The following is a 72089-nucleotide window of genomic DNA, read 5'->3' as shown; positions in this document are numbered from 1 at the left end:
CTTAGCTCCACTTGGACCTATGACCTTTTTTTTTTGTTTTGGTTTTTATTGTCTACTCTCTCTATTTCCAAGAAAAGGTATTGCATACAAGGCACAGAAAACAAAAGTTAAAAATATAAAGAAAACACAGAGAATTATTGCAAGCAATAGTCCATGTGCTAAAATGTAACGGATATAATTAGAGGCGACAAATCCCTTATGTTTTTCCTGGACAGTCACTACTTCATGCTGACAGACAGAGAATAAAAAGTGCTCCCCGAAGTATATAGAATCCATAAGCTGCAGGATTCAGCAATGATCAAAGACTTGTTTTGTACCTGCAGCATTGTAATGGTATATATAGAGTGGCAGCATGAATCAATAAATAACTATTATACATTATAACTTTTCTGGTGCTGCCCATTATTAGACCTAGGTAGATATGTACCCGAGAAACATGACAGATGTGCCAATCTTAGCCATAATTTTGATTTTGCCTGTAGATATCTTGCGAGAGTGAAAGTTGAAGGTTAGGTTGAAGAAATAACGTATATATTTTGTACAGATTGATAGAAAGAAATTTGGGGATTTTTCCAAAGGCAAGGCAGAAGTAAAAACTGTATCATATCAGAACTTACAACACAGAAATCGAGAACAGGAGTGGAACCGAAAAATAAATGTACCGCTAATGTGGTCATCTAAGGTAAAGCCAGGGGAACAGATAACATTGGTTACACTGAACTAAAGCTGGTATGTAACTAACTATATTGGGGTGGGTAAATGCCAGTAGGGTGGGGGGTAAAGAGGAAAACGCACTGCACAAACTTAAAGAGGAGGATTATCAGAGCCAGATTCGTGGGCTGTCACATGACACCCTCATCCAATAGCTAATTTAAGGAGGTTACCTCACTTGCAAGCACTAGAAGTTTACCTCATCGTAAGGCACAAACACAGAGGTATGAGGAAGCTTTGCACTGTCTTAGTACAGATAGGGTGTGTGTCGTGTCAACATAGGTACCGGTTTCCTGTCTGGCAACTCAAGAGTCAGATTAAAATCACCTGAACTTAACCCTTCTGAAGCACTGGCTTGTTTATATAATATATGAAATGACTGTATAAATGGTGCGATTTGTGTGTTTCTTTAGGAAATGGTGAGCTATTCTGCGGAGATGTGAAAAGAGGTCACTTTGGCTCCGGTGGAAACGGGTCTACGATAGCTATATTTACAATGTTTATCCAGGGCACATACCGTGATGACATGTAGATGGGCATCGCAGGAAGAGGGCTGTCCTGCAGTATCTAGAATTCAGAGTGTTGCGAAAAAGAAATCAAGTTATTTCACATGGAGGAATCTGGCAGCAAATTAACCCTACATACTGCAGGGCAGCACTTTTCCTGTGCTTCCTGTAAACACAAAGAAGTGATTTGTCCAGGTAAATACAGAGTATCTGGCAATACTAAATAAAACACACATAGGATCTACACATGAGATTACAAGTGTACGGTATGTAAACTATACATAATGTAGACCTGAATGACATAACCGTGCTTGGAGTCTGTATGTGCAGTGTCTTGCTATGAAATGGTTCATATACCGATATTAACCCCTTTGCTGCTGGAGATATATTTCCACCTCTGCATTTTCGCTATGAAATGGTATATATCGATGATAACCCCTCTGCTGCTGGAGGCTACAGGAGAAAACTTACCACGAAGGTTAAAGGATCTTAACATGTATAGCTTGGAGGAAAGACAAGACAGGGGGGATATGATAGAAACATTTAAATATATAAAGGGAATCAACACCGTAAAGGAGACTATATTTAAAAGAAGAAAAACTACCACAGCAAGCGGACATAGTCTTAAATTAGAGGGGCAAAGGTTTAAACATAATATCAGGAATTATTACTTTACTGAGAGGGTAGTGGATGCATTGAATAGCCTTCCAGCTGAAGTGGTAGAGGTTAACACAGTGAGGGAGTTTAAGCATGCGTGGGATAGGCATAATTTGGGCAGACTAGATGGGCCGAATGGTTCTTATCGGACGTCACATTCTATGTTTCTAGGTGTAACATCATCATTGTGGCGTCATTAGCCAGCCTGTAACAAATGTTCCAGGCAGGATAATGTCCGATTTGTGCATGTTTGGCATCTATCGTCCGCACGCACAGCTTGCTGGTGACAGAGAGTGAATAGCAGCACCAAGTCCTGACCTCAGTCTGCCGCACCTGGTATCTGATGAGGGCAGTGGGATCGGACTGAGGAAAAACTTACGGCTGAAACAGAGGCGAGTGTTAGCTATTTTATTTATATTTTTTTTTTAAGGGGGGGGACAGGATAGGAAGGGTTACTCTGACTAAAAACAGTGTTATCTTAAAACAGTATTTTAATTTCAGTAAACTTTTAAAGGGACACGCTAGGCACCATACTTACTACAGTGCTGTTGTTATGGTGCCAGAAGACCCCGAATGCCCTGTGCTGGTAATCTGTAAAACCATTTACAAATGGTTTGACTGTTATCTTGGTGTGTCAGCTGCAAGCGATCGGTACAGTCTGAGTTGTTCTGATAAACATGAAATTGATTCTTCTGCAATATCATACAAACTCAAACCAGGTTCAAACAATATTAATTGTCTGACAGCTGTCAAATGACGCTCTCCAGTTATTAGAGGCAGAAAGCACACAGTAGTGGTTTTGGTACCTTAAGTGTCCATTTAAAATAAAATATATATATATGTTTAATTACCCATTAGTTTTGCTACCTCCTTCATGTTTTCCCATTGTCCTAAAAGTCCAACATGATTTTAGGCGTTACATGAATAGGGCTGCCTCAGTTATAGGCAAGCACAATCAATGAACCAGGTGTGCCCAGACACACCCTAATTTGTGCCCAAATTATCTCTCCAATTGCCAGAGTGTTAAACATAATTATGTATCTATCTTTTCTACCATTAACAGGATACTAGAACCCTTTCCTAAACAATTTCTTAAATTTGATAGCATTATTATTCCCTATTGGGCACAACCGGTCCTGTCCACCCCTTATGTAATTTAAAAAAAAAAAAACTATTAAATAGATTAAAACTGACCTTGAACACCGTGTCAGATGAGGACCTCGCTTCGCTTCCGTGCCATGTCTATCATGAGTGGTCCAATCAAATTCTACTCATTGAGAAGAATTTGATTAGACCGTTTCGCTTGCTCAGAGTACATGCGCATGCTCTGGGCCAGTGAGGGGAGGGAGGACATCAAGTATATTTAAAAAAAATGGCAATGTTGAAAACAGAGAGAGGTGGAGGAGGAGGGCTAAGGGAGGAGACACTGTTACACAGTGCATGCTGATGACAGACATCATTATTGCAAAAGTGCAGATAATTCTGTATGAACCGTGTTTAAAGTTCTACAGACCCCTACCACCATGACCACTTCTAAAAGCAGAACGCCAACTTCAGTGGCAGAATTCAAGGTTCCTCACACTTCTTTCTGATCCTTATTTTCAACGTCTTAAATCCTAGCACAAGAGCTCCCTATCCACCGTCAGGAATTGTTTAGACCCTCACCTTCATAAAATCCCAACTATCTCACAACTACAGGACAAGTTCCCCTCACTTCAAATCCCCCTTTCGGTTATTTTCAAATTCTAAACTTTATTCACAAGATTTAAACCCATCTGTAAGACTGAACTCACTCACAAGACTATATTTTTGGAACTCTTCTCAAGCTTCAATATTCCATCAGGTTATTCTATGATTTGTATTCGAATAGTGTTAGACCATTCTATATCAATCGTCCTATCCACAAATGCTCATAACTCCCTTCCCTTCCCACGGCTCTTTCTAATCCCTTTATACCAAGAGATCAATGGCTAGCACTATATGTCTATTTACCACCTGACACCCAATACCAACTGAATTAGATGGAGTGCTCTAAATGGTTTAAATGAGGGCAGGAGGGGCTTTTTTGTTTCACTGCTTTTTGGACTTCTTACACTTGTCGGTACCACTGTCCCCAAAGCTATCCACATTTGGTATTTTTTTCTAGAACTACCCCAATACATTCTTGATTTATACAAATGGTTCTGGCAGCTGATTTCGCCAAAAATAGGTTATGGATTTTTTAATTGGACTGGACTGAGGTCTCTTAGTATAAGGCGCACAAGTATTACTTTTTTTTTTTAATTATTTATTTATTTTTGAATATTGGGAGCTTTATTTACAGTCTCTAGACTTACACCAAAAAGCCCTTATTTGCAAACGTTCTTTACAAACTCTTTGTGGGAGACCTCCACTTTGACCCAACCGAATTGCTTTACTTCTTTTTGTTATTAATTTTACCCAGAACCAGCCACGATTATTAAAGCATAAATATTGTTTTGTTAAGTACAAGTACAAATGTCTGTTACTGTGTTCGGTAAAATAACCTTGACTCCCTTCGTACTCCTCTGCTTTATATCAAAACAATAAAATGTTTGAGTTAAAAATTTGTCATTTTGCAATAGGGTTGCCACTGCATCTATATTTTCCCAGACTCTTTATTTCATTATAGTGGGAGTTTCAGGAATAGTGCTGCCCCAGAATATGCAATTAAAGAAATCAATCACAAAAGATGTCCCACAACAATAATCATCATTAACTAATTGTTGGTCTAAGATCTCTTAATCGATTCAGTGATTTCCTCTGACAGCAAACGAATGCTACATTGTGAGATGCAACAATATTTATGTACCTCCGAAACACATGTGGAACTCGTATCAGCAGGAGGAAACATGACTGTGTCAGCAAATAGGTTACCCACACTTGGAAATTATTACATTGAAAATTCTATGCTTACAGTGCCAGTCCATGACGTTAAAAGGGACACTATAGGCATACAGACCACTTCATCTCGAGTGCAATGTCCCTGTCCCCGTAATCCTGCAATGTTAATAATTGCTGTTTCTGAGGCACTGCAATAATTACATTGCAGGGTTAAGACTGCCTCTAGTGGCTGTCAATCACACAGCCACTAGAGGCACTTCCTGCTTGCTTGGCGACTTTTGGTTGCCTGACACTGGACGTCCTCACACTTTGCATGAGGACATCCAGTGTCGGTAAAATCCCCATTGGGAAGCGTTGCAGCAATGCTTTCCTATGGAGAGGGACTAATGCACTTGCAACGCTTGCGCGTTGGATGACATCAGAATCTCGTGAATAGAGTAAGTGCTTCTAAACTCGTACTTTGCAGGGGGGTGTGAGGGAGGGCAGAAGGAGTTATAGTACTAGGAATACAACGTTGTATTCCTAGCACTAAAGTACTCCTTTATCGATTTGTCTGCTTTCGAGAGGAGTGTCTTTCTTTCAAGCTGTGTAACAGTTTGGTTGGTATTACAGTTGTTAGTCACATGCTTTTTTTTACCTCAGCAATCTGTTTCATGTATTAGTGTGTAGTTTCTTGTAAATATTCCGCAGTGGTCCATTTCCCTCTACTGGACCTCATCGCCGTTCCCCTGAACATGGACCTTTCACTTCGCTTCTTCTAAATCATCTTCTAAATCAGGGCATATCCCCTATCTGTAAAATAAATTGAATACATTAATGAGGAGGCTTTATAATGCAAATATAGGGTAGGGTAATTATACAAATCAATTCTAAGTGTATCAAGGTGTGTGTATTGTATATATTTATAAAATATAATATTATATATATAATTTGTTTTGTGGCAGACAGAAAAAACAGGGTACTGCGTGGCTTTTTGAAATGTCCACTTATTACATTCATCAGCACAGCTTTTAATAGAAATCTAAGATATGCACTGTGTAACCCACATATCCTATAAATATCTGCACAGCACTCCCATCGAAAGAATGGGATGACCAGAATTTGCTCAGAAATGTAAGCCACTTCCTGGTGTCAGCATATTTCCTTGAAGAACCTGCAAATACTGCAAGCAAACGACATTCACGTGCGAATAGCTCTTTTTTTTGTTTTGTTTTGTTTACATTCTCTGGCTTTTACTGGTATGCTGTCAACATGCTCTTAGAAACCTATGGGGGTCCCAAATTAAGCTGTCACCTTTGACATTTCCAGACTAGAATTTCAATATTGTAGACACCATTATCATCATTTGGTTGCAGTTGAAAGCCTACACACAAACGCTGTCAATTCTTAAAAGCCGCGATGGGTGGGGAAAAGTCTCAATCAGCTTAATATGTTTTTAAGATACATTTTATCAGCATACCGGCAGAACAATGTATAGACTACAGGCATACCTAACCAGAAGTACTTATCTTGCACGTAACATGTGGATAATAGGCCTAATTTAAATAAATGTGAAGGATGCTACAACGCATTAATATAGTTTGTTTGCATTAAGAGTTTCTACTTTATGTAACAGATGCTTAGATAAAACAACTAAAATATTTTTATGATCTTCACACATTGTTTCCATGTGGGCACACGGAAGCCTTCGCACGTTTGGTGGTTTTGTCCATTGTTATAGAAACTAGATGGGGAATTTTTAGTAGATGAAACCAACTATGTGGCAAATACCCACTTTTTGATTCATGTAATGCTGACTAACACAGTTATATAGGCTAATAAAAGACTTGCGTCCGTTAAGTTTAGCGTTCTCAAATCTGTTTCTGCTGTTGACCCAAAAAAAGACAAAAAAAACCAGTTTGAAGTATTTTCCAATTTTGCAGTAAAGGATGGCAGTCAGTTCTCTCCTTGGATCAAGAAACAACGTATATAACCCAACAAACCCAATGAATTACCCCCAAATATTCAGAATTTAGCAGAACATTCCAGATATTTGGCTGGTGTTCCATTGTCATTGTAAAGTGGAAATACATTTTTAGACATGCAAGCGCCTCTTCACACAAACAGAGTTTTCATGCACAAACAAGGATCTTCAACAGCTCATCTGAGGAAGCTGGCCACCATGGCTGCCAGCTCAGGCAAGTAAACAAGCACATCAGGCTGACATGTTACCTTTACATCACGACCAGCCCTCTCGAATCAGCAACTGCTCAGTGCATCAATGGCAAGTGAGGGGACACAAGCAGGAAAGGGGTTACAAAGCTGAGGAGAAAAATAAATGAAAGTTAGCATTTTACCATAAGGAATTGCAAACAATTATCAGTGTATTTAATTCACAAGTTTCAGGCCTTGTAGAATCTAAGAAATGGCTAGTCTAACAAGGTCACAAATGTGTCAAACGCATTATCCTTTTTTTCGGTTTAGTAAGTGACATTATTACTATGTTTATGCTTAAATGTTTTAATTCAATTTTCATCTACTTTAAGTTTGGTGTTCAGCTAATAAACCTTATAGGGTTTTGATATTTTCTTTATTTTCTCCATACTAATCACTTAACTTTTAAGTCAGTGATTCACTTTCCACAGGAAGGATTCCAGACAGACATATGCATGCCATGGTCCTATAGCTGGACAAGCTAAAGAAATTATGGTGGAGATTAGTAAAAGTATTACTAACAGAAAATTGGTAAAAAGTGCCGATATGTGCAATCACTGTGATAAATAGAATTAGCAGAAACATTAGTTCATTTTCAAAGTGATGGCTTATATTCTAGAACTTTGCACACCCTTTTCCGTTTATAAATCTCTCCCTATGCTCCGGTGTCTGCCTTTGCCCTATGCATCTTAAACATTTCTGTGGTATCAAAAATTACACATTCTATCAAACCGCCCCCCCAAAAAACTATAAGCTATGTAAAGAAAGCGAAACGATTTTTTAATCCCGAAACTAAACGTTTATTGTGAGTACATTTTTATGCTGTTTCGAGTAGAATAAAATTGCTTTTACATAAACCGTCCATTTCAACCCTTTCATGGCCAGACAGGGCATAGAGGGAGTAATGAGAGGTCATTCTATAGATGTAGTCCAATATGGATACTTTTTAATGATACAATGTTCTGTTTTGGTTGTGTTTTTATTTTATTCTATTTATTATGCTACAACGATAAGCTAGAAAATATAACCTTGACCATACATTTGTTCTAAAACATAAAGTCAATGCACCATTTTGTAGCGGCCATGCACAGCTGCATCGTGTTACATCGGCTGACCTCATACTATGCAGTAAAGGGAAGAGATACATTGTTAAAATGCCAAAGTCCATCACTGAGCAGGCTGATGCTGCATTACAGCAGATGAGGCTACCCGATGTTCAATGAAAATTCATTGCAGGGACAACAACTCGAAACTGTGGCGCATTAAAACATACGTGTGAGTTTGAATGTATAGGAAAAAGCTACCTCATCAGTGCATCCTCAGCATCCGTCCCCATCACAGTGAGCTGGGGAAACACTACAGAACAAAACTCCAGATGTCTCCCTCCACCCCTTTCCAACCCCCCCTCTCTGATAGACAGGGCAGGCAAGCCTGGACAAGCCCAGGCACATCTAGGAAATCCCCTTCTAACTTTCAGGGCACAGGACTGAAGACATGATTACTGCTGCAGTGCAAAGTCACCTTGAACCCATTTTAATTTTGCTGTAAACCCCCGTTAGTACACTGAGCTAGAAGGACACTGCAGACGGTCTTATAGAAGGCATCCTGCACACTATACTGCAGTGTCCAATGTTTTTACAGAACCTCATATTATCACTACTGCAGCTGGGAGAAGGTACTAGACAGTAAGGGTCACTCATGCACGTGCATAATTAAGTCTGGGATGCCAACAAGCATGCAAATTAATTATTATTTTTTTTAGAAAATTATAGAAAAAAATGTGAAAAAAAAAATCAATTGAAGAAGTGCAAAAACATGAATGTTTAAATTGATGCTGAGAGCACAAATAACAATAAAAAATTATGACAATAATTGTGAATTAAATGTGAAAATTAAATTGCATACCGGAGAGTGATGCTAAAAGCAAAAATGTTATAAATAAAAAAAAAAAAAAAAAAAACATAAATTGAAAATAGAATAGAATACGGAATGCGGAATGCCAATTGGGAACAGATTTTTGTAGGGATCTTTTCTGGAATAAAAGGGAATCATGACATGTCACACATGTCATGTGTCCTTAGGGGGTTAAATGCCCTGTGTCATTAGCTGCATGCTTAGGAAATCTGCAGCAAAACCCTCTACCCCTTATACCTGCAGACATGCTGCAGTGCCCAGACATCTGAGACAGTGTCAGTTCTATATGCTCTTACTTTAGTCTGCTGTCTTGCTGATTAACCCTTTATGTACCAATATGAGTAGGCTAATTGCTTTGCAATGCACCGAGCAGTTTGTCTGACTTCAATGGGTCAAATATTGATTTCTGATCTCAGCCTAGATTTAATACAAGCAGAATGTGTTTCTGATAACATTTGCACGATACGCGACCTTTTAAGTGGCAGAGTTCAACGACAGCCAAGTTTTTAGTTTTTTTGTTTTTTTTTAAATCCCAGTCCTTCAGATGTTAATAGACTACAATTCCCATAACCGATTTCCATACCACTTGCTGCAGTTTTAGCTGCCAAATGCTTCTGGGACTTATAGTCTGCAACTTATAGTCGCTTCTGCAGTTATTTAGTTGCAATGTGTTTATTGAGGACATATGCAAGGTCAAAATTATCAACACTGTCTTGTGGCCTGAGGTCGTCAACTTCCTGCATTGCTGCAATCAACGGACAGTCCATAAAACCAGGAGAAAATATCTAGCCCCGACTCGTCCAATGGCCCTGATCATGTAATTATATCATTCCCAGCTCCGACTGAAACTTTTGCAGCAAGTTAACCAACCCATTCATCCCCCACGTGTGAGCTACCAGAGCTAGCAACATATAATATGCATGCAGCTATGAGACATTACAAGCAGACTCGTGCAAATTAACAAGGGCATCGCTATATATAAAATGTTGCAATTGTGCAAAGTTATCATCTGCAAAAATAACATTAATTTATTTAATTTTATGCTTTTATCCGAAATATGTGTATATGATAATATGTATTATTTATTTTTTATTCAACAAGAACCAAATAATTATGCAGCACTGCACATTCCATACTTCATTAAGCTTTTTGGGGGGCCCAGGGATATTTGCACCTTTGCTAAAACAATCCCAAAAGGTACGTATATTAATTAAGACATAAGTAGCTGGTTGGCTAATGTAAAATTATCATGTTATAATAATCATGTTGCTTCTGTTATAGATTTCTCTGCAATGCGTGTCTGGCCCCTTGGACCGCAGAAAGATTAGAGATGTAGTTTTAGTAGGGAAGTGACGACTCTATTAGAGTTTTGTGTTTAATGAACTGCAGGCATTCAGTTTGATACAGCATTAGGTACATCATACACTTCAATTCCAATGCACCCAAACCGATAAAAAACTAATAACAGATTTTCTATTAAAAAAAAAGCAAGAATTTAAATTTTTAGTAGCAAGCGAAGAGGCTAAGAAAGCTGACAACTGCATGTGAAAGGTGTAAACTAAAGGTTACTGCATTGCCCAAAACAAAAGTAGCATAATGTTCAAACCATCAAACATGCACATTATAACCACCCCCCCAAAAAAAGCCAATTGCATTGTCGGTTTAAATTCCATCAATTTAGCTTATTTTTTTGCCATGCGCCTTTATGGTACCTGTCTTAGAGATGAAATAAAGGTAACGTTTAGGAATTCTAAAATCAGACATGCATGTCTTGGGAGCCAGATGAAAATGTGAAAATAATGCACCTTGATAATAAAAATAGGAATTCTCATTGCTCGCTGCAGTACGACACTGGGGGTCCAGCAGAACCACTGCATCCGTCATAGGATAATTTATTATTTGGTACACAGGCAATGGGGGGCATCAAGCATGCATGAATTCAGACTGCATTAGGGAGCAGTGCTGCTTATAACTTACGTGCAGTCTGTGTGGGCACAGGCCAGAGAGGTAGGTATGGAGTGAGGCACAGAGAATGTGACTTGCTCTCCTAGCAATGAAAGTTGAATACTGCAGTGCCTTGCCAGAGCAGTATGACATTGTTAAAAGGGATCTTTGGCAGATTAAACTGCACAGCTCAGCAGCCTCTCCCGTTGTCGCAGGCTGAGCCTGCATCAGATCCGCATGCTAGCCTGTGTTGGGACTTTTAAAGGGGAAGCCAACCTCCAGTGGGAGGGTTGAAAAGTGAGGGGGGAAAATAAGAAAAAAAATCAGATATAAAGCACTGTCCTAACAGCTTGTTTTAGCAGCTGAAGGGCAAAGAATGGTTGTGGGGAGGGAGGGTGATAATGGGGACCATCACCTAATTCTGCAGAAACATTGCTGGAAAAAAAAAATGTATAGGGGACAGAGTGTTAAAAAAATAAATATAAATATCCCTATATCTTTCACGTGTTCTATGTCAACTACATTTTATTCTGTACCATTCCAAAAGTAAAATGATCTCTGCTGCAACCAGTACCTATAACAGTTAAATAAAACCTTCATACAGCAGCTGAGGGGTTAATCTGCATACCCCTTTTGCTGATATTTTTCGCATCAGTAAATCCATCCATCCCAGGGGAACGCTGCAGACCCAGTAGTTATTAACCTATTAGTGGCAAAGCAGTTTTGTGTTGCATCACACAGCAAGAGAGGTCATCTAAATGCACATAGAGAAGAATGACAAGCAAAAAGCGAACCGAGCCGCATCTTGTAAGAGGAAGTTCTCAGACTAACCCCCGGTGTCTGACAATTGTATTAATGGCATCTAACTTTTCTGTAGTATTTCATAAATAATACTATGTATACAGCTCTTCTTTAGGTTCTGTTTGTATATTTATGGTCTATTGTCTAAAGTCCGAATGGTCCTGTAATGAAGGATGCAAAACCATCCGGTTCTGTACGGGGCATGCAAAATTTGACTGTAGATTATAGTATTTAACAATGTCCGGAATTTATCATTCTGGCACAGAACAAGTCAAGTGAATGATAGTTTGCGAACGTGCATCCTACTGGAGGGATTCTGTCCAAATTTTCTTTACCCCCCAAAAAAATCTTAATTTTTTTTTTTTTAAATCGCTGCTCTCTAAATGTTTGGATGCTGTACTGTACTATCCACTTTACGTTATACAATATAGATATATATATATATATACAGTATATACTTTATGTAGGATTCAGATGCGAAAAGCTGACACGGAATGCATGTGGCCAGATGGTGCAGAAATTGTCGGAACAACCACTTTTCAACTGGATTTGGCTTTAGTAAATATGAGAATTGCCATTTGGTAATTTTCCCTCAATTTTGACTTTACATATAAAATTTTGACTCGTTAGTCTTTGGCTTCTTAGATGGTGGAACTATATGACACTAAATGGGCTTGATTTTTTACCATTCTTTTGTCACAGCAGGGGTCAGGGCTGATTTCATATCATGCATATTTGGGATATTTCCCATTAGGTGTCTGTCCTGTAGGTGGTACCTATTTACAGCACTTATAATATGCTATTTGGGGACTTAAGTGGGCTAGTATGGGAAGGTAAGTACCTATAGCTTTGGCCAGTGTCCCCTGTAGACCATTTAGCCTCCTATGATTGATAGCAGAGCTGCAGGAACAGTTATAGAGGGTTTAATACTCAGCGATGTCCCAGATCCTCCAGTGTCTGTGTGTGAGGCTGGACAGGAAGTGGAAGGGATCACTTCCCATGTGTCCACTAACAGCCTCTCACACAGGAAGTGCCTTGCAGGAAGAGCAGGGGAAGATATGAGTGATGCACACTGTGTAACAGCTCCTGCAGCTCTATCATCAAATGCAGGACGGTAAGTACTTTGCAAATAACCCTTAAAATTCCTCATGCTTTTACCCTAAACACCCCCTTTACCTAACTGTCAATATAAGCCCTCCGAAAAACAACTGTCTTTAGTTTCAAACGTAAGCACTAAAAGCTTAAAGCTGCAATAAAACTCTTTAATCCTAGATTTAACTTCGTAAAAATGAGACAACAATACATTAGAAGTAGAAATATGCCCATAAATACAGATAAACATATAAAGTTATCAAATTTTAATATGTCTTTTAGAGTTAATTTTTTATGCCTGTAATGTCCAATTAACAAATTCATGAACTGGTTACTTTAAGCCTTTAGAGCAGGGGTGCCCTAAAGATAGATCCCCAGATGTGTAGAACTACACCTCCCATAATGCTTTGCATGCCTTTAGAATGACAAAGCATCATGGAAACTGTAGTTTTAATATATCTGGGGATCTACCTTTTGGACACTCCTGCTTTAGAGTGCCCTATTGGGCACTATGTAGAAGGTCCCCATGCTTGAAATCCTCTAAAACCTGAAAACAAGGTTTTGTACTCACCTGGAATCCAGCACTGGGAGCTTAGCCTGGCGCTGGACTCCAGGTGAGTACAAAACCTTTTGTGCCCCCTCCTGAAGTCAATTGGGCCACGTGCAGTCCAATCACAGGCTTCACATGGAGAAGCCTGTGTTTGGACCAAGTTAATGTTGGGCTTAGGGTTATTGTGACATTGGATATCAAAGCACACAACACTGCAAGTGGTACAAGTGCCGTGACACAGGGAGATTCGGGCTGGAGAGAAAGTGACAAGATTCGGGTAACATGACATACAGGAGAAATATTTGGGTAAACACAAAAGTAGGGGTGGAAGAGAAACTGAGGGTAGGAGGTACGGACAGACCCAGATACACAGTTACATAAAAAGGTATATGTGATGTACACCATCTGAGAGTATATAAAAACCATATTTATTTATTATTATATAGGATCCTAATACCTCTAGGCTCCCTCTTATTCTAAAACCCCATCTGCTGTAAGGTTGCTAGTACCTTTCCGCTGCTCCCCTAATATATGTGCCTCTTAGAGTATCAGATTTATGTCCTGTCCTCTTAGTTTTGAATGTTCAACCCTCACTTCTTACAGCATGTCTGATCTATTGTATCAGTTTTACTATGTGATGTATACATTTTGCAAACACTTTCACTTTCAGTAACTATCACTGCAGAACAGCACGGTGCAATAGAAACGTAGCCATAATAAGAAAAAAAAAATCATAAAAAATATAACCAGGGAATAGGCACGTAGCACATTTCAGCTACAGGTGTCCAGCTGGTAATAGTTTCACTTTACGGTAATTACAGAAACTGGGAGCGTAGAACCACTATAGGGAAGAAGATAAAAAAAATAATAAAAAGTGAGGTAATAGTGCATGTAAGGGAAATAGGAACAAAATATATTGAAGTATGAAAAAACACCTCTTTATACTCAGTGCGTATGGATGTGAACAAATAAATATGCTAAAAATATGTAGACTAAAAATAAACGCAATAGAGAAGCAAACTAATATGAAAAGGCAAAAAGTTACAAGAAGGTAAAGTCTACAATTAATCTTCAGGCCAGCGAAAATTAGGGAAGAGCATATCAGTACAGTAGTAAAGTAATGCAAAAGTAAAAATTGTAAATATAAACCAAAATAAAATGACAGAAGTATAAATTTTAGTAATATAGAGGCCAATGGAAGACAATAAGTGGAACTGCATACTCCAGAATGGGATGGGTATGACTTATGAGAAAATAGACCTGAAACTCCAGACTTTGTTTATGTGTCCCACATCATCCCTAGCTAGGGACAGGTTCGCTCTCCATACGGTTAAAAGTTCATTATTTTTCTTTTGCAATTTAAACTTCAATTTCAGCTCACAAGGCCACGCACATGGTTTTCCACCGGCACATGGCCATACTCTCCTCCCTTCGCCTCGATATGCATGTTAGTTAGCTAGCCCATAATAGGCGCAGAGGTGTCCATATGCCCTGGCCATTACCTGCTACCCCAAGCCACTGCTATCATCCCGGGCTGTAGACCAGCTGACTAACGGGTAAGCAGCTTCCTTGCAGGTCTCACAATTATTGTAACAACAGTCGGGTAGCTAACTCTACGATTATACACACAGACCTTGGGTGGCGGGAACCACACAGCTGAACCCCAATCTGTACTAAATAGCTTGCCTACATCAAGATAGCGCCTTCTCCTACATACAAAAATCCCCAGGGCCACACAGTTCTCTAGCCTTAGTGCACGAACCATACCCAGTGGCATTATACTAACAGCAGCACACTCCTGTATCATTCATTTATTATTTTATTCTCTTATAATCCCCATGCCTGGTCCCCTTCCTCTATGAGAATAGCGTCTAATTGCAGCTATGACATGTCAGTTTAACCTGTTTTTGCCTTATAACAAAAATTGTGCCATGATCTCAATGCCATACGTATGTTATGCTTTGTTGCTATTTTGCTTGACTTTGCCGTTGTGGCCTAGCAAGCTGCTATGTTACCTTATGCACATCAAAATAAAGAATTTTAAAAACAAAAAAGAGAGGCTTTTGTTGCTATTTTGCTCTGACAACCTGCAGTTGTGATTGTTCTTTGATGTATCATGATTGACAACACACTGGGGTAGATAGAAATGTATAGGACTAGCATTCCAATGTTAGCATGTAAGAAAGTAGAAATTGCATAAAAGTGCTTAGCCTAGTCTCATTCAGCGGTGATCTGGGACCTGGGTAGACAGACAGGAAGATGGTGATGACAAGGAGTAAGACCACCTGAGCATTCTGGGGACCTGAAATGGGTAGTCTGCTCAAAAAGTACTCATGGTAGTAGCTTGATTGAAAGCTTGCCAGGCTGATTGATAGTCTCCTTGGCCAGCCCAACAAAGGCCAGAGCATGCGCTGAGGGCTACTGAAATGTTCTCAGAGTGGTCCTAGTGCCAAGAAGACACCATTCAGCACATCACCATGAGCTTGTATTGTGCTTGCTGCGCTGGGGACAGTTCCCAGATGTGGGACTCTAGTGGAAAAAACTTGGATGGTGAGAGAGGATGCTGATTTTGGGATGGTACTGCCAGATCTGAGACGGTTTGGAGGTTTTTATAAGTAAACACGTCAAATGTGATATTCAGCAGTAGCTAGCACCTAGAATGGAGGTCATTATCTAACCTCGGATAGCCAGGAGATTTATTAATTTAACATCCTGAGTTCTACATATATTACTACACATACTGCCCTTTTAGCTAAGATGGGGGTGAGGGGAAAGCACATAAGGGTTATTAAACTGGTTTAGTGGGTGATAATAGATATGTATGTTTACATAAAACATATTGACAAGTGCACACTTGCATGAATGATTCAGTCTTCCAGCTCTCAAAACACTTGGCCTCTTAGTGTTAAGAGGGACTTTTTGAGACTTAAGATACTGTGATCTGATAAGAAAGTCATGGTCAATGTCATTACACCCCCTGTCTCAAAAAGGCTCCTCTAATTATGAATTATAAATCTATAAGTAACAGTAGAGAGATCTCTGTCAGACCACCACCAATTCACACCTGCCATCATTTTATGTTCTGGATTTTTAAACATTATGACAAAACACACACCATTTGTAGGCTGTAGCAACATGCATAGATACATAATGACTCATGGACAGAAACTGGCGACAGGCTCGCCAGCCTAGCATCATGTGTGCACTCGATACTGTGCATCAAACCTCACTGTTTCATAGGGGTTTATTCCACAAACCAGGAATTGGGGAAGATTTGTCAAAATAAATGCAACGTTAAGGTTAAAATAGCAAAACTAGAAAAATTTGGCAGCTCATTTAATTTGAAAGTTTACACAGTCTGGTTATAATCTGTTTAGTAGAAATTGGTGCTGTTTGTGGGAAGCATATATTTTTCTTTTTTTATATAATGAATATATATATATTTTTTACTAATTCATTATTCCAGTAGAAATTGCTACGTAAGAGTTCCTGTGTGGGACCCCTAGTTTCCAGTGAAGTTTGTATTTCCATGTAAATGTTGCTCCAAGGAAGCCGGACTACAAGCACTGCAGCATGCTATAGTTGTTATGGTCCCTGGAGTGCCCTGGTTCTCCTCTCCCCTTGATGTAAGAAACCAAATTGTTTGCCAACAGTCTCAAAACCTGCTAAGTGTTGTCTGGGTGCAGGTCACTTCCTCTATAAGAGCTGAAAGCTCTCTGCATTGAGCTAGACCCAGCAGCTCAGGGCATAGCTCGTTGGCTGAGCATGATTAGCTGACACACTCAGCCAATAAGAGCACGTTTTAACAGAGGAGCGCTAATGGAAGCTTCGACGCAGGAGCTTAGGACTGTAAATGGAAAAAACGACCGGTGCCTGGCAGACTTCCCTGGTAAGATTTCAGACCATTAGCAAATGATTTGACTACTTGCCATAAGGTGGGCACCAGGGGGCACTCCTGGTACCATAACCATTACAGCTGATGTAGTGGTTATGGTGCTCGGGAGTTCCTGTAATTATAAATGGATCTTGTTACAGTTCATTGTACGTATAAGCAAGGTAAGTTAACATGTATCAATGAGAAGCAGATGGTGACGATTAGATTTTTACTGCATACATCATAATGAACTATAGAGACTTTTAGAACTGGATGTATTGGCACGATCGTTAGAAAATACACGCCATTTTATCTCAGTACATTTTTTCCACTTTTGCTCCTTTAAATAAGTACACACCAAAAAGTTTAGTGACTCTTTAACTTGTCATCATAAGTTTCCAAGGCAGAACCATCGTTCTAGATTATATTTTGCTTAGTGTGTGACCTTTCCAATACAAAACTATAAGGAACAAGATTGTCAACAAATGGATTAGAGTTGAGTCACAGGGCTGGACATAAAAACATGTTTAACGTTTTACTGATCCCATATAGGATTACATCAAAGCAGCCTCAGAATACAGCTACCACTGAACATTCTCCTTATAAAGGAAAGTGTCACATACCAGAATCATTTATAATATACATACATACATACATATACACCTTTAAATTTTTTTATTTATTTTTATTGAAACCAGAGAATAATAAATAATTCAAGAACGTAGGATTGTTAAGCTGACTACATGCTTGTATCTTTTATAATGAAAAATACATGTGGAGAGTGGCGTACATACACGGGTCGCAGCTGCAACCGGGCCCGTCATTCCAGAGGGCCTGGCAGCCCTGTGGACCCCTGCAACCGGGTGCCCGCCGCCATGTGTTTCGGCCCGCACGTGAAGGGGCCCATCGGGTGCACATGCACTTAGGGCCACCCGTTGGCTATGGATTTCCAGGGGGCGCGGTCAGCGCTTTAACAGCGAGGTCACTCCCCCAAGCTATTAGACAGAGCCGCGCGGGAGGAAGAGAGGAGGGAGTCAGAGTGGGAACTCTGACTCCCATCAGGCTGAGCCACCACTGGACCCCAGGGAAGTCACTTAAATATTTTGTTTATGTGTGTGTTTGTTTGTTTTTATGTTTGTGTGTATGTATGTGTGTGTGTATGTCTGTGCATGTGTGTTTGTATGGATGTGTCTGTATATATGTGTCTCTGTGTGTGTGTCTTTGCATGTATGTGTCTGTATGTATGTGTGTTTGTATGTATGTGTGTGTGTACAGTGGCGTACATACAGGGGTCGCAGCTGCGACAGAGCATGCCACTCCAGGGAACCCGGCCGCCCTGCGGACCCCTGCGACCAGGTGCCCTCCGCTATGTGTTGAGGCCCCGCTCGCGAGGTGTAACCACCGGGGGGGGGGGGGGGGGAATGGTCAGTACATGGAGCAAAGATGCCTCTGTCACAGAGACTGGTACATGCATGGGGTTATTCACAAACGTGAAAATTAAAAGTGAATTTCAAATGTAAAGGGACACTATAGACACCAAATTAACTGTCGCTCATTGAAGCAGTTTTGGTGTATAGATCATGCCCCTGCAGCCTCACTGCTCAATTATCTGCAAGCTATGTCAGTCATAGCCACCGGACTAGGGCTGCATAAACAGAAACAAAAGTGTCATTCCTAAATGGCAGGGAATTAAGCAGTGAAACTGCAGTGGCATGATCTATATGCCAAATCTGCTTAATTAACCCCTTAGAAACCAGACCGTTTTTCCATTTTCTTACCGTTGGGACCAGGGCTGTTTTTACATTTCTGTGGTGTTTGTGTTTAGCTGTAATTTTCCTCTTACTCATTTACTGTACCCACACATATTACATACCGTTTTTCTCCCATCAAATGGTCTTTCTAAAGATACCATTATTTTCATCATATCATAATTTACTATAAAAATATTTCAAAGAAAAACACACTTTTTCGACATTTGACCCAAAAAAATCTGTTACACATCTACAACTGCCAAAAAATACCTGTGCTAAATAAATTCTAATTTTGTCCTAAGTTTAGAAATACCCAATGTTAACATGTTCTTAGCTTTCTTTGCAAGTTATAGGGTATAGGCTATAGGTACAAGTAGGACTTTGCTGTTTCAAAATATATATTTTTAAAATGTATCAATAGTGACATTGTAACACTGTTATCTGTCATAAATCTCTGAATCACACCTCACATGTACATATTTTTTTTTAAAGTAAACAACCCAGGGTATTTAATATGGGGTATGTCCAGTCTTTTTTAGTAGCCACTTAGTCACAAACACTGGCCAAAGTTAGCATTTATATTTGTTTGTGTGTTAAAAATGCAAAAAACAATTATGAAGGCTAACTTTGGCCAGTGTTTGTGATTTAGTGGCTACTAAAAAAGACTGTACGTACCCCATTTGCAATACCTTGGGTTGTCTTCTTTTGCAAATGGTATACCATCATGGGGGTTATTCTCATTCCTGGGCTACCATAAGCTCTCAAAGGCAACATAACCAATCTTGCAAATTTCAATGTGAAAAAAATGGAAAATCAAGCCTTGTATTTGACCCTGTAACTTTCAAAAACACTATAAAACCTGTACATGGAGGGTACTGTTATATTTGGGAGACTTCGCTGACCACAAATATTAGTGTTTCAAAACAGTAAAACGTATCACAACAATGATATCATCAGTGAAAGTGTCGTTTGTGTGTGAAAAATGCAAAAAAGTCACTTTCACTGACAATATCATCGCTGTGATATATTTTACTGTTTTGAAACACTAATATTTGTGTCCAGCGAAGTCTCCCGAATAAAACAGTACCCCCCATGTACAGGTTTTATGGTGTCATGGAAAGTTACAGGGTTAAATACAGTGCTAGCAAATCAAATTTTCTGGACTTTCGGCCTGGGTTGTTAGGCAGGTCCCTCAAATTGCACTCAATAAAATTAATTATGTAAAAACATTTATGTAATTATGTATATGAATATATATATTTAGTATTCATTTTATTTATCTATATATATATGTATGTATGTATGTGTGTGTATGTGTGTTTGTATGTATGTGTGTGTGTACATATTCATATCAAAATACTGTTAAAATAAAATTACATACATATATATATATACACACACTTTTTTAAATGTTGTAACTTATTTATATTTTATAATATATATACGTGTGTAATTTAATTGTAAGTGTATTTTTATATTAATATATGTATATATAAATATAAAAATACACTTAGTATGACATTATATATATATATATATATATATATATACACATATAGCATATGTAGATATAATATATGTGTATATATATATATATATATATATATATATATATATATATATATATTTTATTAACATTATTTTTTTTATTTTAACAGAAGCAGAGAGACTGCCTGTCAGTTCAGGCAGCACTATGGACGCCTATTGTGGGAGGTCTTGGGGGCCTAATTTGCAGAGGGGGGGCGGTCTGGGCTGTCAGGCAGTCCCCCCAGACCAGGAGGAACACCGATTGCCAGTGGCGATCGGGTAAGTCATATATTCGCAGTCCTTAAGGACCATTTTTCTCGGACGTGCCTAGTACGTCCACGGTCCTTAAGGCGTTAAGCTAATGCCGTTTTAATGCCTAGAGTGTCCATTTAAGGTCAAAATAGTCAAATTACTCTGGCCTTTTAATTTTCAAATTGACTTTGAATTCTCACTTTGGCGAATAACACTGCTCGTCTTTAAAAATACTGGCAACTTGGGGCATGGCCTGACTGCACATGTGAGCGGACGTGCAGAAACGGAGCTCTCCCGGTCCGCGGCAATAAATCGACTTTACAAGCCAGTTAAACCCTGAAAACGGACGGACAGAAACACCCAGCCAGCGGTGAACACCCAGCACAGATGGCATCGAAAAAATTTAAGCAAAAAACCCTAAATTTGCACCTGGAACGGCCCCAAACCGCGGAGCCAAAAATCCAAGATGGCGCCGACGATCGGCACTCTCCTATCCACAGCTCTGAATCAGGAGAATATCAAACTGCACCTGACAGCCCAGCTACAAACGCCTCAATCAGGCTAATCATGCAGGAACTGCAATCTTCATTCAAAGCTGACATCCAAAAAATGACTGCAGACATCAAAGCTGACATCCACAGCATAGGAGAACGCACTGCCTCCTTAGAGGACAAGTCAGAAGAATTAGTGGATGCCCACAACGTGTTGGCTGAGGCCTACACTGAACTTGAACGCAAGCTTAAGTTTCTGGAAGACAAGATGGCCGACCAAGAGGATAGAAGCAGGCGGAATATCATCCGTATAAGGGGTATACCTGAGACCATAACGCAACAGGACCTACCCAGGTATGTTAAAGACCTGTTTAAAATCCTGATCCCATCACTGTCGGAGTTTGACCTCATACTCGACAGAACTCACAGACTCCCCAAGCCTAAGCATCTCCCACCTGAAACTGCAAGAGACACAATCACTAGAGTGCACCATTTCACTGTCAAAGACAGGATCATGCAGACCTCTAGGACCGCGAACAAGTGGCCAGAACAGTACAGAGATATCAAACTATTTACAGATCTCTCTGCGGCGACTATGACCAAAAGACGCACGTTTGCACCAATAACCGAAGCACTAAGAAGCGCAAATATCCCTTACAAATGGGGCTTCCCCACAAAACTGCTCGTTAAAAGGAATGGCATCGACAGACCCATCATGACCCCTGAGGACGGCAAAAAGGCGCTACAAGACTGGGACGTACCCTTCGTAACCACCAACCCTAAGAAGAAACCAGCCCCGGCCCAAACACCTAGGACACTGCAGAAGGACTGGTCGCGAGTGTCTAGAGCCTCCCAAGCACGCACAGACCCAGAAGAGGCGCCGACCTGAGAATATCTGACCACTGCCAGGTCACCCTTTATTAAGGACTTTGAATACAGGTTTATACCGTTCATATGTTATGTTTATGTTATAATATGTCCACCGATCACCCTACCAGGGTTTGACTAAAGGCCATAAGCCTAGCCGCTACGGGTGAGTAACACCCGGCTGCACCATGCTCTATGTTATGATATTATAGATCTCACACGCACCGAGACCTTAGTGTTACACCTCGTGTGGTACACCCCCAAGGCCCTAGTAGCCTTTCATCTCCGTTGCCTTAGGCAACCACATGTCACCAGAATGTGACTTTCGGAATGATGTATATAGTTTAATCCCCTGTTCTGCTTCCCATCCCTATCCCCCCCCCCCCCCGATGAGAGTATCGTGCAAACTCAATCTACTTCATGCACAATATTACAAACCGCCCATACCTATCAGGGCTACAAAACACGAGAATACCCCCCAGCATGGCCTGAACGAGAAATTGACAGACTGGGCTGCATTTCACGAACCACTGGCGCAGCACGCCACGCACTGGTTAAATGGTAATTAAAATAATGTCCCTCAATGCTAAAGGGCTTAACTCCCCTAATAAACGGCGTCTGGCCATTCAAGAAGCAAGGAGAAGTGGAGCCCAAGTGGCATTTTTCCAAGAGACCCATTTTAAATGGGGCTCTAGACCCAAATTTACCTCCAAGTGGTACCCGCACGATTTCCACTCATGCTACTCGACCAAAAAAAGGGGGGTCTCCATAGTAATTGGCAAAGATGTGGTGTTTTCCTTAGTTAGAAAGATTAGTGACAAGAAGGGCCGTTATCTCATTATACAATGTATGCTGAACAATGCTCCATATACTCTCATTAATGTGTATAGCCCTAACGATAACCAAAATGAATTTTTGCTGAGGATTTTAGCGTTAACTGATATGTATAAACATGGGGAGGTGATCATTGGAGGCGACACGAATTTTTTATTAGATAGTACCCTGGACTCCTCCTCGACAGCTCAAGTCAAAAGTTGCACACTCAAAAACAGGCACGCACTTACAACAAAGATATGTTCTACACTAGCCGCAGCACGCATAGTAGACCCGTGGCGCATTTTACACCCGACTGATATAGACCACACTTGCTACACGGCAGCCCACAACAGTTATTCCCGGATAGACAGATTCCTTATTCCTTCCGTATCAATGGCCCGAATAGAAGGAGCCAAAATTGAGTAATGACATGGTCAGATCATGCCCCCATCACACTCAGCATCAACGAGACATTCTCCAACAGGGGCTCCGGCTCCTGGAGACTCAATGAATCCCTCTTAACAGACCCATCGGTAGTGTCCCAAATAACACAAGATTTACAACACTATATCACCGAAAACAAAACTGGTGAAACCTCAATTGAAAATATCTGGTTAGCACATAAGGCGGTCATCAGGGGCAGCTTCATAAAACATGCTAGCCATGCCAAAAAACGGAGAACGGCTGAATACACCACCCTCTTAGAAAATATCCGCAATCTAACCCACCATAACAAAAGGGACCCAAACCCCACCACAAAATCAGAACTCCTGACCCTTCATAACAAGCTAAACACCCTCGAACTGGCAAAAACAACATACACACTTAGGAAGCTTAAACACAATTTTTTTATGAGTGGCAACAAAGCTGGGGCTATTTTGGCGTCGCAGCTAAAGAAAAGAACGGTCGCCTCCAGGATCGCCTTCCTCCACGATTCAAAGGGTGTGAAAGTGACGAACCCCCAAACTATCGTAGACCAGTTCGCCAAATACTATGGCGACCTATATAACCTGAAAAATGACCCCAACGTCACTAAGCCGACACCAGATATAATAGACGGTTTTCTATCCTCACTCCACCTACCCAAACTGACAGAAGAAGACCTCATACCCTTAACACGACCCTTCTCCTTAGACGAACTCACGAAAGCAATTTCCCGACTCCCAGCACATAAATCACCAGGCCCAGATGGCCTCACAAACGAATATTACAAGACATTTTCCCCTACCATAGCACCACTACTCCTCCAACTAGTCAATGAGTGCGCCACTAAAGGAGCGCTACCTGACGAAATGCTCCTGGCACACATCTCCACTCTCCCCAAACCCGGCAAACCCCCAACACACTGCAAAAACTACCGACCCATCTCTCTCCTAAATGGGGACGCCAAATTGTATGCAAAACTGATCAGCAACCGGCTAGCCCCCCTCCTCCATAAAATAATTCATAATGACCAGTCGGGGTTCATCCAGAGTCGACAGGGCTCAGATAATACCAGAAAACTTCTAAATATGATCTCGACGTTAGAATCCAGGAAAGCACCAGGCCTCCTTCTCGCGTTAGACGCGGAGAAGGCCTTTGACCGCCTCAACTGGACCTACATGGCCAAAGTTCTAACACACTTTAACTTCCCGGCGCCCGTTGTCACTAGCATTATGGCCTTATACCACCGCCCAGCAGAAAAAGTCTCACACGGGGGATTCCTATCCACTGCTTTTTCGATAACAAATGGTACCCGACAAGGTTGTCCTCTGTCACCCCTTCTATACATACTCGCACTAGAGCCCCTAGCCCAGAAGATCCGATCTCACCCCGAAATAATAGGTGTTGATATCCACAACAAAACATACAGCTTGGCCTTGTTCGCCGATGATATATTTAAAGCACCGTCGGACCCAAACCGCTCCCTCACCCCCTTGTTAGACCTCCTACATCACTTTGGAGATATATCCTACTACCGCCTTAACCAAGATAAGACCCAAGCCTTACCAATAAACCTACCTAAACCCCTGCTATCCTCGCTCCAAACTTCCCACCAGTTTGATTGGAAGTCTACCTCGATCACGTACCTAGGAGTAAAAATAGCCGCCTCAATTTCTACCACCTCACATTTGAATTATAAACCTTTACTGACGTCATGTAAGGTAGAAATGGGCAGATGGAAACACACTAACATCTCATGGTTAGGGAGAATTAACACGTATAAGATGATGATCCTCCCACGTATCCTGTACATCTTTCGCATGATACCACTGGGGATTACCCCCCAATTTTGTAAAGCCCTACAAAAACTATGTGGCACCTACATATGGAACGGGAAAAAAACAAGGGTATCATTGAGGCTTCTCCAAACAGCACCACGACTGGGAGGGGTGGGACTCCCCAACCTGCAATTATACCACAAAGCCGCGATACTTTCTGCAGGCGTGCTCTTACATGCACACCCAGGCATGCTACAATGGGTGGACATGGAGAGGGCACAATTCACAGATGCTTCCCTGATAGAATACCTATGGACACCGAGGAAATTTAGGGCCAAACGCAATGACCTGTTCCCGACCACACAAATCACAATATCCACATGGGATACGTTTATGGACCAAATGGGACACAGAGACAGACTGCATCCCAAATCCCCACTCTCCGTCTTACGGGCTATAGTGCCCAATATCCCCTTAAAAGTATGGACCACAGCAGGAATCACAACACTGTCACAGCTGTTAGACACTAATGGTACGATCCCATTTCCAACCCTTCAGCAACAGTGGCAACTCCCGAACAAGGCAATATTCTCCTATTTACAAATCAAAAGTGCACTACAAGCACACACGCTCCCACTTCATACCGCACCATCCACAACCAATATTACCCCTTCCATACTTCTGAGTAGGTGCTGGACGGCACCCACGAAACCCAAAACACTCACACTGTGCTACAAAGCTTGGCAAGAGCTCTACTCCACCACATCATATCCCTACAAGACCCACTGGGAGACAGACTGTGAAACGACACTGACAGACCAAGACTGGCTTCGGGCCCTCAATGGCCTCTCCAAATGGACAAAGTGCTATACGCACATTGAAGCCCACAGAAAGCTCCTATACCGCTGGTACATGTCCCCCAAGAGGCTCCACCGCATATACCCCAACACACCACACACTTGCTGGAGGTGCAATGACAAGGTGGGCACTCTGGAGCACCTGTGGTGGTCATGTAGCGATATCCGGCCTCTTTGGACCGCAGTATCGACAACTCTAGACCAACTGCAGATCCCCAAATTCCACCTGACAAAAACCTCCTGTCTCCTACTAATACTCCCTGACAACCTCTCCATCACACAAAAACAAATAACAGCCATCACTATATTGGCAGCAAGAAATCTGCTGACGCAAAACTGGAAATCTCAGACCTGCCCATCCTTGACCCAACTCCAGAATAGAATCTCCCAATATAAGACATACGAGAGAATGGCAATTATGTCCCCACAAAAGAAATTAGCGTTTGACACGGGATGGGGTCAGTGGGAAGGGGTACCAAACGACACAAGTAGGATCTCTGGACTCGACTACCGTGTTGACATTAACACGAAGTCACAACCAACCATCTCCCCAGGTCCCCCAACATGCCCCAGGTAAACCAAGACCATGCTAATCGAAGAATTGTACTCATACAGCGCGTAGAATACTAGGCGCAAGGTTTTCTTAAGGTACTCTCAAGCCCCCCCCCCCCTAACTAATCCATCATCTCCCGATATATCCCCCACCCTCCCCATCCTCCCCCCGATTCATAATTTAACTCTAGCTCGTTCATTACACGAAACAATGACACGCAGGCACCGAACCGTGACCTAATCACGTGAACAATAGACTCGCTAATCTGTATTGTATCAATGTGGTAACTACCTTTAAGTGTCAACCTCTGTTCCAACGACGATGCTAATATGATCATACGAGAACTGTAAATCAATGTACCCTCCCCTTCTTCATTCTGTATCCCGCATCATACTTGCTGAAAAATAATAAAATATAAATTTGAAAAAAAAAAATACTGGCAACTTATCACACATGGACAAAATGTGTTGGCAAAGATTGATAGTGGTTGCAAATTGCAGCACATTGAGCGTGATAAATAAATAATTCATAGGACAATTGCTAAATGCCACTCATGCAGTTTTGCCTATACTATCAGGATGCAGGAAGGCAGCGTTATCACAGGAAAATCATGTGAGGATAACGGCGAGGTAGGAGGCAATAGTAAAGCGGACTCTTTAAATTAGGCAAACATATATTTAGCTTTATATTGAAACACTAATTTAGATTTCTCTAGACAAATACACTGCACCTATCCACATACATAGGTACTTGCCATTTTTAGATTTTTTTGGAATCCATTGGAGATGCAGATAAAGATAATTTTTAACAGTGATTTCAGATTAAGCTGAATACTGATTATATTAGGGAAGCTAAACCTCAGATGTAACACTTACTCTTTAACCTATAAAAGACGTTTATAGGAAGCCATCTCTTCTTTGGATATTATACCACTTAATAAGCATTGAATCGTCTATAACTTGTATAGGGACACTATAGGCACTAAGACCACTTCAGCATTGCAGTGTCCCAGGTCCCTTAACCCTGCAATGCTAATTATTGCAGTTTTTGATCATTTTGATATTTTTGATATTACCTTTTGTGGGTTAACTACACCTCTAGTGGCCGTGTACCAGAAAGCCACTAGAAGGACTTCGGGCTGTTAGGTTACTTTTACATGAGGACATTTAGTGTCACCCAAAACCCCCTAAGAAAGCATTATACAATGATTTCCTATAGGGGTAGTCCTAATGCGAGTGCGGCACTTGCCGTGCATGTGCATTAGGTCCACCTACCATAGGCAGAGCCTGAACCAGCACCATGTGACATCGGCGCTAAAATCAGTTAAGGGACAGAATAGGATTTTGACTCTTCTGCACCACATGGGAAGTATTAAGAGAGGTGGGCACTATAGGGAGCTATAGTGGGCACTATAGGGAGCTATAGTGCCAGGAAAACAACTTTGTCTTGGTCTCAGGGAACAGGAATCACTTGTGCTTGCGTCCCATGATGTCTCTTTCTGGGGGTAGGTAATTTTGAGGTTCTTGTGGAGCAATTGGGTCTATTTTAAAGTTTGTATTCCAAATTCCAATTATTATTTTTTAAATAGCATATTCACTAAATTGAGACTCCAAAGTTCATTCCAAATTTAAGGCCAGAGTAGCCAAACTGAAAGCTATTTTGATCTTAAATTTGAAACTTGCTTTGAATTCACATTGACTTTTCACTTTAGTGCATAACCCTGATATTTGGTAAATAGAGTGGAGTAAAAATCTTATTAAAATAACTTAGAAGTAGCGGTTCCATGTTAACCCCAAAAAAGTTAAAGTATCTGATGTTTAAGGATGCTATTCCAAAATGGCTGAGCTGTACAGAGCTGCCAAGCCTAATTAACCCCCTAAGAACACAGCATCAGAAGTAAAAGGCCGGCATGACGGAAAATTTCCATCATATGTCCTTAAGGGGGTTAAGCCAGTCATTCTACACTAGCATAAAGTCATTATACTGCATCATCATTTTTTTTTTTTAGCACTGGTTGGAGTAAGTAAATTTAATAAAAATACAAACATTTAATTTGACTACAGAATGTCACATTGTGAATAAAACACATAGACTTATACTCTATTAAGTGATAACAGAGTTTAAATACAATTTAAGCCTTGAGAAATGCGAGCGGTCTACAATTTCAGGAGAAGACCCTTATATTAAAACTATCAGGTGACTCGTTTGTCCTCAAGTAACCTTGGGGTCCATGTACAGATTTTGTAAGCATCAATACTCGTTTGGGCTAGTGGGACCCTCTACTGGGAGAATCTAGAATTACATGAACCAGACCTATACAATCGGAACACCTGTTTTTCTTTCAAATTAAAAAAATAGCATCAAATGTCTTTATTTTGTTGACTTATTGTCTGTACGATATAACAGTCTAGATTTGCATTTAGAGTATCCAATCAGAACTATGTTTAGTTCATACTAAATAGGTGTTATATTAAAAAAAAAAAAATCTATTGAGTTATATGAAAACTGCATTTCATCTTTACTGAAGCAGCATATTCACGTTGAAAACTTTAATAAACACAGAATATTTATGAAAAAGCAATTGAAAGATGGCAAAATGTGTCAAAAATTAAAAGCTTCAAACAACATGTCATATAATTTCCCATCAGCCCTGACTCCTTTAGAATCACGTGATGCACAATGAGTGCCTGGGGAATACCACTGCGCATGCACAAAATGTTATGTAGCGTGCTGTGTTGACTCACAGGAATATCAACAGACCCCCATTTTTACTCACTCTTTTTATGAAATTGTGCGCATGTGAAAAGGAAGAATTTTAGGACAATATATCTTTCTTCCCAATCCCTCACCAGCTTGCACCAAAGTAAATCTGCATTAAAATCCAAAGCGCAACCCTGCACTTTATCTTCATCAATACTAGGCTGCAGCAGATTATTAGATAAGAGAAGTGATGAGAAAGGCATTATTCGAGAAATGTCTCCCAACACACGAAATACGAAATCTTGCATGATATTTAAGCGAATATTTAAAATAATGTGAAGACGTTTTATTGTATATTAATTTTGTTTTAAAATTGCTATGTTTATGAAAAGGGAGAAATTATCTGCCATTTCACAGTGAGAAGAAATTGAGATAATGTAAATCGTTTTATTATCTGAGCCTTGCAACATTTCTTTATTAAATCTAAACTGAGATAAATGTGAAAAGTAACACTTTCACAGAGAATCTGTACAAGTGACTGCAAACGGATTGAAATTCAATGTAAATTTCTTATTCAAAGCCAAAGTAAAAAAACTACAACTATGTTTTCACGTCTGCTATTTTCACAAGTAACATCATAGCCCATCATGCGCAGTCTGTAGTACTGCTGATGGCCCGTGGGAGGGAACTCTCCTGTTTCCCCAACACAAGATCCCAAGAAAAAAAAAAATAAGAACGTTCCCATCCCCCCCCTCCTTAAGCATCAAGTAAGAAGAAGCAGGGATATTACAATCGTATGTTGCTGTATGTGTTAGTACGAGTGTTAGCGTACGTACACTGAACAAACTTATAAACGCAACACTGTTCTTTTTGCCCCAATTGTTCATGAGCTGAACTCAAAGATCTAAGACTTTTTCTATGTACACAAAAGGCCCATTTCTCTCAAATATTGTTCACAAATCTGTCTAAATCTGTGTTAGTGAGCACTTCTCCTTTGCCGAGATAATCCATCCACCTCACAGGTGTGACATATGAAGATGCTGATTAGACAGCATGATTATTGCACAGGTGTGCCTTAGGCTGGCCACAATAAAAGGCCACTCTAAAATGTGCAGTTTTATCACACAGCACAATGCCACAGATGTCGCAAGTTTTGAGGGAGCGTGCAATTGGCATGCTGACTGCAGGAATGTCCAAGAGAGCTGTTGCCTAGGAATTGAATGTTCACTTCTCTACCATAAGTCGTCTCCAAAGGCGTTTCAGAGAATTTGGCAGAAATATTGACCATGCGTATGCAGCAATTGGACATGTGACTGGCCATACTGCGTATGGCAAAGGAGCCTGCTATCAGCTCCAAGCAGTTAATGTGTAATTCCCTCTCTTCGTCTAACCAGGGACCACCCCAGAGGCTGGTGTCGGATTCTAGTGGGCCCAAAGATGGCTTTCCCGTACTAGTCCTGCATGTGGAGAAGCCACCAGTGAAGTTCCGTCTGAACGGTCGTGAGGGGAATCAGATGATCGTAAGAAAGTTCGGAACGCAAGGAGCATGCTTTCAAACGTTGCATGGCCTTGTAATGTAGTGGTCCTGGATATATCCCGAATATATTGCCTGAATGGAGAATGACAGGAGTCCCACGACCTGTGCTAGGAGGCATAGCGGACTGTGGTCCATGCGTAGTACCTTTCGAATTTCTTTCTCATGGCTGCGATCTTCTTGATAGGCAGTCGGAATATACAGGAGGCTGAGTCTATATCGAACCCCAGGAATTGGACCACTTGTCCTGGTTTCCAGTGCCTAATTGTCCCGATTCACCACGAAGCCCAGCGATTTGATGAAGACTATGATTTCATTTGCAAGCTGAGCCGTGAAGGTGTGTCGCAAAACAGTAGCAAGTCGACCAAGTAAATTATATGCCTAGAGATCGGAGTCGGGCTAAGACCAGTCTCAGGAGTTTTGTGAAACACCACGGGGCCAAGGTTAGTCCGAACAGGAGGCATGTGAAAGCATAGGAACTTGCGACAGGATGGGGCCACTGGTACTGAAAGGTACGCGTCTTTGAGGTCTAATCGAGTGAACCAGTCGTCCTTTAGGAGTAGGTCACGAAGAAGATGGATCACTTCCATCTTGAAGTGATGGCATACCATGAAGTAGTTGAGTTGTCGCAGGTTGATGACGGGACGAAAGACTCCTGTCTTCTTCTGAACTAAGAATATGTTACTGAAGAAGCCGTCGTTGCCCTGCGCGTGATCTACCGCGCCTTTGGAGAAGAGGGTTAGGATTTCCTTGTCAATCAACAACTCGTTGTCTTCAGATGTACGCAGGGGCGGTGGTGGATGTGCTTGGTACGGTCATGAATGAAATTTGATCTCGTATCCTCGTACCATCTGTAGGATCCAGACGTCTGACGAGAGCCTGCCTGCAGTAAAAAAAGAGACATTGGTATTAGGGTTTGGACTTACCTTTGGAGGGAAAATGTCCACGTCCTCTTCCCCGGTAACCTCCGGCTCTGTCCGCACCTTTGTAGTAGTTTGGTACCCATGATGGTTGATGTCGTGTAGAATGATCATGAATGAGGGTTTGGTTTGGAGCCCGAATTCCAGAATCGGCTGGTGGCTCAGCTCCTCTGCCGACCAGCCCGCCCCAAAACACCCCGATCTGGAGGTTGGCGAAACACTTGTCGCAGTGATGACTGCACTTTATTTAGGGTGGTGAATAAGGAGACGTGTTTCTTCAGTTCGGCGATAAAGGAGTTGCCAAATAGTTGTCCATTTGCAGCGGATCCTAACTCTTTGTGTGCCATATTTATGAGCTTTGCATCAATTCGGATGAGAGCCGTCTTGCGTCTTTCCCCGCACAATACAGCGTTGACATTGCCCATCATATATATGCTGCGTTGTGCCCATTCTCTGATCGCACTGGGATCGAGTTGGGTTCCCTGTGAAAGGGCCAAGTCTGCGGATTTTTGCGATAGGGCTCAGCAGGTCCAGCAGTTTGCGACACGCCTTAAGGCCTTAAGAACTCCTGCGGGTCCGAGAGAGAGAGTGAGGTGAGGGAAAAAGTTGTCGCTTGCACACCTGAACCCCCAGTTAGTGTCAGGAGAGGGGAACAGGTTCCCACAAGAGAGAAGTGCCACGGCGCGATAGCCGGCAGCAGCCGTTGGTTAGTAAGTAGGATTAGGTATAGGGATGAAGGGAGACCCCAATTAGATTGTGGAAAAAATGGCCCAGCGCCGAAAAGAAACTAAGTAGAGGTAGTAAGTGGAACATAAACCCCTAAAAGTAGTAAGAAAATAGGTGACACCAAAGAATAATCAATATACCAGCAATAATAACACAGTGTAAGAAAATGTTATCAGGAGCAAGTACTCTGACCTGTGCCTCTGCGTGGAGCAGCCAAGAAAGAGGAAGACTGGGGGGCTGGACTAACTTATATATGTGATGTTTCTTGTTTTTGATTGGTTTAACTTACTTGAGTGATCTGTGCTGCTGGAGATTTACAGTAAAGAAAGTTATGCAAATACGAAGCCTCCTGTCATGTGGTAAAATCAGGATATACATGCCTGCACAGCACATGGTGTGTCCACCTGTTAGTGTGAGTGACATTATGTTTCTACATAGGTGTTAATGTATGGCCTTGATTTAAAATGTTTGATAAAGCTTTTCAAATGATTACAATTTATTTATACAAAAATGTCAAATTATTTATCCACAGAAGTCACCGTTAAAATGTACGTGAATTTTTGCAGATTTCTTATTTGCTTGTAATAATTTAGAAAAAGCTATGTGTTCGTGTTTGTGTAAATGTATACGCTTGCATCTATGTGTGTATGTTAATTGTGTCCCTGTATCCATGTTTGCTTGTGTCTGTGATTAGTTATATTGGGGTATGTGGCAAGTTCTGTATCTGTGAAAGTGTCTGATTGTGTATGTGGGCATTTGACTAATTCTTGAAAGAATGACAATGGGGACTGGGCTCTGTAAATACTGTATTTTCTGTCTAGAGCCTCACAAATGGTAAGCGTACCCCTGCTCTTTATTCAGCATCCCATGTCTTACACTCGCCTAATGTTATTCTGCAAACGTAATTAATTAGGAGGCTCTAAGAACTCACAGTAGGCATTTCCTTTCCCCCCACTTTCCATAGCCCAAAAGTATTAGTCAATATCTTATATTATTAAAATGACTACCATTATAAATCTATTGTGGGTCTATAATTATATAAAATGTGTGCTTCAATAGCCTACCACATAGAGCAAATCTTTGAGACATCTATTAACTAAAACGCAGATTTTAACTGCCAAGTTGAGTAACTAAAATATTGGTCAGCTCGGGTGCACTTCAGGCTCCGTTTGGCTTTGAGCACTAGGTGAAGTGTCTGTATGCATAACTGCTGACAGCTCTGCCGAAGTGATGCTGGTTTAGTTCTCGACTTTAGTCTGCAGAGGGACTCTTTGCAACTGAGAAGGACTGGCAAAGTTCCAGGCAGATAGGCACTCTATTGAGTGGAGCTGTAGTTTAGGACCAAGTTGAAACCAAGGTCACTTGGCTGAATCCTTGTAATAATGAAGCACTTAGAAGCAGGCCTTACAGACAGACAGAAAAATACTTGGTGTTAGGACTGTCATATGCTGAAGAGGTATTTGCCAAGGCACCTACTCAGCCCAGGGGTTGAACACCCAGGTGTGTGACCACTGGGATTTGGAATAGCTCTACCTGAGGAAATGCAGGGGTAGGTCGAACGCAAACTGGAGCTCAGTAGGCAACAAAACTGTCCAGGGGTCATCAATGCAAAATGCTAATAAGTATGGATGGAAGCAGAGAACAAATAAATATTTTTTTAAAAGGGTTATATATTATGCAAATATTAATAAATTAAAATCTACCAATTTAGTAAGTAAGGCACATTCTAAAATCTACCTTAAAGTTACCTTTTAACTATGTGCTTTTTAATGCAACTTTTTTTTATGGTATTTGGATTTTTACCAAATGCAAAGTCTTGCATACATTTAACATTTGAAATGTATCATGGTTCTACCTGCACATGAATGCAAGTGTCACTCGGGTAATAACTGTATAAATGATGCCTGCTTCTTTGTGAATGTAGGCATTCCTGAATTCTTGGTGGCAACAATCAGTTTCAGGTGCCATTAATATGTGTGATTTACCCTTCCTTCTGCTGCACACCTCACCTAATAAATGCTTCAATAATGTTTAATAGACGAGAACAAAAACTTAAACATGACCGTCCTTTTTTATTTAAAAGGGCAGTATAAACACCATAACCACTGATTTTTAAATTGTTTAACACTTACCTATGTCTCTCAGGCTGCAGTGCTTCCCTGTCCCTGTGGGATCTCTCTAAAGTAGAATTTACCATTCCACGTCAGCAATATTACTTTAATCTCTATTTGGTGATCAGTTGACGCTTTCTGCCATTGAATGACATAACTGTATAATATTGTGTAATTAGCATCTCTTGGTTTACAGCTAAGTTCGTTAAATTGCTGCTACTGCTAGAGTTTTAGGGCAGCCACTTTCGGAAAATGAAAGAGACGGAGAGCCTCGGGTTGGCCAACTCTTTTGAACCATGTCTCCTTGTTTCAGTTAAATTTCTAATACCTTGGACAACTAACCTTAGTATATATTTCATATAGATAGATAGAGAGAGATCGGAAATTCAAATCACCTGCTAATAGCCAGGCCTAAAAATTATGTATCACTACAAAGCTTCTCCTACTATGTAAACTCTGTGAATGGTGTGAGCAGTAGGCTTCCTATAACGTGACATTTATTTTTAAAATATAATTACATTTACTTGTACGTGGAGAGAGGAACTTACTTGTGATCTCCCTACCCTATAAATCTGTCACCTGTCTGTATGTAGGACATTTGCTGCAGTGTTTGTAGTACTCCCTGCATGGTGCCAGAATTGGGTTAGGGTGGTGATGCACTAGGGGTTTGGGCTGCCTAGCCTATAGCTACAATCTGTACAGAATTTTAAACTGATGGTGCCCTAATCTATTGTTTAATGCCACAGTTGATTGCTGCAGATACCAGCCTCACAGTCATTATTAACAATCTGCTGGTTTAAAACAGCAAAAAGTATCCTCGCAGACAGTGAGGATGTCCATGGCACACTCCCTGTAGCTAAATTTCTATTTGCCAGTGGCTACTGGGAGAATGGAACTTTGAAACACTTATTTTTTTTTACCTTATGTTCTCTATATAATTTACAATATTATAAAAGTGCAGCCTAAACAACTATCACACTCAGACCCATCGGTGCATATAATGTATGATAGATATAGTTTATTCACTAAACTTTACATTTTTGGCCAGTATATAAAGATCAAATATTAATATATTTCCTTTAGTACAGTATTATCAGATTGCCTACTTACTACCTACTGCGCCTTTTTTTTTTACTTTTTCTCACGTTATCCCAGTTAACTTACCAGTTACTGCAATCTTTTTGGGTCATTCACTAGACCTTTAAATGACCAGGGAGGTGTATATTATATCCCAATATAGTGACGCGGAAAAATAGCAAATTATCTTTTGCTTAAAATGTGAAATTCTTTCATCATTCCCAATAGTTCGCAGATAATCTAATTAGCCCTTATGAGTCTCTGGGGTATGTTTACTAATGGTGTTTATTCTGTAAATATCAAACTGTATTGCAAAATTTAGCTTCAAACAGACAACCTATGACTAAAGCTTGAATCATTTGCCAAAACCAGCTATTAATTCCTAAATGTAGCAATTTGGTTTTCAATTCACTCGTTGTTTAGTAAATAAACGGCATTATGTGTAAATTAAAAGCGATCATTATACAATCTGTGCATTCTCTATACGGTCTCTTTAGTCTTAACTCTATCTGTACACAATCTGTGTATTCTATAGATGGCTGTCTCTGTATTAAGCATGATTTTGCATCCTGGCTAAATTTTGTTACATCTATTATTCTATATATGATTCAGTGATATGGCCAAGGAAGAAAGACACAGGGGTTTGGAAAGTTAACAGACCCATCTCTGCGTTAAACTTGCCATTCCTAATTCACAGACAGGTTTTACTGCTCTGCAGATTTCCTGAAGGAGACAGATTTTCGCACTACGGCACTTTTAAAGCTGCAACACCACTTTCAGCCAAACTCTAAGAAGGATGCAATACTATCACTACAAGCCTGATTTGTACTGATCTGTGCCAACATATTCGAATACCAAACATGACGCCATCTCAGATCTTTCATGCTAGCCATAGTAGTTCTAGAAAATATTTGTCTTTTTAAAATGCAAATTGATTTATTTTTTAATGAAGGATGAAAGTGTTTTGCACATGAATCAGGACACAATCATCTTTTCTCCCTAATTTTTCAGCCCAGCAGTGCAGTGATGCCGGCACATATTGATTATACGGCACAAGGGAGATCTTTCTTGTAAGGTGATTCCCCTTCAGCTGACCTTAAACCTTTGCAAGCCATCTTAAAGTCATAGAGAAATGTTACCGTAATACAATAACCTTTCAACGCAGATTCATGGCCATGCAAGCTCCGGTAAGATATGCACGTTTAGCTGAGTTCTGGAGTATGAGATGCATGTAATCAATGGCAAACTATCACCGTCAGCAAGGTGCAACATTGCTCCCATCTTACCAGATCACCTCTTTCTGTGAATCCATTGCTCAGCATTCTGTAGATCGATTGATAAAAATGCATGCACAGAGATAATGTCCTAAAGGACAATGAAACAGAAATGGCCAGTGGATTTACGACTTGATACTGTGGCTACAAAAGAGTAAAAAATGAACCGTTTTTCAAGACTAATTACTAATCTATGCAAATCTCTTTAGATAAGGCAGTGACATAAATAAAAGATCCTTTACAACCATTCCTTAGTCACAGATCCTGAAAAGGTTTGCATTATTACTAATGAGAAATATGTGAAGTTACGGCGGAGTCCAATGCAAGAGAAACTTTCTATGGGCTATAGTTTAACTGGAAGTAAAACAGACTAAAAGTATCCCATTAAGTGCAAGATTTGGAAAACAAGATTTGAATGTCATATATGCTAGTAATATTTGGTTTAGAAAAAAGAAAGAAAAAATAAAATAACAAATTGTTATAAATATAATGCTTAAATGTTATGCAAAAATAATATACGATTTCTATTTTTATAACAGCTTAATTACACATACGATAAAGAATGAGTAATTAATTAGTGGTTGTAACAATCGATAAATAATGTGTATGGGTGAGAGATAAAGCACATTATGTTTTCATATCGCTTATTATTTTATATACTATGTAGCAATATATGTGCATGGATACAATGAGTATTGGAAAGGTGGGTATATTATCTATAGGGATGATTAATGTGTGGATGGGATGCTGTTGAGATTGGGTTACCTGCAGTTGTTTCCTGTTGGTGCTGTGCTGTGAGCTGCAGTGTGTTTCTGTCCTGGCTGCCTGGTTGTCTCTGCTCATTGCTTGCTGCATTACAGACAGGAGCTGCGGCTGTGTCCTTTCCTCTGAGTCTGACACTGCAATAATGCAGAATTCAGCTTGCCCATGGCCCCCTGTTCTTAGCACAGCTCCTGTTATCTGCACTGCTCACCCAGCTCTCCTGGACAGGGCTTACTGGACAAGTTGGAACATGTTCAAAAGTTAGCAGACACTAGAGGAGTAATGCAGTGAAATGTGCTAGTCCTCTGCACTTTTCTATATTACTGCACAGCATTAACCAGAGAGATGCCTGAAGACTGGTAGTTTATGGTATTTTTTTAATGATCTGGAATTTTAACTATACTGGCAGGAAAGATACACAGAATAGAGGTTGGATCATCACTCTGAATTGCAAAATCAAAGAGAGCCTGCTTAGTAAAAATCTTTAAGAACTATAAATGTGTAATTAATAATTCAATACTGACAGGCACCAGGTATAGAGGTTCGCTTTTAACCCTTCAAGGACCAGGGCTCAATGCAGCATTGGAAATAAAGACCTGCAGGAAAGCAAGCTATGCTAAATGGTGCTTTGCAGATGTTTTTGGATCAGAAATCATAGTGATAGTCTGCAATTTATTAGATTTCTCCCAGGGGGTGCAATAATGACAGAGCACCCAGACAGCGTTAATTCTCATTAAATTCAGGTAATGCCAGTTTTTACTTTTTAAAAATGACTTTCCCACTGTGACATTGCCATGTTTTACAGAACGTTCTAAAATTAAATTGTATTTTATTTAAATTTCATAAACAAATCCATCAGTCTCCTACTATGCAGCCGGATAGGGCCCTCCTAGTACAAAATGTGATAATTTCACCTGACACTACTGAAAATAATATAACTTAACTTATAGGTCAAAGCTTCCCAAGGTTATGTCCCAGACGATAACCTCTTTAAACCAATATGTATATGCAAAAACAATTTTAGGTACCTTTGCGATTAACCTATAAAACAAATGATAACAGTGCAATATTGCCTAATAATCACATAACGCAAATTATCAGTTGCACTCACAGGTAACCATGATATAAACGCCTTAGGGGTGCCACCCTCGATAGTAGTAGGGGTCTTAAGTTCTTCCCTTGGACTCCTCTCTGGACTGGTCTCTTAGGTACCAAAAAACAATTAACCAGAAAACAATTAAAATAATAAATTGACAAATATCAATCATACTCTTTTAACATTTGGCAATTATAATTTTTTTACATATAATAAATATCCCTTTTTTATGAAAGAATTCTCTGGTTAATCGTTTTTTGGTACCTAAAAGACCAGTCCAGAGAGGAGTCTGAGGGAAGAACGTAAGCCCCCTACTACTATTGACACTAGCCAGAGGGGCTGTGGAAGGGAAAAAAAGAGACACGCAAAGGGGTCGGGGAGAAAGAGATACACAAGTTGGCAATTTATAATTTTTGTGGGGGGTGTGTTCATGTAGCTTGTCTTGCCTAGGGCGCAAAATAGTCTAGCACCAACTTAACCCCATGAGATGCCATGCTCTGTTCAAAACCAGCTGCATCTCCTGTCATTAATAAAGAGGGAACATGGAAAGAGATGATATAATAATGACAGACATGCTTTTTCTAACACATACTTATCAGTAGTAATTATAATGCTAATAGAGTTATTTTTCTTTGCAACAAAAACTGGAAAAGCCCATTTTTTTCTATGGACCATACTCTGGGTTTTTATCGCTTCATAAATGCATCATTTCTACTTTTATTGTAGTTACTTTTATGTATAATTCTTAATTTCTTAAATAAAAAAAAATAAATCTTTTAAAAAGTTCTTAAAAGCAGATTTTATATAGAATATGCAACATATACATATCCTGTATACGATATAATTTAGTTCATTATTTTTTAATCTCCTGTTAACCTTTTAATACATTAACAATGGCAAGTACATATTTGATGTCGCTAGCCATTCTGGAATCGAGTCTCCAGAAGATCTGAAGATCTGTGCAACCCTAAAAATCTCATAAGTGTAGTTTTATGTGACTTTAAATTGCATTTCTACCCTCAATATTATAAAGGTTTTGCACCCCTATTTTTCTATTCCACTTCTTTTAGGTCTGTCCGTGGTCTCAGATATTGGAGAACAAGTGGGAATTGTAGCACTGATCACTTGGATGGATTAAACACGTATGTTTAAAAAGTATCTGTCACAGGGACAGTCAAGCTAGTTCTACTAGCCAAGTCTTAAAGATACTTGCCACTGCTAACCTCCTCTTGTAATTTAATTACTGGGAACGGACAGGGCATAAGTACAAATCGCTGTCCTGGCCCCCAAATGCTTGAGCACCCAATATTTGTAGTTGCTACTTTTGTGCTGATCGCAGACCATGAACGGCTAAGGAAGTCAAAACATTTTAGTTGTACAAGTAGCATTATGTGGAGCTGTGTTCCCAAATCAGTCTTCACCCCCACCCCGGTCTAGTATGTAGGGATTATCCAGTTGTGTCAAAAGAACAAAAACACCTTAGACACAACTGGGAAATCCCTAAATCCTGGACTTGGGGGTTGGGCGTGAGGACTAGTTTGGGAACCACTGCCCTAAAGGATTTTCAAACATAGACATACTATGCCAGGGCAACATTTTGCCAATGACTGGTGGCCGAGTTGAAATTTTGAGCCTTTGGTACATTAATCTTTTCCTTGTATATGTAGGCAGCCTCACTTTGCCTGCCCTGTCAAACTACCAGTATATTGTCACACGTGCACTTTTAAATTGTGACTCCAAAGAAGGTCCCGTGAGACAGCTGACAACAGTTCTATTTTATGGCGCTTAAGAGGACAAATCACTGTCATATTCTTTTTCTTTTTTTTAAATTCTTTATTTATTCCCCTTACTCGTGAGTCCGAGAAGGGCATATTATTGCGGTACAAACATTGCATAAGAAACAAGCATAGCCTGGCATTAGTCCTTCCAACTAGGTATAATACAACTGGTAAACTGGTGAGTTGGGGTGTAGCGGAATGCAGTAAGCCTGTCCTATAACACGCCTGTGTGACTGTATTCGTTCTATTTTGCCTGTGTTGAAATTGCTATTCGTATATTTACTATGTGAATTGTATGTTATTCGGTAGTTTCCATCCGTACCATATGCTTATGGAAACTACCGAACTGAGGGACCACCCCAGAGAGAAGTGTGCCAGCAATTAAGGTTCACATTCTTTCTAAACCGCAAGTTAATCGGCTCAGTAAGATTGTATCTGGGTGGCCGCCATTCGGCATGCGTACACGTGGCGGCGGCCATCTTACGCATGAAAATCTCAGCGGTGTTTGGTCGTCGAGTGTCTGGAACTCAAATCGGACACTCAAACAACCGAACACCGCTGAGACCTCCAGAGCTCCGTAACTGCCGAACGGAGAGTCCTAACGAATCCCCATTCGGTAGAAACAAAGTACCGAATGAGGGAACCAATATCTATGTGAATTGAAGTATGGATGGCAATTATAAATGTATGTTTTAACTGCCGAACGGAGACCGACCGCAGGGCCCAATCTTATGGAACCCTTTTCGGATACCAACTCGTGTGCGGTCGGTCAAACTTCACCTCCACGTAACTACCGAACCACTGGTCCAATCTGGGTGAATTTTGGATATTATAGTCACCCAGATCAGGGCTACCTAGCGGTACCCTAATATTAATGTTATGTGATGGTTTAGGGGTACATCCAGGTTTGGGGTAAATTACTGTGCCAGTTAAGGGGATTATGACTCACTCTGAGGGGAGGAGAGGTGTGAGAGGTAACAAGCACTGTATTGGTTACTGTCCTAATTACTGTGAATCCCTCCCTTGCATGGGAGCAGGCTTTATAAGAAACCTTGGAATAAACGATAGTCAGTTCTACTCCTGAAACTGTGTGTCGTCCAGTTATTGGGAGTGCTGTGGGGATATTGCTGTACCTTTTTACCTGCTGGAAACTCTGCTGTGGATTTACTAATGACTTGTTCCTGAGCCTCTCTAGGATCTTAAGTGGAGAATAGCTGCGAGAATTCAGCTCTCCGCTACATGGGGGTTTTGTGTATAAGAGAAATCGCTAACGTCTGGTATATGTGTTCAAATCTAATTGTGGTCCGCGGCTCATGCGGTATATGTCGGTGAGGGAGCAATTCTCGCTGTGAGTGTACTCAGCCTGCGGGCATGTTCCCCTGAGTAAGTGGAGGGATGCTCCAGAGCGAAGGTCGTGGAGCCAGTTAAGGTCTGATGTGTCTCTTGAGACTTTCTCGTTGGTGCCATTCTATTCTGTGGTTGTCATGTGGTGTGGGCTGACGTGTGAGCTAGCAGGTAGGCCACGATCTAAGGTCCGCACTTTATTACTGCGAGGGTTTAGATGTCGGGCTAATGACCTTATGTGGGAGCCGCTATGGCCGTGGGCTCTCTACTGGCTGTGTGGGAGTGCGCTATATGTAAGTCTCGACCGGTCTGCGAGGGTGTTAGGTAAGTAATGTCGGCCTCTGTGGTCGATGAGAGCCTAAGCTCTAGTGTACCCGGAGCAAAAGGGGAGTAAGGGAGAAAACAGAAAACATAGGAGAGAATAATACAACGTGTAATGGGCGTCAGTTCTCTATACGGCAGCAGCTGCGCCATGGGGGGGGCACTCTGTTGGTAGTGGGCTTCCCCTTGTTCAAGGTGCGTGCGCTTCACATCAGGTGGTGGCTAGTGCCTTTGTGTTGAGGCTATTGTTCAGGTATTTCGGCGGGACCGGCTGCACCGGGTCCCTCTGGCGCTGCGGGCTCTCCCTGTGTAGGTCGCGGCAAAATGTCCCCTGAGAGGCCCAGGGTCTCCATTACGTCAGGTGCTTGGTGTATGCCCTGGATCGTGTGAGTGAATCCTCCATGTTGGAATTGTAACATCCGAGGTGACCTCCATCGGTAGCTGATCTCTTTGGCTCTGAGCTGTGCCGTGAGGGGCTGCAGGGATCTCCTCCACTGCACGGTGTCTCCTGTGAGGTCGGCATAGAAGGTGAGCTGCATATTTTCAAAGATGAGTGGCATGGCCCCTCTCAACGCGGCCTGTACTGCTATTTTATCTCTGAGGTTGGAGAAGCGCGCCACCACGTCTCTGGTGGCCGACGCTGGTGCCCCTCGTGGCTTCGGCACCCGGAATACGCCTTCAAAGGTGATGTTCTTCGCCTGTTTAGGTGGCAGGAGAGTCCCCACCAGCCTTCTCATAAGGTGTGGTAGCTCCGCATTCGGAATCTCTTCCGCCAGCCCACGCACCTTCAGGTTAGCGCGGCGTCTGGCGTCTTCTGTCTGTGCGAAGCGTTGCGCCAGGGTGGCGTGTTGTAATTTCATAGCTTGTACCTCAGATTCCAGGGCCTCTATTTTCTGTGTGTGACTGTCTGACTTTATCTCCAGCGTTGTCAGGCGCCCAACCATGCCTGTGAGGTCGGCCCGGAGTGCAGCCACATCTGCCTGCAGTGTTTTCTGGAGGTCATTCAACATCTCCTTCAGTGTGGCTGCTGTTACCGGCGTCGGGCCCGGGTTCTGTGGGACCGAGTATGATTGCAGTGGAGGTATTAGGTCCGCCGCCCCTCTGCTTTGCAGGAGCTCTTCGGATGAGTCCGAGTAGCCCTCTATGTCGGCGGCCATCTTGGGCCCGTAGGCTCCCTGTGCCAGGCGGAGAAATTCTTCAATATTCCTGCCTTCCGATGGTTTGTCTGCTCTCTGCTTTTTGGTCTTGCGACCCATGGTAGTTTTCGTTATTTCCCCTCGTTTTTCGGGCTATTGTGCCGTGAAATCTCGCCTTTTCTGCCCCTTTTGGTCGGAGCTCATGAGGCATGCGACTGCTCGTTTTCGTTGCTTGGCTCCGCCCTCCACTGTCATATTCTTTATCATGCGCATTGCATTTACAAAGACATCTACCATGCATTGTGAAAGAAGATGCTTGTTATGTGAGCTATCCCTATTAATCACTGATTTACTTCATGATATATAATATTACTAGTAATAGTAATATTACTTTTTATTTTATTTTAACAGTGCAAACCATATCAAAGAATACAAATGTTGGAGGAAAATGATAAATCTGTCAAAAATATGCTGTTGTGGATTATTATCTGAAGGTTACAAATTACCTTCAAATCTTTCCTCTGATGAAACTGAATTTGTGTCTCAATTAAATTCGGTTTCATCTGCTTGTTCTTTGAGACTAATAACAGTTACTGAACAGAGGAGATCAGCACAAGTGAAGTAACAGAAATATTCAGTGTACAAAAATTAAAGTGTTCCTAGCACAATAATGCCCCATGTGACCGTAAACCACTCCTCTTTTTTTGCTGCTGCCTTCTCAGCTAAGTACAAATTTTTCATACCTCTGTCTTAATTTGGGAAATTGTTTATTTTCTGTATTCTGTTTGGGTTATTATTGCCTTCCTTCCCCACTTTCATTACCCCTTATAGGACTATTGTTGCTCTTTTCCCTTTCCCTCCCAGCAACTTCCCTCTCTCACCCACCACTCCCTTTCCCTCAGTCATTTGGTCGGCTTGTTTATTTTCCGACCGTTCCTATTGCTGTTTGGTAGCCTCAGATCTGAGACTCCTTCCACCCACCGGGTACCGTTCTTTCCCACGGTCCTGGCGGATAGCGGCTAGCGCTGCTCGCACATGCGGATAACGCAAGTGTACATCGTGGCAGCCATCTTGTCTTATAATCTAAATAATCATCGTGGAGGCCATCTTGTCTTATAATCTAAATTACTTAAATCCAGGCAGCTAGATAAATTTAGAGCAACTCAATATAATTGACATACTAGCCTAACGAAAAAACTTTATTTAACGAAGATCGTATTTTCAGAAAATTGTGCAGTTTCTTTGAATACCATGCCCATGTTTTCCTATGTTTGAATTTGTAATACTTGCTATTACTGTTGTGGTATTGCAAGTTTCATCGTACTCATATGAACAGAAAAAATAAAGAATTAATTAAAAAATTATAATTTCTGACAACCTCGTTGGTATAATTGGTATCAGCTCAGGAAAAATTATGTCAGTCCATACCTACACTGAACACACTTGGTGTCGTAGTATTGGACGGCATCATATTACTCCAGAACGTCCATAAACTGTTACCAAAACTAATGCTGCAGCTCCGAAAAAATGACGCAAGTCATGCTAACTAGAAGGGTCACCCTGAGTGGAGTGGTCCACGCCAGAATGACGCACAGCATTAATATAAACCTATGGTGGTGTACAGACAGGGCAAAAGCTGTGACGATTGTTGAGTGTTCCCTTTTTGTTCTGTATATTATATAAGATGTTGGACAGACTCCATGTTGGATTAAACCCCTGTGACACAGTTGCCTCATTGCAGGTGTACACAATAAACGTACACTGCAGAGAATCAAATAAAAGATTCCATACAATAATCTCATAAGAACACACAATAGAACCAGCTACAAATGGCGTTTGAAAGATTTTTTTTTATTTTTTTTTACAATATACAAATAAATCTCCATTATTTATATTTTATCATGAATCTACGGACTAAAACCCCAGGATCAATGAATTAAAGAATAGTATTGTAGTGAAATTACTGTGCAAAAAAAAAAAAAAAATATTAAAAAAATGCAGTTTTTCATACAAATCTACCTTTATGAAAAAATGTTTTCAAAATTCTATTTTCAGCTAAAATTTTTACATGTATTTATTTATAGTGTTTTACTGCTATTACAAGTCTTCAACTTACTTTATATTATATTACTTAATATTAACAAGATATTAGGGCAAGTAATAACAGACTTTTAAATTACCTAGCAGTGTATTTCCACACGTTGTGAACCTCTGTACAAAAATAAGTATACCCTTAATTTAGCACCACCCACTTTGTTAAGGGACTCACACACATTTTCACTTCCGCCCTCCCGCACCACTTTAGAGCACAGTCACTTCCGCGTCACATGATAAGGAAGAGTAAAATTTGCCTACCAGCCAATCAGAGGGCAGAAGGTGTCCTAGTGTTTCGCTTCGTGGTCGAATGAACTGAGTGGACGTTGCGTCCCGCCCGACAGAAAATTCGAGCTGTAGAGGGCGCTCTGATTGCAGGTTTGCTCCCCCAATATGTTTACTGGATACAAGATAACTAGCGGTTGTGAAACAGAGTTCTATGGAATTTGTGTAGAATCCTTGTGTAACCGGGGGATTTCAGGGCTGTGTGTTTATGGGGCAGAGGTCAATAGATCTGGTAATGTTTATAAATTGTGCAATCGTCATATTTACAGATTGAAGGCAGGTTTGACTCACTCTGCAAATATCTATTCATTAAGAAGTAGTAATTTTATTAAAAAAAAAAAAAAACTATAGACCTGGGGTTACTGTGTGGCTGCAGAGCATCATGGGAAATGTAGTCCACAACAGCTTGCAGTTCTACAGGTTTGCAGCAACTTCTATAGACTAATGTCTCTCTTCCATGTACCAGGGATTCATGTGATGATACTACTGTTAGCATATGAAGACCATATACATCACAGAGTGCAATCAGGTCACCCAATAAGCAGAGTTCATTAGAAAATATGTGAGGGGGTGCCTAGGATTCCCTGATCCAACAGTTTTCCTGGACACGTTTCCTATACACATGGGAGGCCCTGCCCTGCTGTATGTAGAATTCATATGCTGCCGGATACCTTATGGATCAATTATATGATTTCCCTCCTGCAGCCTTTGAATTGTACATACTGCTCTTCCCACATACTGTCCAACATTATGTATATATGTTATGGAACACAGGATTTGGCAACCCTATTGATGCCGGAGATTACGTCATTCACAGCATACACTTGTGCCAAAAAAATATTAGACCCTCATACAATTATCTTCCATTATTTATTCCTCAGACTAAACGCTGTCACACGAGGTACACAAGGTATGTATACAGAAGTATACAAAATAAAGTAAATGAAAAAATATATCTATATATCTTAATGCTGCTATTTTAGAAAAGGCTGTCTTTCTGGACTTATCGTTTTACTGCGTAGGATTAGTGTAACCGCTCTATAAACTGATAGATGCCATACCACGAGTCACTTTATGTTTTGTGGAATAAACCGTGTGCAGTGATAGATTTGGTACACAACATTTTCTTAATTTATAGTACCTCCAACTCCTTAAATTGTAAAAAGTAATCGTAATATATTTGTACTGTATATAATCTACTCTATCTGCAGAAGTATAAGTCGATACATTATTTTGAAGCTGGGCAAATGTAGGCCTAAACGTATATTACATCACTAATTTATGATGCTTAACTTCTACGCAAACACATACAGAACATTATTTTTGAATTTAATAATCCAATTATTGTTTCCCATTCCCACTCAACGACTCTAAATCCACAGCACTCCTCCTTGGTGGAGGAGCGAGAGATCTTTCTTATATTATCACTGGTTCAAAACTGGCCTAACAAACAGAAAATTAAAAAACTTTGCCATGTCTGAGCCTGGGGCTGGCTTATAGCTGCAGCATTTAAAAAAAAAAATATATATATATATATATATACATTTTTATTTTATTTTTTTGCTGTAGCTATAAGGCTCATAGAAATGATCGTGGGTGTTGGGTGCAATAACACAAAGTTGTTATGGTGCTTAGAATGATCCTTCCAGCTGATTTGACTGCAGCAGTTAAAATTGGATACACAATTATTGCATTTTTTTTTTTGCTGGCCAACATATGCTGCAGCGCTGTATAATGGACATACTAATAAATTCATTGAGTTAAAGCGAATAGATCGGTCAGACTACCCTAAATATCGAATAACATTCACAGCGCAGCAGTTTATATCTATTCTGCTGGATAATATACCAAGGGCAATAGTGAATTCCTTGCTTACTCTCCCTTAACTCTCGATAAAATTGACAGCTCCTGCAGCAATGAATTATCTGAGTGAAAAGTGAAACCATTTGCTCTCTCAGCATTGCAGTGTGGGAGGGAGTGCTATGCTGCAGAGCCACATGTGATGTATCTCCTAAATCCCAAGAATTATCTGGTGCTATGGCCATGAGCCAAACTGCTGAATGCACTGAAATGGTTCAAACACGTTTTAAAAGTAAATTTGGGGCCAAGCTATGAATATCATTGATATGTATTTATTTAGGTTAGAAAGTCATGTTAAATTTTTATTTTTTTTTATTTGTTTGGGTAGTTCTGTGTCCCTTACTGCTATGGTGAATTTGTTGGTACCTTTGTTTATGGGATCGGTTTTGATACCGTTTGATTTAATAGGTGTGTAACATTGTTTCTCTTTATATAGCAGAGCATTTTTTTCCTCATTGTACAAATTGAATTCACCTTGCAAATAACTCCCTCCCACCCCTAACCCAGCAATGAGTTTTTTATTTTTATCATAACCATAAAAGGGGATATTTATCAATGTATTCTGTAATGTGGTCACTAATATGTTTGTATTTATTAAATCGTTCTAAAATGTCTCTACCTAAATTCCTCACATTTTTATTTTTTTTGTAGAAATGTCCTTTTCAGAAAAGATTGCCATATTTATAGGCAGGAAAAAGCGAAAGTGAACATTTTTCTAGTATAAATCCATTGCGTCACTGAAACAATGGTCTGCACATTGCAAGCGCGTCTGCTGATACGCACATTGCAAGCGCGTCTGCTGATACGCACCTTGCAAGAGCGACTGCTGATGCGCACGTTGCCAGCGCGTCTGCGCACGGTGCCAGTGCGTCTGCTGATGCGCACGTTTGCATTAGTGACATCAATTCAATTTGGGGGGGGGTGGTGCTCCGGGACGCCTGGCACTATAACCACTACAACAGGCTTTAATCAATGTTGCAATCCATTACATAGTGATCTAGGTTGAGTAAAGATAGTCCATAGAGTTCAACCTTTAAAAAAATATATTTTTATGTTGTTGATCCAAAAGAAGGCAACAAAAAAATATAAAAAAAATTGACCTGATGGCTAATACTGCCACTGGCGACAGGTCAGGAAATTGGATATAATAGTGAATCAATGCTTTTTCTAATGTCTTCTTAAAATACAGTAGTTCTGTCCTTTAAAAAAAAAAAAAAAAAAAAAAAAAAAAATTTAAGTCCTATTAGTGCACTGTTTCACATTGGAGAAATTATTTTTCTAAGTATTTAAAAAAAATGTCATTACATGATAATGATAATATAATACGTCATAAGGTAGGTAGATAACGTTTTACAGGGTCACTTTATATCCCTACTTCGACCCTGCAAAGCTTGGATAATGTGAGCCTTAATTTTGCTTTCCATTTCATACAGTTTAGGCTATTGTGAATATTCTTTATATTGTCTAATTTCTTCTCACTTTCGTTATTACATCTAAAAATACATTATCGTGCTAAATGTTGGCCAAACTAAGAATGAAAGAAAATTCAGACCATCATTAGTATGGGGTTTGCTTGAATATTTTTTATATATATATAAATAATTTTTTTTTTTTTTTTTTTTTTTTAATGCTGCTGTTGTTTCAGCATAAATGTTACTCTGACTGTGCCATTTTTTGTTCTTTTGTGTGTTGTAGAAACATCTGAGAAAGAATCCTGTATTGTGTGGTTGTATTTACTTTGTTTTTGTTTTGTTTCTTTAAGATTGTAATCCTGAAGGCTGATCTCTGCATGCACAGTAAGAATATCTGAAATCCCTGTGCCGGGAACTGGCCTTCTTGCGCAAGGTGTCTTGTGTAATAATTAACAGTTCAAGATCACTGAACTGATTTATTCAATGGAGCACTAGCTTAGGCTGCCTGCTTCATACATGCATCAGGGATTTTACCTGTAGTCGGAGCGAGTAGGTCTTCCTACAACATCACACACTGTGTTTTCAGGAAGAGGTAAGTGTGTGTGTGTATCTGTTTGTGGTTGTGCAGTAAACGGAATGCTTGAACATAGGAATGTTTTGTATGGAGTAGATGTTTGTGTGTAGTGTTGGCATTTGAATGCAGGAGTGTATTTGTATTTAGTGTGTTGTGTGTTTTGAATGTTTTTACATGGAGTGTGTGTGATTGCAAGGGTGTGTGTTCTTTAGTGTCGGCGTATGAATGCAGGTGTATTTTATATATATATATATATATGTGTGTGTGTGTGTGTGTGTGTGTATAAACACAATTACACACAGGTACATTCAAAGAGAGAACATGAAAATTTGAAAAATAAAGTTGTTGTAATACAGGGTGATTATATGAAACAATAATTGTTTCCAGCTGTCAGAAAATCTAAATATTTAACCAATACAAATAAGCATATAAATCAGGGATCGAGTGCTGCAGGAACACGTGGGAACGGCATTCCTGCACTTTTTTTAGTAGACCTGCAGGACTTGTATGCACGCGAGGCAAACAAGGAATTTGCCTTGTTAGCCCCTGGGTAGGTGGGTGGCGAGGGAGCGCTGATTTGTGAGCTCTCTCTGCTCAGCTCCCTCTACGTGCCGCAGAGTGATGCCGGGTGCCGGAATATGACGCCTGGAACTCAGCAGACTGCCTTCCTGCCCAGCCAGCAGCCTCAGTGGACTCCAGGTAAAAAAAATCCACCCAGCACTCCCAAAGGTAGGGAGGCTGGGTGAATTTAAATAAAAAAAATGATAATCTGTGTGTGTCTGTCTGTCAGTGAATGTGTGTGTGTGTGTGTGTGTGTCAGTGAGCCCCCCTACCCACCTTAGAGAACCCCTACCTACTCAGCCCCCCCTACTCACCTTACAGCCCCCCTACCCTCTCTCAGCTCCTCACCCTCTCATGCCACCCTACTCTCTCTCATGCCCCTCTACTCTCTCTCAGCCCCTCACCCTCTCATGCCCCCCTACCCTCTCACGCCCCCCCTACCCTCTCACAGCCTTCCTACTCACACCTTGTCACAGCCATCCCCACCCTGTCTCCACGCAACCCTGTCACAGCCCCCTCACGCACAGCCCCCTCACGCACACCCTGTCACAGCCCCCTCACGCACACCCTGTCACCCCTTCACCCAGCTATATATATGCATACGAGTGTATAATTTTATTTGGGGGGAGGGAGGGTAGGTGGATCTTGGCTGAGTTACCACATTTTGTCCCTCGGGTCTTGACCCCTGATATAACAGACTACAAAATGTTCAAGGCGGCATTTAACTTTTAATGTGGGTCTATCCGTTTTAATGCGTAAACTTTTCCGTGCACTGTCAAAATATTAAAACTATAATTTGCCTTGTTGCAATTTGTATTAAGTTTTTCATGTTGTCTGCTTTACAATATGTAAAGGCTTTCTCCAACCTTTTGGAGGGGAGGGACCTTTTAGGTGTAAAATGCCCTATTGGGCACTATGAATTAGTTTCTAGCATTTTACTTACCAGAAATCCACACCGGGTGAAGCTCCCAGCACTGACTTCCACACCCCCTCCTGGCGACACAGGGGACCTCCCATGGTTTAATCACAGGCTTCTCATAAGACCTGTGATTGGACCGTTTTGCCGGCCCATAGCACATGCACAAAATCTGAGCCCGAAGAGGAATTAAATTTCTACAGCAAAAAACAATTTAATTAGTGGAGGGAGGATAGAGGGAGGGGAAAACTATCTTCCCCTTGCAGGTGCTGTCTGGAAAGGAGTAGATTATCATGTCTGTTGCCAGCGTACTGTGCATGCTGATGACATGCAAAAAATGCACAGAATTGACATTAGGCAGGCTGCCTAAGTTACGTGTGCTGGGGGTATTTGGCAACATTTGAACAAGAGGCTTGTATCTTGTATACTTGTAGTACTTGTATCTCATCTTCTATGAACAGATGCTAGAAATTTAATGTGAGTGACTGCTCCTTTACACGGAGTTACATGTTGACTTTGAAGAGCAGAATTATTTATATACATATTTAATTTTTCTTCCTAGGTTGTAGATCACCATCACAATGCTGCTAAGAGCTCTTTGCTGCTGCGTGTTTTTTAGCACTGCTGTTGTTCTCTGCGCTGGAGGAAAGGGGCACATATCTATAGTTCTTCTGGGGGCTACAGGGGATCTAGCTAAAAAGTACTTATGGCAGGGTTTTTTCCAGCTTTACGTCAATGAAGTTTCTAGAAGGCACAGCTTCAGCTTTCATGGAGCTGCATTGACCCCTCCAGAGAAAGGTGCAGAATTAATGTTCAATGTGCTGAAGTCTCTCAGCTGTCCTGTGGACATCACCCCAGACAGATGTGCCTTGTTAAAGGACCAGTTTTTGAAGCTTAGTCACTACAAGCAGCTGAAAACTGCAGAGAATTACACAGCACTTCACCTGGATATCCAGAAATCGCTGGCCGATGAGGGGCTACATGAAGCCGGGAGACTGTTTTACCTCTCTGTGCCACCTTTTGCCTATGCCGATATTGCTAAGAACATCAATGCCAGCTGTAGGCCACTTCCTGGAGCTTGGCTTCGCGTGGTGCTAGAGAAACCCTTCGGACATGACTATGAATCTGCAAAGTCATTGGCCGCTGAGCTTCAAACCTATTTCCAGGAGGAAGAGATCTACCGAGTTGATCATTATCTTGGAAAACCGGTAAGTCGGAATCTTGTTGCAACATTTTTCAACCCTTAGAACCCAGAACTGGTTTGTTGTAACTGACTTGTAGTAATGCGATGCTGTGTTTTCTGGCTTAATCGTGTATATTAATCATGGCAAACTCGCGGCTCGCCGGGCCGCAAATATATTCATTATGGGCTGTGAGTTTGACATGCTTGGTGTATATGATTTACTGTAAATCTTATCCAATATATCAGTGATAAAATGCATCTCTTTTAAGGAACACTGTAGCTTTTGCCCCTCCACACCCCATGATAAAAAAAGTTTAAAATCCCTTTGAACACTTACCTCTTTCCAGCACCTAGGTCCCTCGGTCTGCTTCTTTCCTCGATATCACAACGATGCTAGAACCTCATGTGCAGTGAAGGCTGCGGGCATTAGACCTCCCCTAAAGGAAAGCATCGAATCAATTAATTCCTATAAGGATTTTAAAGGCGCCGGATGTACTCATGCAAAGCCTGAGGATGTTCGATGTCGTTTAACAGAGTTAAACTGCGTGAGAATGCAAAGAAATCCCTTTAGTGGCTGTCTGTTAAAAGACGCCATGTTCTCTAAACCTTTACTACTAGTCTCACATTTTATGCTGATGTGTGCAGGTCTAACTCTGTCTGTGATTCATGGGAGTTTCAAATTATCATACATCAGTAGCATGTTTACACTTGTGAAATGCAACTCCACATGTAGTTTAAAATCCAAAAGAAGGCAAAAATTGTCCATAAAGATGAATAAGGAACAGCTACAGAGAGATGCATAGCTGCTTTTGCCTTTAAATTGTCTAATTATTTGATACTTTTAAAAACATGCATTCATACAGTATAATGAAATGTATAATTTTTTTGAGGTTACGGTGTTTTTCCAATGTATCGGTATATTTCAATACTACCACCTTTTTATTGACTTTTGGCCTACTTTCAGACGGTTGAACAGATTCTTCCATTCCGGCTCAGCAACCTGAAGCATCTTGATCCAATCTGGAACCGACATCATGTGGAGAGAGTAGAGATTGTGATGAAAGAGACACTGGATGCAAAAGGTAACATAAAAAATCCCACATTTAAATGAAAGCTTAATTCAAATAAATTTTATGAAAGGGGTGCAAACTCAAAATAATGTACGGAAAGGGGTGCAAACTCAAAATAACATACGGGAAGAAAAAAAAAAAAAGCGTATGCGCACCCTTTGCCAAAAAGGTGTATAAGCATTCTTGACCTTTGTGGTGTGTGGGCATTTTAAGGTAAGGTACGTGGGCACCGCTTGCCGGTAAGGTGTGTGCATTTCTTCATGATGGGAAAAATAACTAACATGTTGTTACAACACCGTTGATCAAATATCATATTGCATTTATTATCAGGTCGGATTAGTTTCTATGAGGAATACGGTGTTATTCGTGATGTCATCCAAAACCACCTAACGGAAATTCTTGCATCTGTTGCCATGGAAGTTCCACGCAACCTCAGCAGCTCGGAAGATATCCTCAGAGCAAAGCTCAGTCTACTGGATTCTTTACACAAACTCGACCTGGGCAGTGCGGTGGCCGGCCAGTATCAGGATTACCTAGCACAGGTGAAGGAGGAGATCGAGACACAGCCAAATTTTTTCACCAATACAAAGACCTTTGCTGGTGAGTGAGCTAATCTGTTGGTAATGTTAAATTACCTGTTACTCGTATAAAATGTTTGTTTTGAATTTTGTAACGTTCAACATGTTAATTAGCATGCCACAGACACTGCTCCAAATGTTCAATCATGGTGAGTGTGCCGTGGACTCCCTCTACTTGTGAAAATCCTCAGTGCTGCTTGACAGCAGCAACTTATTAAATATTAACTGCAGTTTAATTATTTTAGCACATTTTGATTTAATTTTTATTTGGGACCAAAAAATTGGCAACGCTTCTATTTATTCCATAACTTGTTTGGTCAACAAAATAACACGCTATCTCTCCTGCTTACTATTTTATTGATTTTGTTTTGTGCATATACACTATGATATAAGTATGACCACTCTCGAGGAAGAAAATAACGTTCATATTGCATGAATGGATACATACTGATTGCTAATTACACCAAAGGTTTTAAGAGGAGCAGTTGGAGGAATGTAGTGCCACCTAGTGGCTGGCTCTTGCTTTGCTGAAACATTGATTCATTTACATGGGCACAGCAAATATATGTGGTGATTGTCTTACAAAAACCATAACTATAGTGATTATAGTGAACCCACAATGTAAGTAGTCTAACTGTTTTAGAATGCCCTGCCTCCATTACAGCCACTTCCACGGCTATAGGAAATCCATACATTAGGGGCACACTTTTTTTTTTTTTTTTTGCAATGTTAATCCAAAATAATATTTACTGATTAGCTAGTCCAGTTGCAACAGCCCAAAAAAACCCTTGAAAAAAATTAGGCAAGTGATGCCTGTGTCATTTGTGGAGTCCGATTCAGCATCAGTATTGATGCAGCGACTACGTACAGCCTGAGAACGGGAATACAGAGGGGGATGAAGGGGGGCAGGTATTGTGACATACCCTCCCTGTGGCTCAGGGTCCCCAATCTCTGGGCCACCCTGCCAAATAATAAACCCTACAGTCTCCCTCTTTGTATAATAAATCTTAGAGAAAAATTATGGTATATTAAAATAAAAGGGAAAAAAAAACTTTAAAATTATTATTTAATACTTCGATTGTGGATTTTCTATATTTATATCTTGGGTCAATGAAAGGTGTTTAAGCAGAAGAGATTATATATTCAGCCCTATCACCTTGCAATACAATGTGATTATATCACTTGCCACTTTAAAAAACAAAAATAAAACTTGTGAAAGAACTGATTGCTCTTCCTAGTAGTCAGTGATGCTGAAAGGTGAATGTCTCTTGTTCTTTGATCTTATTTCTTGTCCTTTTTTTTGTTTTTTTTTTGGCTAATCTGAATATGTTTAATTTGTTTTTGCTCTGATATGCAAAAATTGCAATTATGCCAAGAAATTCTATCTGCTGATTTAGCTGAATTAAGAAGTCAACATGAGAGCCATGATAGTAAATATTACGGACCTTTTAAGTGACTTCGAGCATAATATTTTTTTTTTTATTTTTTTTTTCATATGCATGTTTTACTATATTTTTGTTAATTGACCTGATAGAGGGATCAGCACACTCCATATTAAGCAGGTTATAGGTATAAAAGCTCAGTAAAACTACCCAAGATACCCTTAAGAGCAAACAGCCTGCCAGCACTGAGTAAGAACTAAAATCGAATCCACGTACGTCCATTAAAGCACAGTCCAATCTGCCATTAGGACCTTGCAAGATCCCAACCTAAGGACTGATCCAGTAGCTGTCCGGTACAACTTTACTACCACTGGAAAAATGGCACCATACAGCTTGACGGAGACACGCGCTGTAACCCCAGCATTGAGTGCCCGGCAGACATATACAGGCAATACTGGTTGTGTGCACTTGGACTAGAGCACCATCATTGCTCCGGGTGTGTGTAGCACTAATGTTAATTCACTAGCCGTTAAGATTAAGTAACACTCAGTACAACCAGGGGCATACACTAAGTTTCCATGACAGACTTGGCACTCTCTCCATAGCATCATGCGCATCTCACTCACCTGACGACATACTATAGACACTAGCTTTTAGATTGCCTAGTACATATTACAACCATCACACTCAGCAAGAAATGCTATAATACTCTCGCTCATTAAGCATGATTGATAATTATCCCCCTACCTCTAGATTAAGCTACGGGCAATATGTACGTTTTTATGATTCTTATATTACTGCAATGCCTTACTATGACCAAGCTTGTTTTCATACAAAAATTGTGCAGCTCATCTTGACCTCATTTGTTTAACGTTGTCATTCAACTTTTGTCTTAAGTCATGAAGTCAATACGAAAGCCTGTAACTTTACACTGCACGCAAAAATAAAGAATTAAAAAAAAAAAAAAAAAACTACCCAAGATAAAAATTGTGGGCATATGTTATGGCAATAAAAAACCCTTACCTTTACAACTCTGTCAAAGGTTTCTGGCAGGCTACAAACCTTTTTATAGCTGTAACATGTGACTAACCGACTAACCCACATTTTTCTTAGGTATTATTACGTGGCCTTGATATATAGAATGTGCTGACTCACTCTTTGTGTGTGTTTGTGTGTAATGTAGGTTTATAGAAAATAAATTTTTCATCTAATAATTATCAAACGACTAATGAATTTGTGTTGTGTACTTAAGCAAACCTTTCTTCTTTACAGCTGTGCTGGTCCATGTTGATAATGTGCGATGGGAAGGCGTCCCGTTTCTCCTGTTATCAGGCAAGGCTCTGGACGAGAGGACTGCATTTGTGCGTGTGGTTTTCAAAGACAATGCCTTCTGTGTACAAAAACAATCAAATCAGGATCCTCTAAGAAACTCGTGTAAACCCAAACAGATTATTTTCCATATTGGACACGGAGAAATAGGCTCCCCTGCTATCCTAGTCAGTCAGGGACTTTTCAAACCTAATGTTAACCCCAGCAAATGGCAAAGAGCAACAGAGCTCCCCTCGATCCAGGTGTTTGGACAACCTCTGTCTGATTATTATGTGTACCATCCCATTGTAGAGAAAGATGCCTACTCAGTGCTAATATCCAATATATATAGAGGGAAAAAGGACTCCTTCATCACAACCAAAAATTTGCTGGCGTCCTGGAGTTTCTGGACTCCACTTCTGGAGAGTCTGGAGCATGAGTCGCCCCGGGTATATCCTGGAGGTACAGGGAATGAGCAGTTGCTAGATTTTGTGATTGAAGATGGGAGTTTAAGGTTTGTCACCGATGAGAATCTTGAAGTGTTGAGTGTGGCACCAAAGATTAATGTGTTTTCCACTACCCAATCTTCTTTTCTTGGTAATTCTATGGTGTCTGACTGGGCTGAGTCGCTAATACAGACTCTCGGACAAGATATTCAGAATGCAGCTGAAGAGTCCATAAAAAGTTCAGGGGACTTCCATTTAGCGCTGTCTGGTGGATCTAGTCCTTTAGCTTTGTTTCAGAGGTTGTCCAGACATCATCATGGTTTCCCGTGGAAGCATACTCACTTATGGTTGGTAGATGAACGATGTGTACCCTTCACTGAGTCAGACTCTAATTTTGGCAACATTGAAAAACATCTTCTTCAGCATGTGCGAATTCCATACGTAAATATTCACCCAATGCCAGTTCAAAGGAACCAGCGGCTCTGTGCCGTAGAAGACATGGGCAACCAAACATACGCAGAAGATATTTTTGCTCTAGTAGGCAATGCCAGCTTTGATTTTGTGCTTCTAGGCCTGGGCAACGATGGCCACACAGCTTCCATTTTTCCAGGGAAGGAAGATGGTATTTATGGAAGGTCTACGGTGTTACTTACAGAAAGTCCACAAAAACCTCACCAGAGAATGAGTCTTAGTCTCCCACTCATCAATAAAGCTCAGAAAGTTGCTGTTTTGGTATTGGGAAAAGGAAAGCATGAAATTCTAACTCTTATCAGTAGAGCAGAGAAAACCCCCAAAAAGTGGCCTATTCATGGGGTGAATCCCACACCTGGGAAGTTAGTTTGGTATATAGATTATGAAACTCTGTTGAGGTAAAATAACTTTTTCCATTACATTGCCTTTTTTTTGTTATTTTGGGAACTGCTTTGGAAATCAGGAAAGCACATTTTTATATAAACCATTGAAGAGTTAGAACATTGTCTACCCTATGTTCACCACCAAAATATCAACAAATTCACACAATGTATTAATAGTCCCTAGAAGGTTTTTCTAAGCAGAAGGTGAGCTGTTATGTCTCTAGTCAACACATTGATTTTTATATTGGTGTGCACAGCTCCGGTAGGTCGGTCTTGCCTCTGGCATCAAACCTGCTAAACTGATTTAGTCAGTGACAACTAAAAGAAATCTATTGTATAGTTTAACAGAGTGTGATTGTGACGAATGTTATTCAAGGAAAAATAGAATTGCGAGAATCTGATACAATACAGTATGTGAATTATCAAAACTGAGTACTATAAGAAATCATGTGCCCAGACTTCCTAAACAAACTTGTTTTTTTTTTTTTAAGGGGGCAGATTAACTTCTTTTCTTTTTTTTGTGCTAATTATTAACTTACACAAATTGGCCAATTATCCTGTCCCTTCCCAGTGCATTTCTTGCAAGAATTAACTTGCATTATTGCCCAGCAGTATCAGGGTATCCTGCACAATGGTCCATACCTTACTTATCCAGCTGACATGTGTGACGTTTACGTTTCTAAATTAATCAGATTGGAGGTATCATCCATTTCTTTCATAGTGTCTACTACTAGAAGATTACAGGCACTTTACTGAGATTACTGGCATGCGGTCTGCTGTTCTTATTAAGGAATCAGATTGCAAGCTCTGGTTAAACTGAACAATGTGTGTGCCTCAGTTCCTTTTTATATTCCCAATACAACTTCAGCCTCAGGTGGGTGATCTGACCGAACATTTACAGCTACAATATTACAAAGGAAGTCCCTTTCCAGCATCAAAAAAGTAGTCTTTTTAAATGTAGGTATTTTTCACACCTTGGCATAAAGTATCTATACAAGTAAATGTGTAGTATGACCTTATTTGTTTGGTCTGTAGTGAATATTTTGTATTGTTTTATTATATTTCAATGCTAGATAAACTGTATCTTTTATCTCATTCACGCCCCACGTCTGCTAATTGATGCCTAGATTAAACTACTGATAAATGGGAAACCTAATCACTAATGTACAATTCGTATCACCAGCATTTGAATCCAATGACTGTGAATAAATGTTCTTTTGTACTTTCATGCACATGTGTGCATTTATATCATCTATGTTTTGTGCTTTGTAAAAGCTGTGTGTGTGTGTGTGTGTGTGTGTGTGTGTGTGTGTGTGTAGAGCTAATTCTTTAAAAACAAAATCTCCTTTATTTGTATATCTAACTAGTTAAAAAAAAAATAATAATAATAATAATAATTCAGCTGTGGCTTCTATTTGGGACACTAGCGTATGTAACCTACCTCTCAACATGGAATTTCTGGTCCTTTTGGTACAAGTTCTTACCTTGAATAATATTGCACAGTGTTCCCTCTTCTCTGAGTGATTCCTACGAAATCATTGAAGAATGTAATAATCTGTTCTAACAAGTACGCCTCGCACTTTACAGCAGAACAAAAGGTACTTAATGCATACAGTTGGGTGTGTTTGTTTTTGAAGATCTGTTTAACTGCTGTTGAAAATTCAAGGAACAGTGAATAACAATAGAACAATGGAACAATAGTGATTAATGGAACAATAGTGATTAATGGAACAATAGTGATTAATGGAACAATAGTGATTTTACCTAAAGTGCCAGTTCACCTGCCATTGAACCCAATTACTATGAAACAAATTGCTCTGAATTATTTCAACCTTTGCAATATTTTTGCACATGTACACAATAAAGTACAAAATATGATTCTGCCCTTTGAATTTATTTTATTTCACTTATTTTCTGCTCGTGCATTATATTTATTTTGTTCTCTCCACTTGTTTGCCTGTCAACCAGTTGAAATTTGCGATATTTATCATTTACATATGTAGACACTAGGTGGCGCCATGCTACTGCCATGCAAATAAGACTCCCTTATTTGTGGCAATCTGTGATTTATATTGATTGTGTGTATGCAATATTGGTCAGACTGGAGGCAGGTGCCTCTTACAATTGTGTGAGGTATCATTAACTACTTCAAGATTTTATTGTATTCGTGATGCAAGGCAGCATCAAAATGATCTGTTTGGTGATACATGGAGATTATTAATGAAATGCAAATAGTATAATTCAACGGATACAGCAAAAGAAAGTCCTGGAAGTAAAATGAACAAACATATATAAAATAATAGTAAATACCGAGACAGGCACATGGTGCTTGAGCTCCTCAGGGAAACCCACTTATTAAGCCTGTTATTGGCCTTAATTGCTTTTATTTTTGCTAAAAAAGCTTGTCCCTAACCCTGTGGTACCCTGTGGTGCTCCCTGCTGATGATTTGACTTGCCACTGCCTGCAACTGACAAAGCCCGTTCAGGACTTGCCTGCGGCTGCACTCAACTGGAGTCTGTTGGCCTGTTGCCCTTTTCTCCCCTTCCCCCCCCCCCACCCACACTCTTTGGACCAGTGGGGATATCTGGGTCCCACTGGTGTCTTGCAGTGATTATGTTGCCAAGGGCCGCAGTTAACTGATAGACTGGGGAGGTCAGGCCTAGGAGTTAAAATGGCTTCCCTGACCGAGCCTGCTGTGGAGCACACCTTCACACAGTCAACCACACACGAGGAGCCAGTATATGCAGCCTTTGATCTAGTCTATGAGGCCTTTTGGGCGGAGCTTGCACTCCAGGTTGCGGCACCTCCATGCTGGTCTATGGAACGCCATCGCAGACATCGGCTCCCCACGCGGGTATCCAAAGAGGCGCCCTGGAAAAGTGGGTGCAGAAAACCACGGCGGCAAACGGCTGCCCGCCAATGCTCCAAACCGCATACTCACTACCATATGATCCGACAGCAGGGATGTGAATTATTCCGCATCCAGCGTGATTAGCCTGTCCCGGGTACTCCCTACACTATTTACCTGGTGTGCGGAAGACTGCAGCTGCGAGTACCGGTGGGTGTACGTGCTGCTTCCATTTCTCCGGACTGGTTGGGAGCTCGTCTGAAAGGAGGCCTCAGAGGGGATACTGTCAGAGGGAAATGTTGGAACGATCAACCCTTGGGCATCGGTTAGATGACACTTCATCTTAACCTGCAGATTAACAGTTTCACTGCTGAAATTGTACCTATGGGTACCTCTACCTACTGTTCTCTACTAACCTTGACCGCTCCTATCGTACCTGCAGTGTTCTAGCTAATGTACCCAGTTGGTCCTTACCTCTTGAAATGCTCTTAGTGCCACTGTCTTTTCTAGCATGTACTTTGCGTTATTGTTGATAATGTTAGACCTGTGTTACTGTTATCTGTTATAATACTCATCTTGTCGCTCCTGATATTTCATATTGCTGCAGCATTCACGTATTGTTCTAAGTCATCCTGTGAAATGTTTCTACATATTTGCCTGTCAACTATGCACTGCAAAAATAAAGAAATAAAAAAAATAATAGTAAAACTCAAATAAAATGTCCAACCCGCATCCCTCTCCTAAATTTGACAAAGCTCACAGACTTGAGTGATGTGCCCTTTAATGCCTCATAATGAATCACATTTAATAGAGGATTTCAGCATGTAATAAGTGTGGTCACCTTGTTTGAAGCTTAAAAAATAAGCAATGCATTAAAGTAAAAAGCAAAGCCTAAAATATCTTCTATAAAGATTTCAAATCGTGTTCTTGGTATCCGGGTGAAGTTTGTGACTCGCTAGTCCTGGTAGTCGAACAAATGTTAAACCACCAAGCTTGTTGTAATGTCCAACCTTCTTGGTATTATGTCTGGTGCTGACATTTCATGGTGCCTTTTCGTATTCCTGCTTCTTCCTTGTGGATATTTCTCATCTCTTGAGATAAGTACCAGTACAGATTCATTTTTTTCAATAAGTTCCCTTTCCCCAGGTTATGTCGCAAGAGTGACAATTGTTTGGAATTAAAAGTGAATTTCAGATTTTTTTTCAGATTTCAATCCAAAACTGCAAATTATAGCTGATTTAGAGAATGTTTCCAAATTACCGGTGTGTGTGTATATATATATATATATATATATATATATATATATACAAGTGAAAGCTTGGCACTCTCCTCAAAGACAATAAACGTGTCTTAATATGCCTGGGTGCAAATTGCTGGCGTCAAATATATACAGAAAAATGAAAAATCAAAATGCACTCACAGGTCTTCTTAAGTGGAACACTTAGTGCTTTATTGTTTCAAAACTGGTGTACAGAAATCAATCGACGTTTCGACCCTGCCGGGTCTTTTTCAAGATCGCAGAGTACATGACAGTGAAGTGTTTATATATGAAATACAAATCTAAATTAATGTGCACTTACCCAATGGTGAAGTGAGGTGGAGTGAGTCTGCCCGTTGGAACCCGGAAGTGCTTGGAAGCCGCATAGGACGTCACGTGATCGGGACGTCGGACGGAAGAAAAGTGGTTGTCAAGACAACGGTAAACACAGAGAAAACTCAGATACCGGGCGCAAGTGAAACGCTGTGGAGAACAGAGTGGGAAGTATAGACTACCACACAGTCTGTATAACCCAGATGCCAGGAAAGAGTGCTGGTGGACTAATCAGTGTAGTGTACTAACGTGTTAAGAGTTATAAACACACATGTGAAAAGAGTGCCAAACCAAAAAAATTTAACCAGTGAGACAACACAAAAAGCCTGGCATCGTGAATAAAGGTTAAAATCAAAGCAGAGAACGACATGTATTTAAACAATATTATATGCAAAATATATATATGAGATTTATACACTCAAGCATGCTATTATATGCATAAGTTCCATACCAGAACAACTTAATAAACAATGTTATATACATAATGTATGCATGATTAATGCACAGGGCATGCTGTACGATGTACTACTAATGTGATGATCTAGTACTACGAAATATATCATAAACAAAATCATAAACTCTAATGACATTAGAGTTTATGATTTTGTTTATGATATATTTCGTAGTACTAGATCATCACATTAGTAGTACATCGTACAGCATGCTCTAGTGCATTAATCATGCATACATTATGTATATAACATTGTTTATTAAGTTGTTCTGGTATGGAACTTATGCATATAATAGCATGCTTGAGTGTATAAATCTCATATATATATTTTGCATATAATATTGTTTAAATACATGTCGTTCTCTGCTTTGATTTTAACCTTTATTCACGATGCCAGGCTTTTTGTGTTGTCTCACTGGTTAAATTTTTTTGGTTTGGCACTCTTTTCACATGTGTGTTTATAACTCTTAACACGTTAGTACACTACACTGATTAGTCCACCAGCACTCTTTCCTGGCATCTGGGTTATACAGACTGTGTGGTAGTCTATACTTCCCACTCTGTTCTCCACAGCGTTTCACTTGCGCCCGGTATCTGAGTTTTCTCTGTGTTTACCGTTGTCTTGACAACCACTTTTCTTCCGTCCGACGTCCCGATCACGTGACGTCCTATGCGGCTTCCAAGCACTTCCGGGTTCCAACGGGCAGACTCACTCCACCTCACTTCACCATTGGGTAAGTGCACATTAATTTAGATTTGTATTTCATATATAAACACTTCACTGTCATGTACTCTGCGATCTTGAAAAAGACCCGGCAGGGTCGAAACGTCGATTGATTTCTGTACACCAGTTTTGAAACAATAAAGCACTAAGTGTTCCACTTAAGAAGACCTGTGAGTGCATTTTGATTTTTCATTTTTCTGTATATATATATATATATATATATATATATATATATATATATATATATATATATATATATATATATACATTCTAGAAATAGCTGGTACTTTGTAAGAGATTTGCAACCAAAGTGTGTAACTAAATGCATTTAAAGGATCACTTTAGGGTCAGGAACACAAACATGTATTCCTGACCCTACAGTGTTAAAACCACCATCTAGCCCCCCGGGCCCCTCATGCCTCCATAAATATAGCAAAATCTTACTATATTCAAGCCTGAAGCTGTAGATCTGCATGCTGTTTGCCTAAAAAAAAAAAAAACAAGCAGTCTGCTGACATCATCAGAAGTGGTAGCCCGATCCAATCACAGTGCTTCCCCATAGGATTGGCTGAGACTGACAAGGAGGCAGATCAGGGGCAGAGCCAGCATGATTCAAACACAGCCCCGGCCAATCAGTATCTCCTCATAGAGATGAACTGAATCAATGAATCTCTATGAGGAAAGTTCAGTGTCTGCATGCAGAGGGAGGAGATACTGAATGTTTGGATGCATTTTAGGCAGCCATGACCCAGGAAGGATCTCTAACAGCCATCTGAGGAGTGGCCAGTGGAGTTATCACTAGGCTGTAATGTAAACACTGCATTTTCTCTGAAAAGACCGTGTTTAATGCAAAATGCATGAAGGTAATGATTCTACTCATGAGAACACATTCAATAAAATGTGGTTGTTCTGGTGACTATAGTGTCCCTTTAAGTGAGAATTTGTGCTTGGGTATATATGTGTACACTGTACATATATAGTGTGTAGGAGAACTCATATTGGCTGTTTGAGATGATTACAGTTTAATTATTATTATTTTTTTTTTTAATAAGAGTAAGTCGTTCCTTACAAGCATTTACTAAGTGAGCAAATGACAGCCCTTACTCCATGTAGCTAACATGTCTGTGGCAGAATCTTCAGTGAATATTTACATAAACAGCAGTAAAATGATGGTTGACAAATATTTCTAGGTCTGGGATTCAGGTGGTACATGTCTGTGTTTATATATGTTTAAGTGAGGCTTTGACACCCTTTTCTAAGTTGTAGTCGCTGAGAATGTTTAAAGGGACACTATAGTCACCTAAACAACTTCAGCTTAATGAAGCAGTTTTGGTGTATAGAACATGCCCCTGCAGCCTCACTGCTCAATCCTCTGCCATTTAGGAGTTAAATCCCTTTGTTTATTGAACCCTAGTCACACCTCCCCGCATGTGACTTGCACAGCCTTCCATAAACACTTCCTGTAAAGAGAGCCCTATTTAGGCTCTCTTTATTGCAAGTTCTGTTTAATTAAGATTTTCTTATCCCCTGCTATGTTAATAGCTTGCTAGACCCTGCAAGAGCCTCCTGTGTGTGATTAAAGTTCAATTTAGAGATTGAGATACAATTATTTAAGGTAAATTACATCTGTTTGAAAGTGAAACCAGTTTTTTTTTCATGCAGGCTCTGTCAATCATAGCCAGGGGAGGTGTGACTAGGGCTGCATAAACAGAAACAAAGTGATTTAACTCCTAAATGACAGTGAATTGAGCAGTGAAATTGCAGGGGAATGATCTATACACTAAAACTGCTTTATTTAGCTAAAGTAATTTAGGTGACTATAGTGTTCCTTTAACTTACTCTTCAGTGTGTTCAATAATGCACTCTCTATTAAAAATAACAAACTGAATCCATGTCTCAGATTGTCATGGAAAATATGTAACATTTATTAGAAACTCATGATGCTTCTCCCCAAGCATGACGTATTCCTAAAACACTTCACTGTGGTCCACAGAGCACTGCATCACAGTGGAATGCATTCGTTACTGCACATAAAAGCATTTAGCACTTCTCCTCATGTTAGGACCTTAAACGGTTCATTTGGATTTTGGGCAATTTGGTAAGTCTTCCAAAATTCAGTAGCTCAGAATTGTCATATGATCAAATCACGAAACATACAAGATGAGGACTGAACGAGCTGTTTCGTGATTCAACATTCCGTTGGTGGCGCCATAAAAAACCTAAAATTCGATAATTGATGCCAATAAAAGGACTGATGGTTAGGGGACAGCCACTAAATCTCGATTTATTTATTTTTTGTCACAGATCAAATGAGAAGTGAGGGGAAAAAAATATAATTTTTATAATGTATTTATTTACTGCTCATTTTCTCACTTAATCTGCAAATCAAACGCTGTGAAAACGCGCATACCAGTGTACTGCAAAATATATCCAATCTTTCTATCTATATGTGTATATACTATTTATAATTTTTCTTGGCAGTACACTAATAAGCGCATTTTTACCGTCCGCCAAATGGACAAAGGAAGACTGAGTGTAGTTCCTGTGTTACATTGAGAACGCCAAATGGACAAAATGCAATTTGGGCAGATCGATTCGGACAAACTGAATATTTTACCCGTGTACAAGGTTATAAGGGTTAAACAATTAATGAAAACAAGTGAAGAGGAATTTGATTCTTATGTTGTAGAGTTCCTAGCGGCCACTTGTACCTAGATATCAGAACAAATGGATTATGCCTCATTTCAGAAAGAAACTGAAGACATTACTTCCATTGGTTCTAACCTTTAATTTTAGCACTTTACCTTATTCTCTTTTGTATATTCTGTGGTTTATGTATTTGTTCTTTTCTTACATTCCAAGTGTATTGAAGGAGGGAATGTTATGTTTATACTCCATGTTTATACTCCATATAAACCCATTACATATTTCCAGTGCCAGTCATGTGTCTGAAAACAAAACAGCCACTTTGCGCATTTGTTTGCTATTTAGAAAGAAGAAAAGTTTGAAATGATTGTAAAATACTAGTGATAATGTGCCGTCCATGGGATCTCGTGTCATTGGAAACATGACAGGTCTATAGTCGCCATTTGGGCAGTCGGAATCCAGGACAAACCACCCCCATAACCTAACCCAATAACACACGGACACTAAGTATTATGGGGAAATTTGTCCACAGCTTTATTAACCAATAATTATAATAATAATTATAATAATAATAATAATAATAATATCGATAATAAATTAACAGGTAAACATGGGTCATTGCCCCCCATACTCCGCCCCCTCGCATCCTGTTCCTTCGGCTACCATACAAAAGGCAATGACCCCCATATAATAACACATATATACATAATTATAACATACACCAACTTTATATCAAAGTGCCAACCACCATTAACCACGGCAGGGGTATACCCGGATACCCCTGCCCCACCAGGTTCTGAGCCACCTCCAGGACTCGAAACCTCTCAACCACCGATGACCACAATCTGTTTATTCCACCTCACGTTCATCCAGGGGAGCCTATTTCCTCTCCTTCAGCTCCCCGTCCCGCCGCTGTGAAAGAAACGGGTTAAATAAACACAAAACAAACAAAGGGAGGGTGGGTGGGACAAACTCGACCAGGTAGGAAGTTAGAATGACTCACCTAAAATGGCTGCTCATTTAAATAGCCAATCCCACTTACCCATAATTCCAACCCTCGCTTACTTCCTCCTAAGCCCGCCTCCTAACCCCTGTCAAGGCCTTTTTCCGCTTAGCTGCGCTCTAGCTACATGGGGCTACATGACAGGTCTATAGTCGCCATTTGGGCAGTCGGAATCCAGGACAAACCACCCCCATAACCTAACCCAATAACACACGGACACTAAGTATTATGGGGAAATTTGTCCACAGCTTTATTAACCAATAATTATAATAATAATTATAATAATAATAATAATAATATCGATAATAAATTAACAGGTAAACATGGGTCATTGCCCCCCATACTCCGCCCCCTCGCATCCTGTTCCTTCGGCTACCATACAAAAGGCAATGACCCCGATATAATAACACATATATACATAATTATAACATACACCAACTTTATATCAAAGTGCCAACCACCATTAACCACGGCAGGGGTATACCCGGATACCCCTGCCCCACCAGGTTCTGAGCCACCTCCAGGACTCGAAACCTCTCAACCACCGATGACCACAATCTGTTTATTCCACCTCACGTTCATCCAGGGGAGCCTATTTCCTCTCCTTCAGCTCCCCGTCCCGCCACAAGCTCAGACCTTGACCCCTTAAGCTGTCTGAGCTCCGCCACCCCGAAGAAACAGAGCCATCCTTATACCATCCTGCCAACCCAAGTTGAGCAGGTCCAAACCCACATCCGAGAGGTGAACACCATCCGAGCGGTAGTATCCTGGCAACCCTTCCTCCAACTCCAGGTGCCGTACCACTACACCCCCTACTTTCCGCACAAAGCTTGCCATCAAGCTATTCACCTTCTTCCTGCACCTCTCCATAGCCCCCGGGTCCCGAGCGTGCCGCCACCGGCGCCGCGGGACAATCTCAGACCAGACCAACATTACCCCCGGAAGCAGGCCCCTTAACTTATTAATGTCCTGCTTCATCCACTTCACCAGCCGGCGCTGCGGCGTAAGGCCCAGGTCATTTCCCCCCACATGTAATACCAGCACGTCTGGCGAGTACCCTGCTACCAGCATCCCAAACAGTTTCCCACAAACATCCCCCCAGCAAAAACCCCGATACCCAAACCAACGAACTGCCAACTGGCCTCTCGGAAAACCCAGCTGCTGGCCTTGCGCTCGAGCTGCGGCCCTCCTCTCGGCCCAGAAGACAAACGAATGGCCCACGATCCATGCCACACGCCCTGGGGGGAGAAAACAAATGATGAGGGAAGTCCAACAGAGACCCCTACCCCATCCCCAACCAACACAGCGAAACATCCCAACATAGCCATTACCCCTCACATCATAACACAAAACCTTTCGAATTTGATGGTTCTACACATTTTTTTTTTTTTTTTTTTTGAAATACGAAACAGTCCCCTGCCATTAATCCAATAGACCCAACCGGACATAGGAGCGGAATCTTACCGATTCCCACCTCCCGATCCTCTTCACCACCTCGTCCCCCAATCCCAACCGTGCGGCCTCCGTGGCCGCCCCAATACGGAACGAGTGCGTCCCAAATCGTGCAGCTTGAAGCCCCAACCTGCCCAAGCCCAACCGAAAAACTTTCGTGAACTGGAACCGAGAAAGGGACGATCCGTCAGCATGCACCAATAAGGAGCCCCCCACCGCTGGCCTCCGCGCCAGATACTCCACCGTAGCAGCCACTGGGCACAAAGCCGAGCCTGGCAAGGCCCCCAGTGTCACGTCCCGGCCCACGCCGCGGACGTCCGTTTTGGACCTGCCAAGGTGCACCACCACCTTCCTATCCAGGATACGGACCCCCGACAATTGCAGGCCCCCCTGCGCCAGTTTACTAGCACTCACCAATTCCCCTACTCGGAATGCCCCAAAAAACGCCAAAACAAACGCTACTTTGAACAGTAAAGCCTCAAACCCATCAAAACAAACCTCATGCAATATACCCACCAAGTCCCCCAGCAGCCGCACCGACACCGGGCGCCTGGTATCCGGCGCCCTGCGCCCCTTGCGATAACCCTTCAGGGCTTGCCTGATGACGAAGGTCTTGGTAAAGTCCTCCGTCCCATGCCACCGAAACCAAAACGCCATAGCCGCCATGGATCTGTCCACCACGGCAGGGGACGGCCCTTTTGTCAGCAACTGACAGGTGTACCACAAGAAAGCGTCCCGCAGGGCCTCCCCGCTGTCCATGGCCAACCCCTCCAGTGACCGTTCCCACAAGCCCCAAACCTTACTGTACGAGGCCCAAGTGGCCGGTGCCAGAGAAGCCTTCACGAGTCCTCCAAGCAGGACGCCCCCAGCTGCCAAATCTCGTCCGGGCAAGCCAGCCCTTCCTTCGATGCCCCCGGCGCCGCCAGCCAGAAACGGGACCACTGAAAACGAGATAGAGCATCAGCCACCTCATTCAAATAGCCGGGAACATGGCGCGCGCGAAAAACAACATTTCGGGACATACACAGCAATACCAGTCGCCTAAGCAGCTGAACCACCGGCTTTGATGCCGCCGACTGGCGATTCACCGCGTGAACCACCGCCATGTTATCCGAGAAAAATACCACTTTCCGATCACGCAGCCTGTCACCCCATAACGCTACTGCAACGACCAACGGGAACAACTCCAAGAAAGCCAAGTTGCGCATAAGAGGGCTCGAACCCCAAGAGTCCGGCCACCGCTCCGCACACCAGGAGCCCCCGAAATATGCCCCAAAGCCTATACTGCCCGAAGCATCCGTAAAAAGCTCCAGCTCGGCCGACGACTGGCCCTCCTGCCGGAACAACACCGTCCCATTAAAATCCCGCAAGAAGGCATCCCAGATGCCCAAGTCCGCTCGCATGGCCGCCGACACCCGTACGAAATGGTGCGGGGATCTAACCCCCGCGGTAGCGGCCGACAAGCTGCGACTAAACACCCTTCCCATCGGGATGACCCGACACGCAAAATTGAGCAACCCAATCAAAGACTGTAGCTGCACCAGAGTCACCTTGCGTGCCCCAGCAACGGCAGCCACCGCCCCCCGAAGCCTTGCCAGCTTATCCTGGGGCAGCCGACATTCTCCCCTCCCAGAGTCAATCTCCAGACCTAGAAAACTCAGACACGTGGTCGGGCCCTCGGTCTTATCCGCCGCCAGCGGAACCCCGAATTGGCCCGCCACCCACTCAACCGTCCGCAGCAGGCGCAGGCAATCCAGGGAACCGGCCGGTCCCACACACAGAAAATCATCTAGATAATGTACAATAAGACGACTCCCCGCTTCCACCCGTATCACCCATTCGAGAAAAGTGCTGAATTTCTCAAAATAGGAGCACGAAATGGAACAGCCCATGGGCAGACACAAGTCCACGAAGTAGGCCCCTTCAAAGAAACACCCCAGCAGGTGATGACAGTCCCGGTGGACCGGTAGCAGCCGGAACGCGGCCTCGATGTCCACCTTAGCCATCTGGGCCCCATGCCCGGCCCGCCGGACCAAATCGACCGCCCGGTCGAAAGATGCATATGACACCGAGCACAATTCCTTATGAATACCGTCATTCACCGACTCCCCTTTCGGGTATGAGAGATGGTGAATGAGTCTAAATTTACCCGGCTCCTTCTTGGGGACCACCCCAAGTGGGGAAACCCGCAGGCCCTCCAGCGGAGGCACTACAAATGGGCCTGCCATGCGGCCCAGTCCGACTTCTTTGCCCAGCTTTTCCCTAACCACATCCGGGAAGTCCGCCACAGACTTCAGGTTGCGCAGCCTCCCTTGACCCCCTCGTCGCTCCTGAAACGGAATAAAGAACCCCACCGCAAACCCCGCCAGGAGCACTGCAGCGTCCGCCCTGTTACCGTAGCGGCCTAGCCACGGCTCCATCGCGCTTAGCTTGACTGGGGTTAGGCCCAGGGGAAGCGGATGCACCCCCTCCCCCCGGCGCGACAGCCGCGCCGGCGCCTCCGGACTTACCCTTCTTAAAGCAGCGGTTGAGCCCATGAGCTCCCCCGCAGCCGGAGCACTCATGCTTGAAACGACAGGAGGCTCCCCATTTGCATTGGCCCTCGTTATAGAGCCAGCATAAGCCCTTTTGTAAGGTGGCCGACGAGGCGGACTGCCCCCTGGCGCCGGCCGAGCTCTGAAAGGGCTGCGCTTTTTGCGCCATCATTAGCTTCATCCAGAGCGGCAGGTCCATTTGGTCCCACCGCATACCCGGGTTAGCCGCCAGCCGCTGCCGAAACTGCTCGTCGTACCTCCACCATGCCAACCCCCCGTAAGTCCGGTACGCCTCCCAAATGCCATCCAAATAGCAGAACAAAGACGAGCACAACCCCGGCGATTTCTCGCCGAGCACGCTAGCCAGCACACAAAAAGCCCGCAACCAATTACCGAAGGACTTCGGTATCTTGCGGTACCGCTTCCTCTTCTCCTCCTCCTCTTTTTTCTCATCCTTCTTATCCTCCTCCTTGAGGTCAATGAAGTCCTCTAACGGGAGGAGGGAGAAAATCTCACAGAACTCGCCCTTCCAAATCTTATCCTTCACGTCCTGTTTCAAATGGACCCCCAGTGGGCCCGCAAAAGATACGTACGCGTGCTGCCTAGCCGCGTCGGGGATACCCCCGGACAACTCAGCCCTTTCGCTCCCAACCTCCCCTACGTCCTGCGGCACCACCAAATCCCCGCCCGAACTAGGCCCCGCGGAATCCCGGATCCGAGAACCTGAAGCCACTGCACCCGGAGCCCACACCTGACCAACGCCGCTAGTGTCACCCCCCGCCCCCAATGAGTGGAGTAGTGCCTGAAGTGTGGTAACTAGTGCGCTAGAGTGTAGTGACCCACTGGACTCACCGGCCAAGCCCCCCGACACCGGAGCGGTGGGGGCTGCAGTACAGATCGCCTGACGTCCGGGAAGAGGAACTTCCGCCGCCATCTCGCCGACCGGGGAGCCCACCCGGTGCCCAGCCTGTGAGGAAGCAGAACGGCTCCGAAATCTAGGACAAGGAGAAGAAGTCCTGGGTAGGGGGTAACGAACATCCACTCCCCTCCCGTCCCGACCCCGGGAGCGCCTGCTCTGCACCGAAGCCTCCCGCTGACCTCTACCACCACGTGGCACC

At 41.5% G+C, this 72089-nt stretch overlaps 1 protein-coding gene across 2 annotated transcripts; it reads left to right on the top strand.

Annotated features, from left to right (window-relative positions):
• The first annotated feature begins 45555 nt into the window (after nucleotides 1-45555).
• Nucleotides 45556-58953, top strand: H6PD (hexose-6-phosphate dehydrogenase/glucose 1-dehydrogenase). Of its 2 annotated transcripts, none has more exons than XM_063436536.1 (5): nucleotides 45556-45670; nucleotides 51463-52108; nucleotides 53048-53165; nucleotides 53484-53753; nucleotides 56386-58953. In XM_063436536.1, the coding sequence occupies exons 2-5, from the start codon at nucleotides 51482-51484 to the stop codon at nucleotides 57738-57740; spliced, it is 2370 nt and encodes a 789-aa protein (XP_063292606.1). In that variant the 5' UTR covers nucleotides 45556-45670; nucleotides 51463-51481; the 3' UTR covers nucleotides 57741-58953. The 2 variants fall into 2 exon arrangements, with proteins under 2 accessions (XP_063292606.1, XP_063292605.1); XM_063436535.1 differs by lacking the exon at nucleotides 45556-45670 and adding an exon at nucleotides 49313-49441.
• The last annotated feature ends 13136 nt before the right edge of the window (nucleotides 58954-72089 follow it).

This window comes from Pelobates fuscus, chromosome 11 (assembly GCF_036172605.1).
Source record: "Pelobates fuscus isolate aPelFus1 chromosome 11, aPelFus1.pri, whole genome shotgun sequence".
Taxonomy (NCBI): domain Eukaryota; kingdom Metazoa; phylum Chordata; class Amphibia; order Anura; family Pelobatidae; genus Pelobates; species Pelobates fuscus.
This window is presented reverse-complemented; position numbering and strand designations above follow the sequence as displayed.

Bases quoted from the DNA above. Each gene is read 5' to 3' on its own strand.
- H6PD (XM_063436536.1), top strand. From the start codon at position 51,482: ATGCTGCTAAGAGCTCTTTGCTGCTGCGTGTTTTTTAGCACTGCTGTT. The intron at 52,109-53,047 runs GTAAGTCGGAAT...GCCTACTTTCAG, and splicing joins ATCATTATCTTGGAAAACCG to ACGGTTGAACAGATTCTTCC. The intron at 53,754-56,385 runs GTGAGTGAGCTA...TCTTCTTTACAG, and splicing joins CAATACAAAGACCTTTGCTG to CTGTGCTGGTCCATGTTGAT.